We start from the raw sequence: 72,089 nt of genomic DNA, 5'->3' as shown, positions 1-72,089 counted from the left end.
AGTTTGTTTGAATATTATTGCTAGCCTCTTTGAAACACTGACATTGATATACTAGGTTTTCAAAGAATAGCCTATTTAAACACTCTAGCGCTTGCTTGAGAATAATCATTAGACTGAGTGTTGATTGCAGATGTAGAGCACCGAGTTTATAGTTTATACATTCTTGAGGTGCTTTGATTGATTGATTATATTGTGCGTATTGTGGTACATACCTGTTTAGTGTAAGAAACATTTTTCATGTACGTAACTTTATATTTGTTGTATTCCAGGCATGGGCTTGAAGAGGGAGACTAGCCCTATTGAATAGTCTCAAATTGGCTTAGATCTGGTTAGGAAAGTTAGGTGCACCATCTTGGTAAGATGTAGATTGAGATAAACCCCGTTAATTGACCTGATAGTAAAGGGTGCCGCTCCACCCTTTAAGTGAGCATTAGTGGAATCCTCAGGCTTGCAAGCTAGAGGCAGGGATGTAGGCACAGTTGACCAAACCCCGATAACATATCATGTGTGCACTGTTCATATTTCTGTAATTTATATTTCTGCACATGTATGTTATATTGTAAATACTACACATGATTTAATTTCCGCACGTTATATTTACCAGCGCATATTGGAACTGTATAGACAAACCTTAGGTTTGTCTAATATTGGTTGTTGGATTAGTTGAATCTATGAAGAAAGTTTAAAATTTCAATTCAAACCCCTCTTAGGAATACACCAAAGCTAACAGTTTTTTGAGGAGTATGTAACATAGTTTTCTTTTTAGGAGAAAAATAAGATTAGGGTAATTTGGGGCCATTAGTACTAGGAAATTCAAGTTGAATTTATTAAATTCATACATAAATATGGTAGTATCTTCACATTCTTTGAAGTATCATGTCGTTATCGCATGTGATATAATAAATAAGAAAAAAGTATTGAACATGCTCTATATTTGTTGTTAGGAAATGGTTCATTTTTTAATTTTACTTTCCTCCACCTCTCCCTCAAAGAATTTTGTAAGCATGTTGCCCTTTAGTCCATCATAGTTGTTCATATTTTTTTAGTTGAAGGTCTCTTCTTACTCTTCCATTGAAGGAATTTCTTCCTTCCTTTCTTTCAATTGTGGAAGTTTAGATCTCCTAGGAGTACCTCAAGATCTCTTCTTTTGTTTGGCTTCCTTCATACTTGTTTTTTTTTTTTGCTTTCATGAGTCTTCTTCTCTCTGACTCTTTGATTAGCTAACTTTATTGACTTTCAAGCGCAGAAACTGTCAAAGTAATATACAAGGATGAGCCTCAAGATCGAATTCATGGGAAAAATGGGAAATTTGCAAGCATTAACATTTCAATTATAACCCAAGAAATCAAATTATTATTTATGGTGACAGGAATTCCTAAAACAAATTATTAACTAATGGGTTGAAACAATAATTAGGAAAACAAAAGATAAAAGTAATGAGGTTCACGCACAAGTAGGATCTGGAGATGATGATGAATCTAAAGATCTAAAATTACTTATAACTAAACAATTCGAAGAAAATGTGTAGAAATTAAATTGCAATTGTAAACGAAAATTAATTAAACATTTGAGATGCAAGTTTCAGCCGTTTTCGATTTGGTAATGGATATTCCTCTAATTTCCTCTTCTCTCAATCATTTTCCCATTCCTGGAGATCATGACCGAATAATATAACATTTAAGCCCACAATTTTAATATAATCCAAATTACTTAACAGATTTTATAACAAATTCAAAAAAGACTAGTTCAAGCATCCGTTTTATCTTCACGTCTACAACTAATCAAAACCCAGAACAGAGAATTTGCAAGGAATTATTAAAATCTTGTTACTAGTTCAAGCATCAATTGTGTCTTCACGTCTATAACTAATCAAAATCCAGAACAGAGAATTTTAATATTTTCTAAATATAAAGTAAAATACAACCCATTAAGTTAAACATTAAAGTTCTAGGAAAAAGGAGGAAATCCAACCCAAAACGGTCCTCGATTTCTCATTGAATCTTAAGATAAAATTTAGCCAAACATGGTTGCAATATGAAATTTTCGAAACAAAATAAACTAAAAACAAATCATTGGAAACAATAAAAATAAAAGACAATAAAAATAAAAGAACAAAGATAAAGGAAGAGAGGGAGCGAGGAAGAAAGGAAGAGCGGTCCAGCTAGCCGAGAACCCTGTTGTGATTCACAGCTGTTGTCGTCCTTCCAATCTCTATGCACAGCCGCACACTACCTTGGCCGAATTCGTACTCCATTTTTGGGCCTTCCTTAATTTGTATTGCTGCCGCATGGCCCCCAAATTCTGCATGGTTGAATGGCCTATTTTTTGCATGCATGCATCTTTTGTACTACACGGCCCATTCCCCTACATTTTATTTTATTTTTATATCTTCTTTTTATTTTGTGCTGACCTAATTTAATTCTCTTTTATTCTCCCTTTTATTTCCAATTGTACTCTGCAATAATTAAACATAAATGCTCGTAAATTTAAGGGTAAAAGTGGAATAAAGATCCTAATGTTATAAATTAAACTCCATTTAAAATAATTTGCATAACTAAGCATTTAATCCAAATTGAAATAACTAAAAACACATTTAAATACTTAATTATGAAAATTTGATGCTTAATTACGCCCCCCAACTATAAAGTGTATGAATTTATACAAAGGGAAACATAAACTACAATTCAAGTATATTCAAAAATCACATCCCATGAAACAATCTTGTTGAGTTTAGGAACACCAGAAATAGATTAATTTGAATTTTAGTATTGTTGCAGCCAAAAATTGAACGACCTTCACGATCCCTGATCACGACCACCTGAAAAGAGATAAATAAGTAAGGCTTGGAGGACCCGGGGTGTACTTCGGGGGATCACTCCGATGCCTAAGTTAGGGATTGACTTGAGAGGTTTTTTATGCAACAGTTGGCGCCGTCTGTGGGAACTTCTTGAAAGGTTTTCTCTTTCAATCCTTGATCATGACTACATCAGATAATTGAAGGTCGATGCATTGGCTCAATTAAGATCTTCCGAAATACCACCGTCCGACACCTAGACGTACTCGATGCCGTCTGATCCATCGCCAATTGGGATCCTACCTAGTGCAAACTCTTCATTCACGGAATTGGATGGGACACTACCATCAAGAACCTCAACAATCTCTTCTCCACCTATGGTGACCTCGAAGAAGCCATCGCGATCCTTGGCAAGGTCACCGGGAAAAGTAAAGGGTACGGGTTTAATTCGTTCAAGCACATCAATGACGCTTTACTCGCATTGAAAAAGCCAAGTAATAAAATTGACGGACGAATAACCGGAACCCAGCTTGCTATATTGGGAAATTCCGGATCTAATACGAATCCGACTACAATTGATGTTTCTATGCACAAGATTTATGTAGCCAACGTGCCTATTCTCAAGGTATGATTTTTCTCCATCATATAATAATAATTTAAAAATAAAATGAAATAAATAGATGTCATAGTTTCAATGCTTGAAGATCTCTGCCTTAATGACTAATAATAATAGGATGTTCAAGATATTTAATTGATTGAACAGTGACCTATGCACTAAATGCATAGTGGGGTCATGACAGCTACACTGCCAGTCAAATAAACAAAGCCAAACTTTAAAATTCGAATGGGTTAGCCGAATGTACCATGGGGTGAGCAATAATGACTTTTGCACATTCATGTGCACTGAACAGTGCTCTAAACAGTGAATTTGAAATTACAATTGGAAATTTGAGTTGAAATTGCAATGCACACAGAAATTGCATAATTGTAGCAACTGCAATCGGCAAAACCCCAAATAGCAAAACTAAGCTTCGTAGTGACGTTCAATTAAGCACCTAGAGCCCAATCACCTGAATAATCCATACCATAATTAAAACAAACAGTAACAAAATCACCATCGTCAATGGTAGACATCTCGCAGATCTCATTCTAAACTCTACTTTACTGTTGCATAAAAAACCTTTCAAGCCAATCCCTGACTTAGGCATCGGAGCGATCCCCCGGAGTACACCCCGGGTCCTCCAAGCCTTACTTATTTATCTATTTTCAGGTGGTCGTGATCAGGGATCGTGAAGGTCGTTCAATTTTTGGCTGCAACAAGTATCAACTGAGCGATTTATACACCATTTAGTTAATCAACTAAGGTAATTGACTGTAACAAAGTTTGCATATATGGGAATAAGGCTAGAATTCCAAGATTTGCTACTAAGAGGCATTAACTATTTCAATTACAACAGCTAATCTAAGATAACCACATGGTCTTACTCTAATTCAAAACCAATGTAGTGGCGGCTTTCACGTTATTACACTTTAGAAGGCACCTACTTTTTGATTTAATAAGGACCCGAGTAATAGGTAGCCTTTTTTTTAGTACATAAGTATACAATGGTGACTTTTACGCAATTACATTTTGGAAGGCACTTACTTTCTTATTTCATAGGACCCCGGTAATGGGTAGCCTTTTCCAATACACAAATGTTTTCCATTTTTTCTTTTTTTTTTTTCTTTTTGCAATTGATCTCTAGCTTGTTTCTCATTTTAATTTGCTTTAGATTTCTTTCTAAGCCATTAGGATATGGTTCATTAGAGTCCCAAATAAACGAAGTGTAAATCAACAAATAATGACCCAAGGTAGTCTTTCTAAGTATTCTTACATGTATTGTGTGTGATTTAGCAAAACTTTTAACATCTTTTCCTTGGTTAAAACTAAGTGAAATGGATAAGTTTCCATATTGATCTAAACTCTGATTTGCACTATATTCTACATGTTCCATGACCTAAAAAAAAAAAAAAATTCTAGCATGTAAAATTCAATAATAAGGAATTTAGTATGCTTTGAGCACATTACCAGCACTTTCCAAAGTGGACCAACATATGTCTAAGGCATGTAAACAGAAACATAAATTCTCTTCCATCCCCCAACTAGATTGTAGCATTATCCTTAATGATTAAAAGAAAAATAGGAAAGCGATAATGAGAGAAGTAAAAGAGTACCTGGTTAGAAAAGTAAAGGATAAAAAATGAAACTAAAAGAATATGTACTTGCAAACAAACAAAAAATAAAACAAAACAATGCAAAAATGAAATAAAGGGAAAGTAAAACATCATGGCATGTCTGGAGGATTGAGATCAAGTGGTGGTTTCAAAACCAGAGATGGAGGAATTTCATTTCATGGTTGCCGATGCATGGATTGAAATGACAAGTCTTAAAATTTGAGTCGTCACCACATGTCTATTTTGTTACTTGCACCAGGATTCACTGCATTAACATTAGATAAGTCAATATTCTCCAAGGTTTTAGACAAAACATGCTCCAATTGACTTTCTTTCTCTAACAAGAAAGGATCTTTATCAAGTAGGGATTCCAAAAAGTTCATTTCTTGAAGTTCTTCTAAACCTTGGGGTTGCTTGCAAGTATTAAACTTATTTAGTTCCGATGCCATATTCCCAAAAGTCAATTTAAGGATACCACTTCGACAATTTATCAAAGCATTGGAGGTAGCAAAAAATGGCCTCCCTAAAATGGCAGGTGCCTAAAAAACAGAGTTAGGAGTTAATTAAACATCTAACACCACAAAATCAATAGGATAATAAAACTGGTCTACTTGCACCAACACATCTTCCACAAACTCCCTTAGGTTTTTTAATTGAACGATCAGCCAATTGTAAAATGATAGAATTTGATTTCAACTCCCCTAAACCCAATTGCTCATAAGTGGTACATGTAAGGAAGCAAGTTCACACTAGAACCTAGATCTAGTAATTTGTGTCCTATTTTTGAGCTTCCTATGACACAAGTTAGTGTCGAAGAAGCTATATCCTTGTACTTAGGAGGAGTATTAGACTGGATAATGGCGCTAACTTGTTATATGATAAATGCCTTCTTCTGTACATTAAGCTTCCTCTTGACCATGCACAAATCCTTCAAAATTTTTGCATATGCTGGGATTTTCTAAATGGCATCAAGAAGAGGAATGCTAATGTAACGACCTACTTAATTGACTGGGTATATTTTATTTTTTTTACACTAATATTCTACATGCTCTAATACCATGCTGGGGGTAAACCCAACCAAAACCTAAGCAGCAAGAAGCGGAAATCATGTAACATAACCATAAATCATTACATACAATACCAGAGTTCAAAAATGTTTTCCCAAAATATATACGTATATCACTGTTCCCAAAATAACCTCAACTGGTGAGGGCTATACAAAAATGCTCCCAAAAATGATACTCACTCTCTGACAGGGCACTAATGACGCCCCTCTACCTGTGAGCCTGATCTGCTCGCCTACCTGGATCACCTAAAAAATGTTTCAACATTGGGATGAGCCAACGCTCAGTAAGAAGAAATATGCTATTACTAGTGTGTGGCAAATGAGCTACTATATATCATGAAATTTGTTTTCATATAAACATGAATAACTAAATACAAAAGTACAGTACAAATAATAAAATACACCACCCCTTTCCATGTTGTTTAACATAGCAGCATAATAGGTTATAATTCAAAGTACTTCTAGTGTACATAAATATGGTCCCTGTTTCTGTAAATCCATACATATGTAATAGTAACAGAAACTGTTCCCTGTGACTATCTGTGTGTCATGACTTGCCCCCCTCATGACAGGGTTGTGCGGTTCGTAGGCTGGATTTACCCTGGCTGGCCAACCAGGAATAAATCACTGAACTCCGTCAGTCGACATGCCCACCTAAACCCATATCTAGATGGGGAGCCTAACCTCTTCAGGAGCCTAGGTGGTTGACCTTACCACCTATTATCTGAATAGGTGGTTGCACTAAATAAGTAACATAGTATCTGTAGCAACGGTACCATGCTCTGTAGCTGCAAGTCCAACAGGGTCTGATATCATATAATATATTTCTATACATATCTATTTGATTTATCATGATTCTGAAGTAATCATAATAACCATGATGCTGCATAAACTGTACTGTAAATCTGAGAACTGTATAATCATAATACTGTAACTGCATAATCATAATACTGATATTCGTATAATCATGGTACTGAGATCCGTATAATCATGTTACTAAAATCCATAAAATCATGGTACTAAAATTCGCGTAATCATAATACTGAAATTCGTAAAATCATGAAACTAAATTCGTAAAACATATCCCCATACCATATACATATTCACAAGCCACACCATACTAAATACATAATTTTCATAATTAAATAAATTGTATCATATTTTAAGAAATGCCTAACATAACATATTTCCCTTACCTGACTACTGGAAAGCCCCTAGGGAATACAATCCTAACACCCGCAGGGCCTCCTACAAAAACACCCTCAAACCAACATATGCCAGAACATAATATTAGTATTTTTCCGTCTATATCATTTCCTATAATTGCCAGAAAGCCAAAAATTAGCTAAAAGGCCTTACCCTGAATTTGGGATGAAATCCAACTCTGTTTTCCCGACGATCCGCTTCGGCAGATTCGCAGAGAACTCCGCCAGGAGTGTCGTGGTATCTTCGGATCATCGATCCGGCGACTAGTGGGGCCGGAATTGAAAAGAGAAGGGAGAGGGAGACATAGAGAGAGAGAGAGAGAGAGAGGAGAGAGAGAGCTCGGTGAAAAATGCTAAAAATCCCGGGTTTCCACTATTTATAGGGCCAGGTTCGTCGACGAGACACGTCACCTCGTCGACGAGCCCTTCATAAAATTCGTCGATGAGAACCTGTGTTCGTCGACAAAATTCAGAGCAGCCCAAACTGTCTCTCGGTATTTTCTCGTTGACGAAGCCCTGTGATTGTCGATGAAATTCTGAAGACCTTTGTCGACGAGACCCTACGTTCGTCGACGAAGCTGGGCAATTTCCTGAAATTATTTTTACTCTCCCAAATGCAATGTTGTCGACGAAGTCTATGGCCTCTTTCTGTTTCAGTTTCTATTTTCTCTCCCTCTTTGTTTAAATTCCATTATTTTCCGGGTTACTACACTAATGCGCACTTGTCTAAAAATTTCTAAGATCTGAGCAAGATGTTTATTTTTATGGAGTGGAACCAATCTTTGAGGAAAAGGTGTTAGAACAGTTATTATTAGCCTTAGTGGATACATAATGATATTTAATGTGTTTTTATTATATTAATCTATTTGTTGCTCCTAGTACATTTTGCAGATCATATTTAGTACATGTACGAGTAACAAATACATGGAGTACTAGATCAAAGGCAAAGATCGGACTAAGACGTTAAGTAGGAAAGATTAGATGGACACTCACCCGGAAAGGGCTCAAGAACATCCAAGGAAGCTTAATGTAGTATTATATATAATAAAAAGTGTTTGAGGTAGTATATTTTGTAACTCTTGCGATTTTGATTCATGCATAATTTTTGAGCAAGAGTTGAGAAAATGCACATGCATATTAGGACACAAAAGTATTAGGATTAAGTCACAAAGTCAAACATTTATAGTTTTCAAAGTTAAAATAAAAAGTTTGTCAAAAGAATCCTATACTCAAATATGTTTTTCATAAGGGACAAATTTTCAAACATCTTGGTTATATGAACATTTACATACTTTGTGACACCTCGTGCAAGAAAGACTTAAAAGGATTAGATGTTACTACCCATATCAACAAAGTGCACCTTTCTTTTCGGGAGCGTTCCCATAAGAATTCCACGGTTAAGCGTGCTTGACTTAGAGTAATCTTGGGATGGGTGACATTCTGAGAAGTTTTCTCAGGAAGTGTGTGAGTGAGGACAAAACACACTGAAAATGACACGTGTTGGTCTGTGGAGTCATTCATTAGTTCGATAAGGCCAGCCCCTTGTTGTCTGGTCCAGGTGGAGGAGGAGAGACGTAGTGCTCCCTGGCAGACCTAGGTTAGGGCATTACAAATAGTATTAGAGAAATTATCCAGTTGAAAATATGATGAGATTCACATCGCCTAGGTTTGGAAATGTTGGTTCGCAATGAGGACGTTGCATTCTATGAGTGGGGGAGAATGTGATACCTCGTGGAAGAAAAGTTTAAAATGATTAGATGTTACTGCCCATATCAACAAGGTGCATATTTCTTTTTGGGAGCCTTCCCATAAGAATTTCATGGTTAAACGTGCTTGACTTGAAGTAATCTTAGGATGGGTGACCTTTTGGGAAGTTTTTCTTGGGAAGTGTGTGAGTGAGGACAAAATACACTGAAAATGACACGTGTTGGTCTGTGGGGCCTGTCATTAGTCCGATAAGGCCTGCCCCCTATTGTCTGGTCCAGGTGGAGGAGGAGAAACGCAGTGCTCCCTAGTAGACCCAAGTTGGGGCGTTACATACTTAGTCTCAATGAGCTTTCAAATGCATTACATACTAGCTTATAAGATATCAAATGAGCTTTTAAATGTGTTTTCATAATCAAGATATCTTATATTCAAAGGGAAACTATTTTGGACAAGTATTAATCTTCATTAAACTTAGTATATTTAATAAACTTTTGTCCAAGAATGAGTTCTTTCATTAAAAGGCTTTTTGGCATGAAAAACATAACACTCGTCGACGAATAGGGTAGAATCAATGAGAATGTGCAGGACTCGTTGACGAATGGTATTGAGTCGTCAACGAATTTTTCCAATAGCCAAACGTGTTTTTCAGCTTAGGTGACTCATCGACGAAAGGGGGTAACTCGTCGATGACTGAAGGTCACTCATCAATGATTGGATGGCACTCGTCGATGATTCATATCAAGACCTTAACACCAAGGACTAGAGAATGGCTAATTTCTTTTGGGATTCTCTCCCAACAGTCATACAACGTTCAGCTCGTGATTTTGGCTATAAATACAAGTCCACGGACTTGTTTAGTATTGGTTTTGATCATTTTAGTGAAAAATATCTTTTGAATACCAACCCTAAGCACTTTGCATATAGTTTATCATCTTAAGTGCTTATTATTTCTTGCTCTCTAATCTTGTTTGAATCATTCCTTGAGAGAATAGTGTGAGGTTTGCTTGTTGCAAAAGGTTCTTTGTGAACCAAGTTGTAAGCTTCTTTGTGAACCGTTTGATGAAAGTTCTTTGTGAATCGATTTGCAAGGCTTCTTGGTGAACCTTGCAGCTCTTGGTGAGTGGTAGGGATTTGTTCCTAAGTGTAGGAATTTTTTTCCAAGTAAAGGCTTCTCCAATGGTGAAGAAGTTTATAGTGGATTGTGGAATCCTTGTGTTGGTCTCAAGGCATGGATGTAGATTTGGTGTCGAACAACGTTAAAATACCGGTGTTAAGCTTTCTTTTCCTTATTCTCTTTAATTTGTGTCTTGTGCATGATTTACATTTTATATATTGTGATATAATTTCTTGTATCTTGCCAAGAGTTTTATTTTATAAAGAAAGCCCAAAATACGTGAAAAAGTCTATTCATCCACCCTCTGGCTCTATATACTCCCGAACCGACAAGTGGTATCAAAGCATACCACCACTTTTAATTGACTTTGGTTCAAAAACATCAACATCAGAATTTTTACCTTGTTCTTTGGAAGTGGAATTCCCACCATTCTGTTCAGCTTCTTTATCTAGTGTACCAATCACCTGACCACAGCGGAGAGTTGCTACAGCATTGAAAGTCTTAACATTTGCTCCAGTAGAGGATGAAAGCTCCATGGTTGCAACCTGCATTTGAGGATTTGGTTGAGGTTGAGATGGGAATTTATCTTTCTCTAGTGCACTCATGGTTGTGTTCATCCTAGTCAAATTGTTCCTTATGTCATTGATGGCTTGAGAGATTTGGTTGTTGATGGTGAGTTGAATTTGCATGAATTGTTGGATAGTAGAGGTCATTTGTTGAAATGGGTCATCCATGGGTCTCCTAGGAGCTGGAGGTGGTGTATTTTATTGAGTGGAAACAAAATATTGAGGTGCATCGACTCTGGGATGTGTTGAATTCATGGGATGATCATTTCTCCAGCTAAAGTTAGGATGATTTCTCCAACCTGCATTATAAGTGTTAGAATATTGTTCAGAAAAAAAGTTTAGAAATCATATTAACCGGGTGAGAAGATTCAAGAAAAACTTCTTCAAAAGCTAGAATAGTAGGGCATTTGAATGTCACATGACTATCATCTTCACAAATAGTACACTTTTCTTGCTTTGAAATGCCTTAAACCTCATGTACTTTCTTTAACTCAATTGCCTCTAATTTCTTTGACAAATTTGGCATGCAAATCATCTTCCTTGTTCAAAGTATACTTTCCTTCCCCACTTATGGTCCTTAATGGTTCAGTTTGATTATAAGCACAAGAGGTGTCCCATGATTGAGCATTTTCAACCAAATAATCAAAATAGCCAAATGCTTCTTTAGGTTCTTTAATAAAAAATTCTTCATTACACATGATTTCGACAAATTGATGTATCTTAGGTGTCAAAGCTTCATAGAAAAAACTAATAATATGCTAATCCTTGTAACCATGGTGTGGGCAAGCATTTAAAAAATCTTTGAACCTTTCCCAAGATTGACAAAAAGTTTCATTTTCCTTTTGAGCAAAATTCATGATTTATCTTTTTAAAGCATTGGTTCGTTGCATTGGGAAAAACTTTTTCAAGAATTCAATTTGCATTTCTTGCCATGTGCCAAGGAACCTTGGTCTCAGTGCATTTAACAATCATGTTTTTGCTTTATCCTTAAAAGAAAAAGGAAACAATTTCAATCTAACCATATCCTTAGTGCAATTTTGATCTAAAAATATAGAACATACTTCCTCAAATTCCTTAAAATGCAAATAAGGACTTTCAGACTCCATCCCATGAAAATGTGGCAAACAACGATATCATGCCAAGTTTAAAATTGAAATTATGAGCATTCAAAGGTGTAATGATGCATGATGGAGTGGTGGTCCTAACAGGGTGCAAATATTCTCTAAGTGTTCTATTTGGATTATCCACTGCATGTTTACATTCCCAGCCATGATGCTACAAATTTCAGATGAATGTTCTGATGTTGAATCAAGTGATACTGATGCTAACTCAAATGATAAATTGCAACTATCAGAATCAGAATCCACAATGTATTGATTTCAAACTAAATGACCAAAACTATTCTGAAACCAAACAGACATAAACGGTAACGAAAATCATACGAGATGTAAAAAAAAAAATCAAAAACTAAAAACTAAAAAGAAAAGAAAAAGAATAACAGAAAGCAAAAGGGTTAGATGTCACCAAATCCGTGAAAAGGTTCACAGTATTAACACTCTGACTTCTTCATCAAACAAATAATGTCTCATAAAATGCCAATTGCACCTAGCAATGTTGCGAAAAGCTTGATCAGCTAATTTTATTGACTTTTAAGCACAGAAGTTGTCAAAGTAATATACAGAGGTGAGTCCCAGGATCGAATTTACGAGGACAATGGGAAATATGCAAGCATTAATGTTTCAATTATAACCCAAGAATTCAAATTATTATTTAACGTGACATGAATTCCTAAAATGAATAATTAACTAACGTGTTGAAACAATAATAAGGAAGACGAAAGATAAAAATAATGAGATTCACGCGCAAGTAGGATCTAGAAATGATGATGAATCTAAGAATCTAAAATTACCAATAACTAAACAATTCAAAAGGAATGCATAGAAATTAAATTGCAATTGTAAAAGACAATTAATTAAACACTTGAAATGCAAGTTTCACCCGTTTCCGATTTGGTAATAGATATTCATCTAATTTCCTCTTCTCTCAATCACTTTCCCATTCCTAGAGATCATAACCAGGTAATATAACATTCAAGGCTGCAATTTCAGTATAATCCAAATTACTCAACAGATTGTATAACAAATTCAAGCAATACTAGTTCAAGCATCAGTTGTGCCTTCACGTCTACAACTGATCAAAACGTACAACAGAGAATTTGCAGGGAATTATTAAAATCCTGTTACTAGGTCAAGCATCAATTGTGCCTTCATGTCTACAACTAATCAAAACTAAGAACAAAGAATTTTAATATTTTCTAAATATAAAGTAAAATACAACTCATTAAGTTAAACATTAATGAAACCTAAGGTGTAGTCCCAAGAGGGGGGGGGGGGTGTAATTGGGTTATTTAAAAATTATCCTTAGAATCTTTTTACAACTTCTAGACTTTTTACAATCCTTTAAAAATTTCTTTTGTTCTTATTGACTAGGCAATCCACACAAACTCTTACTTCCTCTATTCAATCCGTAAACACAACATACATAACCAATTGAAGCCAAACAAACACCATACAAGTAATTAGCTTTGCAATATTCAACAGCCCCGTATATGAATGTGCAAATCATGTAGTTGGCCTTTAAAGATTAAAATAACATTCAATATCTTTTTCAAAATTAGAATTTAAATAAACCTTCAACTAATAGGTTTTGGGTTGTTAACCAATCAACGTACTCCCTTACGGTTTTCGCAAACTATTGATTAACCAACGTACTCCCTTTCGGTTTCCGCAAGCCCAAGAACAAATTAGGCATAGATTTATTTAATTTCCAATGTCCGTTATTTTTAAAAGAAATTACAACATCCACACAGTTTATATCTTTGCTAAAATTTAAAAGAGAGTAAGGGAATGAGAATGACACTGCTGTTTTTAGGAGGTTCAACTTACCCCAGCCTACGTCCTCGCCTTAGGTCAACCACCTAAGGATTTCACTATACCTTGTTCCTTCTGAGTGGAACAAAAAAACTTACAATAATCACCCTCTTTTCAAGAAGAGAAACCTCTCCAAGCAACAACCTATGCTTGGTTCAACGATCCAACAAACCTTTGAACCGTCAAAGATCAAGTAGAAACAAATGGATATCTACGTACAAAAACACTATCAAACACAGAGCAATTTGTACAAGTTAAATTCCAAATCGTACTTCAAAACCAAAATTAAATAGAAAGTGTGAAGCTTAAGGTTTAGAAGTAAATAGAAAATGTGAAGCTTAAGGTTTAGAAGTCACTAATGGTTCTTAAAAGATTGTAGATGCAACTTAGAAGCAAACCCTTGTTTTTCAATCCAGCAATTTCGTAGAGTTTTCCCCCCAGCAAAAAGATGTGAGCAAGAAAAAAGCTTTAGGAGAGTTTTCACATAGAAATCGTGTATTGCTTGCTTGTATATTGCTTGTATGCTTGTATTTTTTTTTTATTGAACAAAAGAGGTATTTATAAACCTTTTTGAAGAAAAGTTTCCTCATTTAATACAGATCATTTAGGTAACTTTTCAAAAAATATTAATTCAGAGAATCAATTTTGAAAAATTTCTCGCAAGTTTGAAATTTGAAATTCCCCGCAGAGTCAGTCGACTGACCCACTCGACTGGGTCAATTTTTGCACTAGTCAGTCGGCTGGATAGGCGGCTGACACCATTCTGTCTCTCAAAAATTAATTCTGGTAAATTGTCAGTCGACTGATTGAACCACGTTCAAAATAGTCAGTTAGTTGGGCACTGTCAGTCGGCTGGGCGTTTTCAATTCATTTAAGTCAGTCGACTGAATAGTTAACTTTACTAAATTTTCCTATCAGTTAGTTGACTGAACCACGTTCAAAACTGGTCAGTCGGTTGGGTACTGTCAGTCGGCTGAGTATTTTTAGTTCAACGAGTCAGTCGGCTGGGCAAACCTCTTTTTCAAATATTTTCCATTTTTTGATTTCTTTAAAATCTATTTTACTTGAAAATTTTAATTGAAACTTTTCAAAAACATTTTCAAGAGTTTTTCAAGTGCTGGTCTCTAAGTCTTTGTATCTTAAGGAACTTTACATATCTAAATATAAATGATTTTGAAGTACTTACAAATATCCTTCTAAGCATGGTCTCCTTAAACACTAAGTCTTGCAGCCGCTTGAAGTTCACTTTTGATTTCAAGATCTGCTTGACTTTTAAGTTCTTTATTTGTCGTTCATTACTTTAATATATTGAGAGGCTTTCACTTGATTAACATTGATCTTCAACTTACTTTCATGATTAACCGTGAGTGTCCTTTTACTTAGACCTGAAATAAAACCACTCAACAACACATGTTAAAACATCCTTCATTTTGTTATCATCAAAACAAGATTGAAAAACTCAGTAAGGCCAACAATTAAAGTACCAAAAAAAAATGAGGAAATCCAACCCAAAACGGTCCTGGGTTCCTCCTTGAATCGTAAGATAAAATTTAGCTTAACATGGTTGTAATCCGAAATTTTAGGAACAAAATAAACCAAAAACAAATCATTGAAAGCAATAAAAATAAAAGACAATAAAAATAAAGGAACAAAGATAAAGGAACATAGGGAGCGAGGAAGAATATTATATAGAATATGCTTAGGTATCAGTATTGTATTTCAGGTATACCCCTAGTACCCTTGGGTCCAGGTTGATTATGATCTGACAGGGTTATTATATAGAATATTATTATGAAAATATATATATATATATATATATATATATATATATATATATGTGGTAAAATAAGCAGGTCGCTACAAACGGTATCATGCCAAGTTTAAAATTGAAATTATGAGTATTCAAAGGTATAATGATGCATGATGGAGTGGTGGTCCTAACAGGGTGCAAATATTCTCTAAGTGTTCTATTTGGATTACCCTCTGCATGCTTACATTCCCAGCCATGAAGCTACAAATTTCAGATGAATGTTCAGATGCTAAATCAAGTGATATCAATCCTAACTCAAATGATAAATTGCAACTATCAAAATCAGAATCCACAATGTATTGATTTCAAACTAAACGACCAGACATAAATGGTAACAAAAATCATACGAGATGGAAAAAAAATCAAAAACTAAAAACTAAAAAGAAAAGAAAAAGAACAACAGAATGCAAAAGGGTTAGATGTCACCAAATCTGTGAAGAGGTTCACAGTATTAACACTCTGACTTCTTCATCAAACAAATAATGGCTCATAAAATGCCAATTGTGCCTAGCAATGTTGCCAAAAACTTGATCAACTAATTTTATTGATTTCCAAACACAGAAGTTGTCAAAGTAATATACAAAGGTGAGTCCCAGGATTGAATTCATGAGGACAATGGGAAATATGCAAGCATTAATGTTTCAATTATAACCCAAGAATTCAAATTATTGCTTATGGTGACATGAATTCCTAAAATGAATAATTAACTAACATGTTGAAACAATAATCAGGAAAACGAAAGATAAAAATAATGAGGCTCACGCACAAGTAGGATCTAGAAATGATGATGAATCTAAGAATTTAAAATTACCAATAACTAAACAATTCAAAAGGATTGCATAGAAATCAAATTGCAATTGTAAAAGACAATTAATTAAACACTTGAGATGCAAGTTTCGCCCGTTTCCGATTTGGTAATGGATATTCATCTAATTTTCTCTTCTCTCAATCACTTTCCCATTCCTGGAGATCATGATCGGAAAATATAACTTTCAAGCCCGCAATTTCAGTATAATCCAAATTACTCAACAAATTGTATAACAAATTCAAGTAATACTAGTTCAAGCATCAGTTGTGCCTTCACGTCTACAACTGATCAAAACGTACAATAGAGAATTTGCAGGGAATTATTAAAATCTTGTTACTAGGTCAAGCATTAATTGTGCCTTCACGATTACAACTAATCAAAACTCAGAACAGAGAATTTTAATATTTTCTAATTATAAAGTAAAATACAACCCATTAAGTTAAACATTAAAGTTCCAGGGAAAATGAGGAAACCCAACCCAAAACGGTCATGGGTTCCTCCTTGAATCTTAAGATAAAATTTAGCTTAACATGGTTGTAATTTTAGGAACAAAATAAACCAAAAACAAATCGTTGAAAGCAATAAAAATAAAATACAATAAAAATAAAGGAACAAAGATTAAGGAACGGAGGGAGCGAGGAAGAAGGGAAGAGCGGTCCAGCTGGCCGAGAACCCTGTTGCTTCACGGCTATTGTCGTCCTTCCAATCTCTGTGCACAGTCGCACACTGCCTTGGCCAAATTCATACTCCATTTTTTGGCCTTCCTTACTCTGTATTGCTGCTACATGACCCTCAAATTATGCATGGCCAAATGGCCCATTTTTTGCATGCATTTTGTGCTCCACGACCCATTCCTCTGCAAGTATATTTTTTTTTATCTTCTTTTTATTTTGTGCTAACCTAATTTAATTCTCTTTTATTTTCCTTTTATTTCTAATAATACCCTGTAATAATTAAATTTAAGGGCTAAAGTGGAATAAAGATACTAATGTTATAAATTAAGCTCCATTTAAATCACTCCTTTGTATGGTTGAAGAGTCTTCTTCCACCACAACCCCCATTGCACGTGCATGCTTTGTGAGGACTTTCAGAGTGCCTCTTAATAAGAAAGCCAAGGGAAACAATCTTTTTGTCCAAGAAGTTTCTAAGAAATCCCTAAGGCCCAATATAGAAGCGTGCACAAGGGATCTCTTTACTAAGGAGCTAGAGGGCTCCACATGTGTAATGTCTTTACCTTACAAAAGATTTTTTAAGATGTTTCCTTTTATTTTATTTTTTTCTCAACCCCACTTGCCATAAAAAACCATTAATACTCAAAAGAACAAATAAAATATATAAAAGTTACCTTTACCTTTATAACATGTCAACGTCTACTAGCACAACATCTTGGCTAAACTCATAGATAACAAAAGGCATGTGACTTCTGTAAATGATGCAATAAATTTGTCGTATAATTCAAGGAATGTGAGCATTTCAAAGATTTATGTATCAACCAACTTTTCTTTTTTTAATAATACAACCTCATTTTTTTTTTTTATGGATGAATATAATAAAATGTTTTATTTCAAATTATTATCGAGAACAATGACATATTATCCCACTATTAATTTATCAATTGGTGATTTCGCCTATGAATAATTTTTTATTAAAATATACCAAAAATGTAAAATATATTAATAAATATTTATTAATATACGAAGTCACGGTCCTTACCCCACCTTCAATGGACAAGAGGTCCCTTTGGGCACCTATAAGCATTTGGTATGTTTAGAGAGTTAGTTCTCCTTGTTCGTGAGAGGACCATTGGATTTCCTCTTCTAGTCAAAAGGCCAAAGAAAAGAGCTCCTTTTTTTTTTTTTTTCCAAGGGTATATAATTTAGAAATATATTATTGATAAATTTTTTGCATTATAATGCTTGGTTTTATTCCTAAGAATGACGATAAAATAATTTTCTATTCTCAAAATTTACTTAAGTTGGACAAGTAATATTCACAAAAAAAATTCTTGCACATAATATTTTGACACAAAATTCAACGAATAAAATAAAATACTAAAAATATATTTTAAAAAATGGTGATTAAAAACAAATTCAATAGTAGGGATGTGCACAAAACTAGTCAAATTGACCCAACCACCCAAATGACAAACTCACAACTAGTTGGGTGGGTTGACAATGGAGTCATGGTTGGTTGCCGATCAAGCAATAGGAAAACTAACTGATTCTAGTAAGTTGAACCATGCGCTTAGAGGAGGGGCACCTACAACTTTTGAGTTTTTTTTAGGAAGGATGAAAAATGTGTGATTGAATGGGATTTCATTTGGCCAATAGCTAATTGCACATCATTTTATTCAACTTGAAACAATCCTTGGTTAATTACATACCACTCCTGGGACGTTAAATGTGTAGGGAATAAGAGTACCATACCATCAAGTAACCAACTCTTAAGGTTGACATTAGTATATATATATATAAGTACTTGAGTGATTTAATCATACTTAAGGATCATTTTGAATTACTTATAGAAAAATACTATAGGCACCCCATTTTGTCTGGTTATTGTATATTTCTAACGACCTGAAAATTCTGCTATATTTATTTTTTTATCAAATATTAAACTCTGTGTAACGCCCCGACCGGCCACGTGGGCTCAAAGTGTTAGAAAACATAAAATAAAACAAAATATTCCCTGATACCATTCACAAGAGGGTCCAACCTCGAAGAGTTCTAAGTCATTACTATTACATAAACAACATACAATAAAGCAGCGAAAAAATTTCAATCTCCAAAATATCATATCAGAGTTCTAAGTCATTACTATTACATAAATACTTCTAATGTTTCTATTACAACCCCAAAAGATAACCCGACTATAATATAGTACTTACACGAGTACTTACAAAAAAGACTCCCAAAAATACTATGCTCTAGAACCCCCTAGAACACTAGGTCCAGTTTCCTGCAGGACCTGAAATAAATTTGTATATTGGGGTGAGACACTTCTCAGTAAGGTGGATTATATTACATCAGTGTGTGACTACATGAGTTTATTCCAACAGAAAACAATAGTAGGTTTAACCGAAATGAATGACGCAGTTAAAACATTCTCAATCCTGTAGTATAGAAGATATATATATATATATATATATATATATATATATATATATAATTTCTACAAAAGATAGTGTAGCTCATTACAAGCGAGAGTTCCCGAGATTGGGGTTGGATATAGGCCCATACACTGTAAAATCCCTCGACTCGGTACTCAAAGCTGTAACTTCGCCCATTTTATTTTTAAATCATGTATATGCATATCGAACTCATCCCAGCCTAGGAACACCACATAAACACCATTTACCTCCCCTATGGTACAGGTTGTGTGGTCTGTAGAATCGATCTAGTTCTGGCGGCCCACCAGTCTAATCACTTCAATGTTACAAGCCCGCCTTGGTCATATCCCCCCCTGGATTAAACACCAGAGCCAATGACTAATCGACTCCCTTACCAATAAGGCGTAGTTGCACTGTATCACCCACTAGCAATGATATCGTGCTTCCATAGTAACCAGTTCCTTAGGTGGTTCATACATCATATATACAATTTATAATGAAAGCATAGTAACCTGTATCCATTCCAAAAATCATTTAATAAATTCCAATATTTTTCACAAACTCATTCATTCATCAGCATTAACAAGCATACACAACCCTCAGTCTTAAACCGGTATCTCGTTTTCCACAATTCCCTAAAAATAATTTGGAACTCCCGTTCCCATATTTCATACCAAATATTCCACAAGTTCAGTTCATTCACATTAACCATCTTATGTCACACTCATTTGATTGAATATGCTATAATATAATAAACGATTTGTAAAACTATGATTTACATAAAACAAGGTTTCAAGCATCTCTAACTTTTAATATAATAAGAATATATAAGTTTAAAGAAATATAGAGACCATACCCCAAAACCCTAATTTTCCACAACATCATAAAATACAGTTTAACCGGTTCAGATTTCAAAAATAACTGCTGTAAAACAAATCCCCTTACTTGGCTTACAAGAAAGCCCCATGAAAATCCCAAACTTCACGCCCTACAACGTTTGCAGTTCAAAATCCTGAAACCACAATTTCCCCAAATAAATCAACACAAACTCTAGATCAGGAACCATTAATCATTTCCTAAGCCTTCCTATAGTTCACAACAACCATAAAGCCTTAAAAACCTACTTACCCTGATTTTGGAGTAACGCCCAAAATGCTCAAATCAAAGATCAACTCCGCTAGACTTGCAGAGAATCTCCCCTATATCCTCGTAGTAACTTCCGTTTGTCAAATCCATCAACAAGCAATGCAAGAGAGAGAGAGAGAGAGAGAGAAATTATGTTTCTTAATGAAGAACAAAACAAAATATCCTATTTATAGATCCCTTGACTCGGTCAAATTCGTCAACGAATTGTGCCTTTGTCGACGAGCCTCACAAGGTCGTTCGTTGACGAAGGAAGGACCTCATCGACGAACCCTAAGCTTGATATTTTCCGAACGTTCTGGATCTCTTCGTTGACGAAACTATGAATTTCAGCGACGAACTTTAGATGGGCCTTCGTCAACGAGAACATGGAGTTCGTCAACGAAGCCTGCTGAAAGTCTCCTTTTTCCTTTCTTATTTAATTTCCTTATTTTCCTGGTTCAAACCTTTACAATCTCCCCTCCTTATAAAATTTCGTTCTTGAAATTTGCTAACTGCTTTCTATTACATCATCTAAACCATCCCTATATTGACTCTAGGAAGAGCCAACGACCACCCACATAGTAGTCCCGTCCCAAATTTATTACCCGCCCTCACTTATGGCAGAGGAATACTGTGGTTACATACACTATCTCGGGAGATTACCATATCCATACAAAACTCTCCCGAAGACTAAACGCTAGAACACTACACATATGAACTGACTCTTACTTCTCGCTCTACTCACCTGTTCAATTCTAAGCATCTTTGAATAACTGTGGGTACTTATGATGCATCTCTGACTCTAGTTCTCATGAAGCTTCCTACATTGCGTGATTATGCCACAATACCTTTACCAAAGGAATCCTCTTCATACGTAGCTTTTGCTCCCTACAATCTAGGATCTGTACTAGTGTCTCCTCATATGCTAACGTGTCCTTGAGCTCCAAAGACTCGTAACTGATCACATGCGAAGGATCCGTAACATACCTCCTAAGCATGGTTACATGGAACACGTCATAATCCTAGACAATGCGAGAGGTTACATGTACGCCACTGATCCGACTCTCTCAGGAATCTCAATGTGTCTGACGTACCTAAGGCCTAGCTTGCCCTTCTTACCAAACCTCATCACTCCCTTCCTCGGAGCAATCCTAAAAAACACGGCATCATCTATCTCGAACTCCAACTCCCGTCAGTGAGTATCCGCATAACTCTTCTGTCGACTCTGAATTATCTTTATTCTCTCCTTGATAACCTGAACCTTTTTAGTGGCCTACTGGACAAACTCCGGCCCTAAAATCTGCCGCTCACCGACCTTATCCCAATACAACGGAGGTCGGCATCTTCAACCATACAATGCTTCATACAGTGTTATCCTAATGCTATTTTGATAACTGTTGTTGTAGGCGAACTCAACTAATGACAAATATCTGATCCAACTGCCACCGAAATCCAGTACACATGCTCGTAATATATCCTTTAAGATCTGGATGGTCCTCTCTAACTGACCATCTGTCTGCAGGTGAAACGTTGTACTGAATGTGAGTTGAGATCCTAACAATTCTTGAAGACTCTTCTAGAATTAGGAAGTGAACTGTGGATCCCTATCTGAGAATAGACACTGGTACCCCATGCAATCTAACAATCTCCTAAACATAAAGCTCTGCCAACCTATCCATGGAATAACTGATTTTAACCGGGATGAAATGGGTTATCTTCGTCAGTTTGTCAACCACAACCCAAATCGCATTCTGCTTGTGAAGTGCTGATGGCAATCCCATGACAAAGTCCATGGAAATATGCTCTCATTTCCATTTAGGGATAAAAAGTGGTTGCAACGGTTCTGCTGGCCTCTGATGCTCGGCCTTCACCTGTTGGCATGTCAGGCACTACTCTACGAAATGGGTGATCTCTCTTTTCATATTAGACCACCAGAAAGATTCCTGAAGATCCCTGTACTTCTTCGTACTCCTTGGATGTACTGTGTAGAGCGAACGATGCGCCTCCTCTAGAATGACGCGCTTGATTTTGCATCATTCAGTACGCAGATCCTGGTGTGGAATCTCAACACCCCATCATCTGAGATGTTGAAATTCGGTTTCAACCCCTCTCGTACTCCCTCCATAACCTCTACCAGCTCTGCATCTTTCGTTTGAGCTGTTTTGATCCTTTCTTGAAAGGTTGGCTACACCACCAAGCTAGCAATGAAAGCCTGATGATTTCCTTCCACTAACTTTATGCTTAACCTTTTTAGGTCCATACCAATCTGATGCTGAACACTTATTGCCGAGATTGATGCATCCATTGACTTCCGACTCAGAGCATCAACTATCGCATTAGCTTTTCCTAGGTGGTAGCTAATGGTACAATCGTAGTCCTTTATCAACTCCAACCATCTCCTCTGCCTCATGTTTAGCTCCTTCTAGGTGAAAAAGTACTTAAGACTTTTATGACCGGTAAAAATATCGTACCTTTTCATCGTACAGGTAGTGCCTCCAGATCTTCAATGCATACACTATCGCCTCTAATTCCATATCGTGTGTCAGGTAGTTCTTCTTGTACTCCTTGAGTTGACGAGAAGTATAAGCAATTACCTTTCCCTGTTGTATTAGAACACACCCGAGCCCTTTCTTTAAGGCATCACTGTAAATAACAAATCTACCATCACCTAACGGAATGGTCAGAACTAGAGTAGTAACCAGCCGCTGCTTCAGTTCCTGAAAACTCTGCTCACACTCATCAATCCATTCAAACTTTACATTCTTCCTCATGAGTCGTGTTAATGGACCTGATAGTCTGGAGAACCCTGCTACGAACCGTTGGAAGTATCCTGCGAGACCCAAAAAACTCCTGACCTCCTAAACATTCTTCGGTCTCGTTCAATTCACTACCGCTTCTATTTTTCTCGGGTCCACTGATACCCCTTTCTTGGACACTACATGCCCCAGGAATGCCACTTGCTCTAACCAGAACTCACACTTCTTCAATTTCGCAAAAAGTTTCTTCTCCCTGAGTACCTGAAGTACCAACCTCAAATGAACTGCATGCTCCTTGGGAATCCTCGAATAAACCAGGATGTCATGAATAAAAATGACCACGAATTGATCCAGATACTCGTGGAATACCCTGATCATCAAGTCTATAAATGCTGTAGGAGCATTAATCAATTCGAACAACATAACTAGAAATTCATAGTAGCCATACCTAGTCCGGAATGTAGTCTTCATCACATCCTCCTATTTCACCTTCAGCTGATGATACCCAGATCGCAGATTGATTTTAGAGAAGACCTGTGTGCCCTGTAGCTGGTCAAACAGATCATCAATTCTGTGTAACGGGTATTTTTTCTTCACTGTCACCTTGTTTTTCTCTCTGTAGTCGATGCACATCCTCATCGACCCATCATTCTTCTTTACAAATAACACCGGTGCTCCCCAGGGTGAAACACTCTGTTGGATGTAACCCTTATGTAGTAACTCATGTAGCTGCTCCTTCAATTCCCTCAGTTCTGCTGGAGCCATACAATATGGAGCTTTCGAAATTGGTGTCGTGCCTGGAGTCAACTCTATAGCAAACTCCATCTCATGATCAGGAGGCAATCTCGGCAAGTCCTCTGGAAAAACATTTGAGAACTCCCTCACCACAGGGATATCCTCCAGTTTACGTTCCTCCCTTGGTGCCTCTTTTATGAATGCTAAATAACCCTGACATCCGTCTAGAAGTAATCTCTTCGTCTGCATGGCCAAAAGGATCCGTGGTGTAGAGCGCACACACGACCCAACAAATATAAAATTCGGCTCCCTAAAAGGTTGGAACACTACCTCCTTCCTATGGCAGTTGATACTCGCATAACTGGCCGCTAACCAATCCATACCCAGAATAAGATCAAAGCCATGCATATCAAATATAATCAAATTAGCAGGTATCATTCTCCCATGAATCTCTACTGGACAGTCTCGGATTACTTTGTTACACACTATCCCTGCCCCTGTCAATGTGACCACCTCTAACTCATCATCTAACGACTGTGGTTCTACCCCGCACAACTTAATGAATTCCCGAGAAATGAAAGAATGTGTTGCACCTGAATCAAATAATATAGTGGCACTATTTAACAAAATGGAAATAGTACCTGTCACCACATCACTAGTGTTCTCAACATCGCCACGAGTTAAAAAATATACCCTGGCCTGAGTCATACCCCTCTGGTAGTTTTCACATGGTGCCTGGTTACCACCTCAAAACTGCTACTGAGGAGGTGGAACATTCGAAGGTCCACGACACTTTCGCATCTTATGTCCGGGCTGACCACATTGATAGCAATCACCTAGTCCGATCCTGCATTCTCCCGAATGCCACTTGCCACACCTAGGGCAAACAGGGTGTGATGTGGTACCCTGAAGTGCCCTAGAACCCGTATCCTGATGATGACCTCTGCCATGCCTATACTTCCTCCAAGAACCCTGCCTTGCACCTGAATACGAACCGGAAGGTGCTTTCCTCTTCTTCAGAATCTGAACCTTTGTATCCTCCTACAGGCTCTCCTTTGCCACGGTGGCCTTATACATCAGTGTAGCAAAGTCCTGAATCTGCATTATCGTCGTCTGCTTCTGGATCTCCTTCTTCAGTCCTCTCTCAAACTTCCAAACTTTCCTTGCCTCATCTGGTACCATAAACGGAGCAAAGCGAGACAGCTCCATGAATCTGGTGGTGTATTACTGCACCGTCAACTGCCCCTGAGTCAAGACCATAAACTCCTCCATCTTCACATTCCTGATAGTGGCTGGAAAGTACCGCTCCAAGAACACATCTCTGAAATGGTCCCATGTCATTGCCACTGGCACTAATCTCTATGCCTCAAGCAGCTTCACCGATTCCCACCATCTCTCGGCTTCCCCAGTTAATGTGAACGTTGCATAAAGCACCTTCTGCTCATATGTGCAACATAAAACTGCCAAGATATTCTCGATCTCCCGAATCCAATTCTCTACTCAGATTGCGTCTGTACTCCCTGCAAAGGCAGGAGGCTTCAGTCGGGTAAACTGATCAATAGAACCTCCCAACTCGGTCGTGGGACGGTCCTGCCTCCTAATATTCCGCGTAACCTTTGCCATAAACAACTAGGCGAAGTCCCGGAACGCTACTATAAAGTCATTGCCACCCTTATGGGCAACTCCCTCACTGCTACTGCCTCTTGCGTTGGCAATATTATTCCTGAACTCCATCCTAGAGAGACAATTGAGAAAACTATTTAGAATCCTAGTACTTTACGTATCTGCTACAATTACAATACCATAAGACTAACTTCAATAACTTATTGTCCCTAATGACGACATACTCTGCTAGCTTAGTACTCTAATTCTAACTCATGTTCTGCCCCTCCACTTGGAAACAAAACCGTCAATGGATTGCCGTGATTTTCTTAACCCGTCGACCGATCCAGAAAAACACAAAAGTTCACCAATGGATTTCTATCTCTAGGCTTACGAAGCAAAACTCAACAATCCTATTCTACCCATTCCTATCTTGCTATACTTTGGTATGACCTCTAAATCTCGTCTAACCAAGTCTACAAGACCTAACAACCTGGTTAGTTCTGATACCAACTGTAACGTCCCCCTTCCGGGCATTGTCACTTTCTTTATGGGCCTTGTGCTCGTGGCAATAACGGGTACCTATCAGAGCACTCGATGAGAGTGGGGGACATTAGCTGCCCCAAACCAATAAGCCCTCGGGCGAAGATTCCTACTTCACCACAATCATTCATAAGCAAGAGTTCCCGAGGATCGGGAGACATTAGCTATCCCTTTGCTCCGATACCAACTGCAATGTCCCCCTTTCGGGTGTTATCACTTTCCTTATCGGCCTTGCACCCGCGGCAACAACGAGTACCTATCAGAACACTCACTGCAAGTGGGGGACATTAGCTACCCCAAACCAGCAAGCCCTTAGGCGGAGAGTCCTACTTCACCATAATCATTCATAAGCAAGAGTTCCCAGGGATTGGGAGACATTAGCTGCCCCTTTGCTCTGATACCAACTGTAACGCCCCGACCTGCCATGTGGGCACAAAGTGCTAGAAAAAATAAAATAAAACAAAATATTCCCTAATACCATTCATAAGAGGACCTGACCTCGAAGAGTCCACGGTTGCCCTATCCATAAACAACATATAATAAAGCAGCGAAAAAGTTTCAATCTCCAAAATATCATACCAGAGTTCTAAGTCATTACTATTACATAAATACTTCCAATGTATCTATTACAACCCCAAAAGATAACCCGACTATAATCCAGTACTTACATGAGTACTAACAAAAACGACTCCCAAAAACACTACGCTTTAGAACCCTCTAGAACGCTAGGTCTGGTTTCCTATAGGACCTAAAATAAGATTTGTATATTAGGGTGAGACACTTCTCAGTAAGGTGAATCATATTACACCAGTGTGTAACTACATGAGTTTATTCCAATAGAAAACAATAGTAGGTTTAACCGAAATGAATTACACAGTTAAAACATTCCCAATCATGTAATATAGAAGATATATATATATATATATATATATATATATATATAATTCCTACAAAAGATAGTGTAGCTCATTACAAGCAAGAGTTCCCAAGGTTGGGGTAGGATATAGGCCCATACACTGTAAAATCCCTCGACTCGGTACTCAAAACTGTAACTCTGCCCATTTTATTTTTAAATCATGTATATGCATATCGAACTCATCCCTGCCTAGGAACAGCACATAAACACCATTTATTTCTCCTATGGTACGGGTTGTGCGGTCCGTAGATCCGATCTAGCTCTGGCGGCCCACCAGTCTAATCACTTCAACGTTGCAAGTCCTCCTTGGTCATATCCCACCCTAGATCAAACACCAGAGCCAGTGATCAATCGAATTTTCAGATACCCACCCTTACCGATAAGGCGTGGTTGCACTGTATCACCCATTAGCAATGGTACCGTGCTTCCACAGTAACCAGTTCCTTAGGTGGTTTATACATCATATATACAATTTATAATGAAAGCACAGTAACTTGTTTCCATTCCATAAATCATTTAATAAATTCCAGTATTTTTCACAAACCCATTCATTCATCAGCATTAACAAGCATACACAACCCTTAGTCTTAAACTGATATCTCGTTTTCCACAATTCCCTAAAAATAATTTGGAACTCCCGTTTCCATATTTCATACCAAATATTCCACAAGCTCAATTCATTCACATTAACCATCTCATGTCACACTCATTTGATTAAATATGCTATAATATAATAAGCGATTTATAAAACTACGATCTACATAAAACAAGGTTTCAAGCATCTCTAACTTTTAATATAATAAGAATATGTAAGTTTAAAGAAGTATGGAGACCATACCTCAAAACCTGAATTTTCCCCGAAATCATAAAAGACAGTTTAACTGATTCAGATTTCAAAAATAACTGCTGTAAGACAAATCCCCTTATCTGGCTTACAAGAAAGCCCCCTGAAGATCCCAAAATCCAAGCCCTACGGCGTTTGCAGTTCAAAATCCTGAAACCACAATTTTCCTAAATAAATCAACACAAACTCTAGATCAGCAACCATTAATTATTTCCTATGTCTTCCTATCGTTCACAACAACCATAAAGCCTTAAAGACCCACTTACCCTGATTTTGGAGTAACGCCCAAAATGCTCAAATCAAAGATCTACTTTGCTAGACTTGTAGAGAGTCTCCCCTAGATCCTCGTAGTAACTTCTGTTTGTTGAATCCGTCAACAAGAGGCGATAAATCATAGAGAGAGAGAGAGAGAGTGGGTGTGGGTTAGAGAGAGAGAGAGAGAGAGAGAGAGAGAGAGAGAGAGAAATTATGTTTTTTAATGAATAAGAAAACAAAATATCCTATTTATAGATCCCTTGACCCAATCAAATTCTTCGATGAATGGCGCCTTCATCGACGAGCCACACAAGGTCGTTCGTCGATGAAGGAAGGACCTCATCGACGAACCCTAAGATTTTCTGGACGTTCTGGATCTCTTCATCGACAAAACTCTGAATTTTGGCGACGAACCTTAGATGGGCCTTCGTTGACGAGAACATGGAATTCGTCGACAAAGCCTGCTAAAAATCCCTTTTTCCCTTTCTTATTTAATTTCCTTATTTTCCTGGTTCAGGTCTCTACACTCTGATACCACAAAATGTCAACAAAGTCAACCCGGACCCAAAGTGGGGTATAGGGGATATACCTGTCCATAAGTACATACTATTTATGCAACGGGAAACATAATATAATACAGTACCAGAGTTCTACTATCTCCATAATTATACATGTACATTTCCAAAATCCATAAAACATCCTAGGGATTTCACAAAACATATTTCTCAACTCAAACACTTACCCTGAAACTAGGACGGTACCACAACCTCCTCTACCTCGAAGCTTGCTCCGCTCGTTTGTCTGGATTTCCTGAAATGTTTAAATTCTGGGGTGAGACACCTCTCAGTAACTGGGAATAGATTATTGACAATGTGTGGCAATATGAGTTTTAGTGTTCTAAATATGCAACCATAATTTACCTTTCCTTTCACTATGAAATCATGTAAAACTGTATACACGTATATTGGTAGGCTCGCCAAGGCTTGGGTCCTTAACTACCAAAAATAATATTTATAAACCTAACTATCCCAAGTTCAATAGAAAGTGAGTAAGTCGGGTATTGATCCACAGAGACTTGAAGCGCAGTAGTAAACGACTTACAAGTGAGTTTATTACAGCCTTGTTATGAAAAAGAAGTAAAAGGTGATGTTTTGCAATGGTGATGTTTCTAACTACTGGAAAATGATTAAATGAAAGCAAGTAAATCTACCCTACGGGAAAGCAAGTAAATTTAAGAGTTACCCTACTCCTACAAAGCAATACTATGGTCTGAATCAGACACTGGACGCCATGCCTCTATCTACGTTCATCCAAACTTCTATAGAAGTACTAACCCGAGTGGGCCACAGCAGGAGAGGGGCGATCAAGGGCACAGGGTAGCAAGGGTGCACCAACCATCCAGAGCACGGTCGGGAACTAGAGTATACCTTGTCTCAACGATGAACGAACACCTTCGCGGTTCCGTAGCCGATTATTTCCCTCTAACTAATACGTAGAAGTTCTTATCCTTATCTGCAATCCTTCATCAAACACACAACATGTAAATGGAAAGCACTAAACGAAAGCATGTAAATGAAAGTAAGAGTAAAAAGATCATCCCTTTATTATTCAAAACGTCTATCACTAACATCAAGAATTACAAACAGAGTTATCATGTAATACACACGGGTAGCACACGAATGCTGCTGGTTGTCACAGGCCGACGAGCACTTCATGCACACACTGAAACAAGAATTGAAAACTATGCTACTCCTAATCTATCTTACGTCTCAATGACATCTTAAGTCTGTCACTGACTTAAGAGAGGCCAAAGAGGAACCCAAAGCTCATGTTCGTAGCAAATATTTATAGGCTCTAGGGTTTACAAAGTTTATTTTGCAATTTAGGATGGTTTGCAGCAAATCTCGTGCAGAAGATCGTCGCTATCAACCAAGTTGCTTCTTCATCATTCTTGTGCGCGCCCTAGTCGAGACTCGCAAGAAGTCAGGGATTCGAATCTCCAATACCTTCAACTTCATCACACCTCAGGGTCTTGATGGTCAAGTTGATGGTCTAGACTTGCAGTATCTCATTCTTCGGGAAATCTTAGTATCTTGACATAGTCGCCCCTGAAGGTCTCCTGGTCGAGCACTTTGTCGAGACTCTCGGTACTTTTGAATTTCAGTTCTGTCTCAGCATTTCAACATAGTCGCCCCAGTGAGTCACTTGGTCAAGTACTTGGTCGAACCTTACAGCATTTTGATCTCAGTCTGAACCTTGGAGTTTGCAGTGGAAGACCAAGTCGCCCCTGTGATTTGCTGGTCACACCACATGGTCGAGCATTATCTTCTTGTCCATTTAGGCTTTGAAGCTTCTGAAGCTTGGCTAACCACCTGAATTTGAGCTTTAAGTCCTCCAAATTCTCTTTTGCTTCTTGTAATGCTTAACTCCATGGTTTTGTCGTGTTTTTCCTAAAAAGACAAACAAACTTTGCATAACTCTGAACAATGATAACTCTGGGTAAATATATAATAAAATAAGGATAAGCATAAGTAAATGAGGGTCTGAAATCATATATTTTAGGGACTCATAACAACCCCCAACTTACACTTTGTTAGTCCTCGAGCAAAGCAAAATCTAGAAAACTACTCAATCCTACCTATATCCTCTTTTGCGGGAAACACGATTGCATTTACCATATACAACAAGACTTTAAACCCTTAGGTCGATCCTAGTGGATGAGTTATAGTCTCATGAGGGTTTCCAAAGCGATACCCACAAACGCAAGTGTAGTGAATAAAAAGTGGAAACACATGTAACATAATCATACCATTTAATATACAGAAATATAACCTTATTACATACAAATGACTCCATACATGACTCCATTATACACACACTCCGCAGCATTTCAATCATGTAAAACTCGACACAAAACAACCATTTCAAGATACTACTCACAGATAATTAACCCATGATTATAATTCAAAGTTAATATTAGCATGCAAATCCAAGTATGAATAGGCCACCTTACAGGGCATGTGTATAGTATATGATTTGTCTCACTCAGAATGCTTGAAGGCACCTACAGAACGGTAATCTTGACTCAGCCTCACTGGTTTATTCCCACAAAATTAACTCAAGAGAATGGGTTCACTCTCATATGTGAGGAAGAGTGTCATGATCAAACGTCCCACATATTTGAAGAACTGACGCTAGAAGTGTGGAGTGACTAATCTTATAAGAAAGGAATCCAGCCTTTGTTGAGGTGTCAAGTCCTTCATCCTAGCATCTTCTCACTTACTCGCCACATTTAATTAAGACCACCCTAAAGGAACTTATTCCCAGACTTGCGTGAATTCAACAGATGCATTGGTCAGAAGATTCTTTATACATGCAGACTTGTAATGTGTGTTGTCAGCTGGATCTTTTCATATTTTCTAAGAGTAGGTGTATATTTTTGTTGTTTTTCTTTTTCTCTGTTCAGGCTTCTTTTTCTCTTGAATGGTCAGCTAAAATAATCATCACGTTCTTATACTATCTTCATGTTTTCCAATGGGAGTGTAGCTTAGAATGAGTCCATGGAAAAAGTCAGTCTCTAGGGTTGGCTTAACCTTTCTGTCTTAAGTAAGTTACAAGACCTAGATTTATATCTCCACACTTGATGTCACCTCTAGGATGGAAAATACAAGAACAAAGACTAGTTGGAAAAGGAAATCCAGTAAAAGGAGGATAGTTGAGTTTTGTAAACTCAGAGTTTGATGTCAAAAGCTCGAGAAATGAACGAATGACTTAAATACCTTACAAGGTGTCATAGTCGCCATGGTTGTTCTCCCAGTATTCTCAAAGAACCCTAATTGTTACAAATCATGTGTGAGTGTGTTCTTAGCCCCATGAGATACCATGTAAATACAAGTGTTTACATTGCAATATGAACCCAAACAAACCACTTGGTTAATTACCTAGAGTAATGTCAAGTTGTCGGCCATGTTATGCAAGTTTTAAACTACTGATTTACTACATTGTTGGTGAGCATAGTGAAATCATATAATTAGAAATTTTATGCATGTAACTTTAGATTATATGGGTGTATGTATAAGGTATAAAATATGTTAGCATAGTTCCCTGGAATTTGTTTGTAGAAATTTTTTATTATTATGATGAATTGTGTCATTTGTGTGCATGAAATAATGCCATGCAGTGTACTACCCCCTACCCCCAACTTAGAACTTTAGTGTCCTCACTGAAGTGTTGAAGGAGAATAGGATCCAGGCAAGGGATAAGATAGTGCATGGTGCCAAGAAGAGCAAAAAGTGCCCTACAAAATATAATACCCAAAATAATCATGCAGGCAAGAAGATACTGTAGCACAAAAGACATTTGCATTCCAAAATCACCATGTACAATTCAATGAAGAGGTACAAAAGATTAGACAAATGCACTGTTAGTACGACTCCGAAAAAAGCATGGTGTGGGCAAAAACAAAAATCGGTTGTGATAGGGGAGGATCATTCTTCTCCAGATGTCGAATCTGAATTTGAAATGAGGAATGGATTGTTAGCAGAACAGTCAAGGTTAGTATGGTTGGCTATAGCTCGAACCACCTTTCTGAGTGCCTTACTAGGGCATCCCAAATCACGGGGCCCAGAGTGGTGGGTGGTACATAAGCCGACATGGGCGGGACTATGTTAGGTACTCATGGAGTCCGCCCTGAATGCGCTGTTCGTATGGTAGAGGAGGAGATTTGCTTATGCAGCTTGGTTTGGCGAGCCCGAGACGGAGTATTGGAGGGCTAGTTGTACTCTGCCTTGATCTTGGTACCCGAGCGTAGCTCCATTGATATTGGGTGTGTGGCTCGAGAAAGGGCCGAGATGAGGAGGAAGGAAGGGCTAAGTCGTGAAGCAGTGATGCGAGCTAAAGGTGCTCACCGGAGTTTGACTTAATGGTTGAATAAGTTGTAGGGAAGCGGAGGTGGGGGTTGGACATGGGTGACTAGGGTTCTGCGGTGAGTGACAAGGATCGACTTGGAGGGAACAATGGTGGGAGTTGAAACGTTAGGAATTGTTGGCTTTATGGGAAGTCAGCAGTCAACCTTGTTACGAGGAATCATAGTAGTGGGCCCCAGCTCGATAGTGCTTGGCGTGCCAGCCCATCGGCACCCCTGCTTAGAATTGGTGCAGCCCCTCATGTCCACCCGACGCTTTGTGCGGGGCTCTACGCTGCCGTTTAAAGGAAAAAGTTGCGCCCCTTCTACCACCAATTGGTTTTAGAAGAATCGGTAGCGCTTGATCCTAACAAGTGGTATCAAAGCGAGGTCACGGGTTCGAGCGCTCCCAGGGTAGCTGATGGGGGGGTGATTGTTGGCTTTATGGGAAGTCAGCAGTCAACCCTGTTGCGAGGAATCGTAGTAGTGGGCCCCAGCTCGATAGTGCTTGGCGTGCCAGCCCGTCGGCACCCCTGCTTAGAATTGGTGCAGCCCCTTATGTCCACCCGACGCTTTGTGCGAGGCTCTACGCTGCCGTTTAAAGGAAAAAGTTGCGTCCCTTCTACCACCAATTGGTTTTAGAAGAATCGGTAGCGCTTGATCCTAATAGGAATGAAACTGGATTTTAAATGAAGTTGACTTGGTCGACTAGGGCACACCAGTGCGTAGTGCTGGTCGCCGCCATCGTCGAGCCTCGCGATATTTGAAGTCCTGGCAGAGTGCAAAGAATGGACCTGGTCGTCCGTACTTATGATGGTTGCTCTCCACTTATCCTAAATCCTACTTTAAAGGCACTAAACCCTACTTAATCTACTCTAAACATTCCACGGACTAAAGAAAAGATGAAAAACTATCGAGTTGCCTCCTAGAAGCGCTAAGTTTACCGTATTCAGCTTAGACACTTTGAAGCTCATTTTGAACTCATCCTAGTTCCCAGCTAACATTGGTTTCTCTCGTCTCTTCCTCATACCTGAGATTGTATACCCCCAACTTAGTTTCAAATTTTGGGTCCCAATCATGTTTTAGCATAGATTGCTCAAAAGGATCCTCAAATTCAGCATGGGTAGGGCTATCAAGCTATAGTGTAATTTCCTTAGGGTGTTTCCATAGCATTAAAGGAGTTGCTTTCCTAATAATTTTGTCAATTATGTCTTCATCCATAGCTTCGACGGTGTTCATAGGATGTTGGGAAGCATTAAATATGTTTATCTTGCATTGCTTATGGCCCCATGAAATGTCCATAATCCCTATCCTACATTAAATGCAGGCATTAGCCATGACTAAGAATGGTCGTCCCAAAAGGACAAGGATCGGGTTGGTGGAGGTCTCCTTATCTAAAATGATAAATTCAACAGGGGTAATGGAAATCTCCCACCTTGACTAACACATCTTCTACCACACCCCGGGGTTGCTTAAGAGATCGATAAGCAAGGCATATGGAAATCGAGGTGAGTTGCAACACTCCTGGGTTGAGTTTCTGATAGGCCGAGTATGAAAGAATGTTCGCACTTGCTCCTAAATCTAGAAGGGCCCCATCGATGGTGAAATTACCAATTACACACAAGATAGTAGGTGAGCCTGGATCTTTTAGTTTAGGAACAAGGTGGTTTAGTATTATAAAACTCATATGCTCGGTCTGCTTAACCAAACCATCCATGTGCACCCTTGATTCTGTCTTTTACGTTGACAAATCCCTTTGGAACTTTATGAACACAGGTGATTGTTTCATGTCATCAAGGAGAGACTTATCCATTCGTACTTGTTTAAACATGTCCCAGATGGACTCGGTGGAAGCCGCTTTCCTAAATATAGAGGGTGTGAGTGAGGTTGCTGGATGTGACACTGAGTAGCTATGGAAAGTCCTATGGGGGCAAAGTGAGTTGTGGTTCTTCTAGTGGTGGGCATGAGACTCAATGGTCTGTGTACTCGACTAAAGGTAGTTTTTCATCTTGGGTCTCCCCCATGCTCAGTTGCTCCTCGCCTTGTTTGGCTATTAGCATGTTATTTTGAGATGTGGTTACCACCTAGGCCAGCTCAGAGAATGATGAGGGTCCAGCATCCGGTTCACATTCTACCCCACACTGCCCTTTCGAATTTACTATGGGCTGACTTGGTAAATTACCCTCATCCCTCCGACCTAAAGCAGCGGCTAGCTGTCCCATGGCGGTTTCTAGCTTAGCAATAGATTGGGAATGGGAGTGAAGGAGTTGTCGGTCCACTTGATGGTCAGCTTCAATTCTCTTATTAAGGGTTGTCAACACCGTCTCTTGGAATGAATCATATTTAGATTGAGGCGGAAGCGGAGGCGGATGCTGAATGGTTAAAGGTTTAGGGGCTGAGTCCGGATGGTTTTGGAAATTTTGATATGGGCGTGGAGGCATAGCATTAGGGTTTTGTTGAGGTCTTTGGCTTTGAAAACTCGGAACTTGCGACCTCCAGGAGAGGTTAGGATGGTGTTTCCACCTGGAATTGTAGGTATTCGAATAAGGATCGTTAGACGGTTTATCATACCAATTGTGAGTGGCCTTTACTTCCTCCTGCACAAGCTCAGGCTAGGAATGCACGTAAGGGAAATTGTAACATGTATGGGAAGGGTCAGAGCAGATTGCACAAACCTCTGCACAGGTTGTTGTCTGCAGTCTTAAGGACATGAATTGATCAAACTTTTTATATATGACATGCAAGGTCGGGGCTAGGTCTTGGCAAGTGGCCAACTCAAAAAGTCCTTTTGGTTTGGAATTTGATGGATTGGGGAGTCTACGAGTGGCAATCATGTGCTGCGGAGAATTTTATGCCAGATTTTCAAAGAGAATCCAAGCCTCATTCTCAGGTTTAGTGAGGAAAGTACTTCCACACGACACATCAACCATAGACCTATATCTCTCAGTCAACTCTTTGTAGAAAGTTTGGACTAATTGCCACTTGGGAACCTGGCGATGTGGGCATTTATAGAGCAGGTCCCTAAAACGCTCCCAAGTCTCGAAAAAGAGTTCCCCATCTATTTGTGAGAAACTTGTAATGGCTCTCCAAAGCTAATTAGTGTTGACTTTTTGAATCCTATCTTTTTTTTTATAATGACAAATACAAGGTATTTAATGTTTGTCAAGTTTGTGTGCATGATCATATTGGTGAAATCATATGGCGGAATATATTGACTTAAAGAAAAAGAAGACCCAAAGTGTTTAATTTCTTTGTATTTTTAATTCGGGTATGTAATATTATTTAAATTCCAATGGTCTGTAATAATTGATGCATATCATGCATATAGGAACCTGTAAGCTCAAGACTGTTGAATGACCTTAGGGATCACCCTTTGGTCACCGAATTTTTGGGTCTAGGTAAAAAGACCTTGGAAAGACCCTAGGACCTTGCATAGACACTTAGAATAAGTCCTCATTATCATCTATGCAATCAAGGGTACAAATTTAATTTAGGTCCTAAAATGACAAAGGATTCGGGTGACCAAACCTTGGCGTTGAAAACGCCTCGGTCGACCGAACTGTTGGAAAGTCAAAATATTGACTTGACTTCAGGCAATCGAATTAAAAAGAACGTAACATTCTCGGTCGACCAAATATATTATTCTAACCTTTCCAACAACTCAGGCGCCCAAACTCCACGGTCATTTTGACCTCGGGCAACCGAACATGCCAGTTCGGCAGACTGAACTTAAGTCTGGGCAACCGAATCTCGGACATTTTGAAAATCACCTAGTTTAACCACCCGAACCATTTTTCAGGCTCCCGAAATTTAAAAATTACTTTTCTTCACATGTCTGTTTGGGCGACCGAGCCTATGGCTCAGTCGACCGAAACTCTCGGGTTGGCCAATTTTTACTGCGGATAATTAGGGGTAAATCAAGGTTATTTTTCTTAAACATGATTAAAATAATTTTAATAATTACCCTTGTGTCCCAACGGTAATATTTTTGAGTGTGCCTATATATGTTCATTTGCACAAATTAAGCTACGATTAGGGATTTTGATTAGCAAAATTTCCTCTAAATTTTTTGGAGTTATTTCTTCACATTCAAACTCTAATACTCATCCTTTGCTCATCCTTTTGAAAAATATTTGAGTGAGATTATACTAAGATTACCAACACTCCCTTCTATAGCTTGTACTCTCATTGGCTTGATTGATTGTTGATTTTGTTGAGAGTTAGGCCAAAAGGTTTTCCCCAAGATTTAATCTATAAATTCAGTTTTGGGGAAACCTTCTTTAGCTTGTGAGTTTTTGCATTTTGATTGCAAGACTCTTAAACTTGTCTTGTGTTGTGAAGTAAATATCTTTTGACAAGCTTGGTTTACAAAATATCTCTTGTGCTTAATATTCTTGAAAATCATTTTTGAGATATTTGATCATACTATTGGAAATCTTTGAAATCCTACTTGTGATTGAAATATATTTAAATACACTCTTGCACTTGATTTATTATTGACATTACCTAGAGTGCCATTACACATTGTTTGCACTGAGCTTATAGTTCCTATCTGTTTAAAGTGCGTTGATTATTACATGTGCGTATCGATACATAATATGTTTGTAATACAAGCAATTTGAATTGTACACGAACTTGAATTTCATTGTTGTATTCCAGGCGTGGCCTGAGGGGGTTTGATCTAGCCCGTAAGGATCGTTAGGTCCTTCTCTGCCCTACAAGGAGAGTGTGTAAAGGTTGAGGTTAGCCCTGTGCTAATTTGACCGGATTGTAAACAGTGTCGCTCCACACGCTAAGTGAGCATTAGTAGAATCCTCGGGCTTGCGAGCTGAGGAGGGAATGTAGGCAGTATTGGCCGAACCCTCATAACATATCGTGCGTGTACTTTATATTTCCGCAATTTAGTTTCTGCACTTTCATTTTTAGCACATGTATGTTGTATGCCTGATTCATTATATATTATACATGTGTTGATTGGGTTTACGTTTATATAGATAGACCCTAAGTTGTGTATTACTACTGCTGATTTGGATAAACGTATGAACAATGTTTTTTAATACCCAATTCACACCCTCCCCCTTTTGGGAACACACCAATTCCAAAAATTGGTATCAGAGCCTCATGGCATTGACTTAAACGTTTTTGCTAAAGATCGAGATGGCTCTCGTTGGTGTATCCCCATTCGGTGTGGGATGATCCCTTTCAGATCCTCCACGATTTTATGGTGTAGATTTTATGGCTTAGAAATTTAGAATAAGCATTTTTATAAAATCTAGGAATTGGAAGGTCTGGCAGGTGATTGATAAAGGAACTTGTATGCAAACGAATGAAAATGACACTATTTTAGTGCACGCAAATTGCCATGGAGATTCTATATTGCGCTTTAGATTCTAACATTTTAATTAAGATTATGGCATATACAAGTGTAAAGGAAATCTGGGATGAACTAGAAAGGAAATATGGAGAATCCTGGGAGAATGAGATCACCACTCAGGAAGTGATAAATGATTTCCTGATAAATGATAGGACATTTGCATTAATAGACAGAGAGGTATATGATCCTATCTCAGTCTTTATAGATGATTCTGTTGCTGAATTCTGTGACATATCATATGCTGAATTATGTATTGAATATAATGACAATTCTGTTGATAACGCATGCGATGATTCATATGAAAAAATGTTGTGATATAACTTATGATAAATCATCTGTTGGTTTTGATGATATGCATGCAATGATTCATGTCATATTGATTATAAGATTCTTATGATGAATCATGTATTGAATTTGCTGTTGAAAGCATGCCTTCAAACAAAGAACTAGAATGTACTTTATCTAAAATGCATAAGCTTCTAGTTCAAATGTCTAAACAGAAAACAATTTTGAAGAATGAAAATAAGAAAGTGGCAAATCAGTTGAAAGAATTGAAAGAATATTATGCCACCCTTGAAAAGAAAAAGATTAAGAATATATTGAAAATTATCTGCTTGGAAAAATTAATGGATGATTATTCTAGCATAACTCCCAAAGCTAAGAATGAAAGGAATAATCATGGTAAACCCTTAGGAGTTAAAAGAAGTGAATGTTTCAAAAAGGGTTTATCTTACAAAACTTATTGTCATGCCTCATTGAGCAAAAACAGAATAAATAAGCACAATTTTTTATATATATTCAATACTTGCTTATTTTGCAAAACTATGTGGCACGTATGATTTAATTGTTTACTCAGAAGTGCCAGAAGCTTAGAAAATGAAATGAAATGGATAATCAGCAAAGCAAACCCCGTAGGACCTAAGGAAAAAATGGATCTAAATTAATATTGCATAATTATTTAATTCTTTCTTAGTTCCTAGGTTTAAGGGTAATGATGACTATAGGCTTGGGAAGTGGTTGGTGCTTAAAATGAAAATTCTTAATAGATGTATTCACTATACACTATATTGAATACTAAGAACCCTAGATAATTAAGCCAATATGAAAAGTCAAGTAAAATATCCAATCTAATCACTTAATGAAGAAATATCATGATGATTGGACAAAATATGAAAACATTGGCTGTAGCATATTTGAATGAAAATCCACTTCAAAATGGACAAAGCACTCTTTAGTATTAATTCCAAATGCTTAACTCATGCTAACATGAAAATTACAAGTTTAAGTATAATTTTGTCCATTGCACAGAATTGAGCTTTAGGGAATCCATCCTATTATATTTCATTCATCCCTAAACTCATTTTCAAACATAAAAGCCTAGATTAACACTCAGTCACCACTCTAAGCTTAAGCACTAATGATCAAAAATTCATATTCTATTATGTGTTTATCACAAGACATCCTTTCTCAACCTAATCAGAGGCAACCACTAAGGGATTCTGGTTTCACAGATTAATCAAAATTTCCCTTTATGCTTAAAATGTAAAATCCTCTATTTTGGTTCACCATCCCATCCATAAGACTCTTTACCAAACCATGATCACATCAGGTAAAGATTCATCCTTTTCTTGGTTTGTATCCTTGTTCCAAATTGTGATTATATTTAAAGTATACTTCCAATCACTGAAGAGCTATGTTAAAAAATTCATATTCTCCTTGTCGCCCTTTGTCAAAATGGTTTGGACATATGCACTATCATAAAACTATTTTAATACTGTCCACATATGCTTGCTTCTTAATACTCTTTTGAACTTAATGATAATTTAATTGTTAAGAGTATTCATTTAAATTATCTTCACAAGCTCTCAAACTTTAAGATCAAATCTTTTAGAGCTTCAAATGATGTTGATTGGCTAAAGTGGTTACACTAGGTTTCAAATCTAGATGATGGAATGAAAATTCAAAGAGACCTATGCACATGCAATTAAAGTCAAAGTCATCCAACCTTATGCCTCTCACACATATTGAAAATCATAAGAAAAAAATACAAAAATAGGCTTAGAACACTCAAAGAAATATTCATTGTGACTTTTTGGTCCGATAAGCCTAAAGCATTCATCACCAAGACTAAATCATTGAAAATCTTAAAACACTTGGCTAAAAGTTTGAGAATTCAAAAAGGCATAAAACGAATGAGTACATAATTGAGGGGAAGCATACATCCTTCATATCTATATATGTTAAAATGCTCTAAAATCCTTATCTCCTTGATACCTATATGCCTATATGTGTATAGCATTGCAGCACTATCCATGATTCAATAAAATTTATATCTTTGATGGATAGTTTATATCTTTTCTTAGCATAAACTACTATTGAGCTATCTTAAATATCTTGAGTTGATTATACTACCCGATTGCATGCTTTGTCTAGAATGCCTCCTGCATGGCGGATGCAATGGATGAGAATTGCATGTTGGTAGTTGATTTTAGGTTGTTGCATGTTTTATATGAATATTTTGTTGAAAACAACCATTTATCAGGTACAAATTTTATGGGAAAATATCCAATTTACAAACGGCATGCTATCAAAATTTGGAAAGGAATTTTTCCAAAGTAAAACCTTGTCCAAAGATGATTATAATAAAATGAAAGTTAAAATATTTTTAAGAGGATGATTGAAAATCAATTGAATAATTAAATTTTATCCTAGCATAATCATCGGACATTTAGAGGAGCTCAGCTCCATCCTTATAGAAAAGGCTCAAAGAACTCATATGCATCAATTCGCTTCTTGAATATTGAGGCTCTTCTGATATCCTTGAACATTATAACCTGCACTTGAACTTCTATGATTTGATATGGAATGTTCTTGGGTCATGAACTACATAGCATGCCTTAATATATATTATCTGATGCATCTATGGTCTATAGGAACAACTATACTGATAAGGATAAATGTAGTTGATTAATAATTAGTATGGTTGGTTTAAAAGTTTCAAAATGATGGTTTATACTACTAGGCATAATAAAATAATTCTCTATTTAGTATAAGCAGTTTATTGCATCCAAACTAAAATTCAAATTGATAGGGGAGCATCTAAAATTAAAAGTCCTATCATATTATGCTCACAAACTTTTTAACTTAGATCTGTTATTGAATCAAGTGTGGCATGCGCTTGAATGAAATGTTTTATTGAAAATCATAATCTGAAACATGTTTATTTGTCACAATCATTTGTTTTGTCATATGATCTTGCATGTGATTGTTAAATTTTTAGGATCATTATGGTTGTGGTTTTTTGGTTATATTTTAGTATGTGCTTAATTAACAAACCAGAAAATTTGTACTTACTTGCTTTAAATTAAAATCTTTTGGTTCAACAAGCACACCCCCAGTACCTTTTTGCAAACATCAAAGGGAGATATATAGTTATATATATATATATATATATATATATATTTATTTATTTACATGTACTTTTGGTAAGAAATTCTTTCAAATCAAAAACTCTTTTATCTCTTACCTTATTATTATTGTATACTATATGATTTTAAATTGTATAACTGGTTCGGTAACTTCACATAAAAATGCATATGAACTAGTTAGATTGTGTTTGTACTCAAACCAACTATTTGCTACCATATGTCATGTGCTTTAAACTCGTATCTTTCACGGGTCTTATGATATGTTTCAATTGCAATGATTTATGCATATTTATGGTCTAATTCTGTTTTCATGTCATTTAAATCTTTAAATGACCAGTTATATTATTTGTGTGCTTAATTACCATATTTTTCAAAAATAATTATATTTATTTTTTTATACCCTTTTTTTTCTGATGCCAAAGGGGGAGAAATACACTTACAAACATTGGTATGCATATATTCTTAGGGAGAGCTTTATTTGGCTTGACCCATTTTTGCATTTGTATATGTCATCATCAAAAAAGGAGAGATTGTTGACTTTTTGAGTCCTATCTCGTTTTTTATAATGACAAATACAAGGTATTTAATGTTTGCCAAATTTGTGTGCAGGATCATATTGGTGAAATCATATGGCGGCACATATTGACTTGAAGAAAAAGAAGACCCAAAGTGTTTAATTTCTTTGTATTTTTAATTTAGGTCTGTAATATTATTTAAATTCCAATGGTCTGTAATAATTGACGCATATCATGCATGTAGGAACCTATAAGCTCAAAACCATTGAATGACCTTAGGGATCACCCTTTGGTTTACCGACACCGTATTTTTGGGTCTAGGTAAAAAGACCTTAGAAAGACCCTAGGACCTTGCACAGACACTTAGAATAAGTCCTCACTATCATCTTATGCAATCAAAGGTACAAATTTAACTTAGGTCCTAAAATGATAAAGGATTCGGGCGACCGAACCTTGGCGTTGAAAATGCCTCGGTCGACCGAACCATTGGAAAGTCAAAATATTGACTTGACTTCGAGCAATTGAACTAAAAAGAACGTAACTTTCTCTATCGACCGAATATATTATTCTAACTTTTCCAACAACTCAGGCGCTCAAACTCCACGGTCATTTTTACCTTGGACGACCGAACATGCAAGTTCGGCAGACTGAACTTAAGTCCGAGCGACCAAATCTCGGACATTTTGAAAATTGCCTAGTTCATCCACCCGAACCAACTGTAAACAAAGTCAACTCAGACCCAAAGTGGGGTACCAGGGATATACTTATTCATAAATTTCTATCGACTGTGCAACAAAAAACATGATATACCTTAACCTTATACACAATACCAAAGTCCTACTAACTTCATAATTATACATATAAATCCCCAAAAATCCATAAAAATATTTTAGGGACTCACACAAAATCCCACTTCCGACTCAAACAATTACCCTGCAGCTAAGGCAATACTAAAACCTCCTCTATCTCGAAGCTCGCTCCACCTGTCTGTCAAGGTTTCCTGAAATGTTTGAATTCTAGGGTGAGACATCTCTCAGTAAATGGGATAGATTAGCATCAGTGTGTGGCACATGAGTTCTATTGTGTTATAAACATATATTGTACATAATTAACTGTAACACAATTTACTATAACTAATAAGTCAAGAAAAAATCTGTTATGTATAAGTCTGAAGAAATTGTATTTCAACATAAACATACTGTGTCATAATAAATTTGTGTATGCATATAAATCGTCTGCTATATTTGTATAATACTGAAATTCTCCCTTGGATGGATAGTTAGCTGATATCATGTATTACCTCCACCCCACATGATTGGGTTGTGCAGCCTGTAGGCGGGACCTACCAATGGTTGGCCTACCATGCTAAACCAAAACTGACTTGTACATAAGTACGATTGGCCTGCCCAGCCTGGTCCGGACTGCCAGGGGGCACACTACTATACTAGGCTCCATCGACTATCCAATCACTGACACTCTATCTAAGATGTGTTATGGCACTAATCTGAACTGATAGTTACGCTATCGTGCTCTGAAACTAAACTAAGTCATCCGGATTCTGCTATCATACAGTACATTTCATAAATAACCGTAATATAACTGTTTCATGATTATGTGTAAAATCTATCATAATAATGTTTCTGAATAAACTATTATAAATATATCTAATCACAACATCTGGGCCGGCTGAATTATCATAGCATCCAGGCCAATTGAATTATCACGGTATCTAGGTCGGCTGAATTATCACAACATCTGGGTCGGCTAAATTATCACAATATACTGAAAATATCAAAAGTTCTATGTTGTTTATAGATTTTCTAAAAATTCGTTATAAAAACATGCTTGTTGTGTGTAACCATAAAATAATCTGACATGCTAATATCTGCAATAAAGTATTTATACTCATGCCCTACAAGTGAGTGCTATTTTATAATATGCTGACTGTCTGGGAAGATTATATTTTTCTAAAAAATAACAATAAATCTATTTCCAAGGTTTTCTCCGTTCAAACATCAGATTTCCAAAAACTTACATTAATTCATATATACAATATCTGAATCAAATACTATATTTTAAACGGTAATTTTTTTGAAAATACCTGACATAATCTATCCCCTTACCTATTTCCTATAACTACGCATGTAGGGAATCCAATATTATGCCTACGGTGCCCATACAAAGTCTATATCCATAAACCCTAATTCAACTTAACCCAAGAATAACAGTCAATCAAAATTCCTAGGCCCACATATTACCAATAACTAGCTAAACTTTTAAAAATAACCTCCTTACCCTGGTTTTGGAGTGATGCCTCAAATGCTTAATTTTAAAAAATTACTCCGACTAAACTGCAGAGAATCGTCATCGGGATCCCGAAATCACGTTTATCAGCTGATTCGGGCTAAAATCAGACGAGAAATCGAGGAGAGGAAGGAGAGTCGCAGCCCTAAAAGAGAGAAAGAGGAAGATTAAATTTCCTTTAAGAAAAATGAACTGCGGGACTTTACATATAAGCTACTGCTAGAAAAAACCGCCAACAGTTTTCTTGAAACCGTCAATGGTCTAGCTTTTAACCAAACATTTTCACCATTTTACCCTTAACCGTGCCGCAGTAATTACAAAATCATCAATAGTTTTCTTCTCCCCCACCAAACTATGAACGGTTTGGTCTACACCAAACCAAATTCCTTCTTTTCCTTTGTTTTTCTTATTATTCCTATTTTCCGAGTCGCTACATAGACGGTGCTTTTTTTTAGGATATCATAAAGGCGTAAAAGTTGTGGGATCCAATGACAAACAAGGTGATGATTAGTAGAGACATGATTTTCGATGAGAAAGCCATGTTCCGTCGTACTCAAAAAGAAGAAGAGAAATAGGTACCGAAAAATCGCAACAGCAACAAGTATGTGATTCATGTGGAATTGCAAACTCATGGCAGAATTGCAGGAAGTTCTGGCTTGAGAGACCAGGCGGCGGTGCAGGTGGAGTTAGAAACTCAGGGTGGAGACGATGATGTTAAGAACGTAGGGAGTTCTAGCTCAGATGACTAGTAGCCACGTCTTAGTATAGCTGTAGACAGACCCAAACGCATCATCAGGCCACCTCCCAAGTACGGATTTAACGATCTGGTGTCTTATGCGCTTATCACTAGTAGCAAGGATCCTACTACCTTTCAAGAGGCAGTGTACGGCAAGGAGAAGGGTAGTTGGATAAGCGCTATGGTGAAGGAGATGGAATCATTGCATAAGAACCATACGTGTGACTTGGTGGAGCTTCTAGTTGGGAAGTGGGCGATTGGATGCAAGTGGGTATACAGGAAGAAAGAAGCAGTTTTAGAAAGGGAAAGAGAGAAGTATAAGGCTCGCTTGGTAGAAAAGGGATACTCACATAGGAATGGAGTTGATTATGATGAAATCTTCTCCTTTGTGGCGCAACACGATATGCATCTGGAGCAGATGGACAAAAAGACGGTGTTCCTCCATGCTGACTTGGAAGAGCTGATTTACATGACACAACCAAAAGGGTTTTGTCAACCTGGGTAGGAGCACTTAATTTGTAAACTAAAGAAGTCACTTTATAAGTTGAAGCAGTCTCCAAGGCAGTGGTACAAAAGGCTTGACGCCTATATGATCTGTATTAGCTACAGAAAGTATGAGTAAGATTGCTACGTTATGTGAGAAGTTTGAAGGACAATTCTCTCATATTTCTATTGCTTTATGGTGACGACGTGCTGATTGTTGCAAAAGACATAACTGATGTAAATAAGTTGAAGACTCTGTTTGAAAAAGAGCATGACATGAAATACTTGGGTGAAGCCAAGAGGATTCTTGGCATAGAGATTCATAGGGATAGAGCTGCAGGGAGACTATGGTTGTCTCAGGGCGACTATGTGGAGAAGGTATTGGAGGGGTTTATGATGGCTAATTCTAAACTGGTGAGCACACTGTTGGCAAGTAATTTAAGGTTGTCTACCACCTAGTGCCCTAAGATGAAGGATGAGATTCTTGACATGTCAAAAGTCTCCTAGTATAGTGGGGTGTCTGATGTATGTCATAATGTGTACAAGGCCGGACCTAAAACATGCTATTAGCGTGGTGAGCAAATTATTTTTGAATTCGGGTTGACAACATTGAGATGCAGTCAAGTGAATTCTCAAGTACTTGAGGGGTACAACCGGATACTGCATAATGTTGAGTAGACAATAGAGTGATCCATCAGTGGTAGGGTATATGGATACTGACTACGTAATAGACTTAGATGACAGGAGGTCTACCACAGGGTACGTATTCACCCTCATTAGAGGACCTATTTGTTGGAAGTCTATGGTGCAGTCACTCATTGCTTTATCTACTACTGAGTCAAAGTACATGGCAGTGGTTAAGGTTGCCAAGGAAGCGTTGTGGCTTACAGGATTGGCCAGGTAACTGGGTGTCCAGCAAGGTGGAGTTCGGTTGTAGTGTGATAATCAGAGTGTCATTTACTTGGTGAAAATCAGGTGCATCATGCAAGGAAAAAGCACATTGATGTGTGGTTTCACAAGATCATGGAACTGATTGCTTCAGGTGAACTTCTACTTGGGAATGTTCACATGTTTGAAAATGCAACTGATATGCTAGCGAAGCCGATCAGAACGAACAAGTTCAAGCATTGCTTGGACTTGATCAATGTCTCCAGGTGCTAGACGGGAGATGGTCCCAATCTACTGTCCCAGGTGGAGCAACGGTTATGCTTTTTTTTTTTTTCTCCTAGGTGGTGAATATTCGCCAAGGTAAAGATTGTTGGAAATATGGCTCATATTTAAGTGGAAGGCATACACCGAGGAAAGCATCATGAAGTGAAGAACAAGGAATCTAGTTGACGTAACTGTTGACGGTTTCCCCATAACCATCGAAGGTTTCAATTCAGTATACAGGATTCAGCTCTCGACATAAAATCATCAATAGTTTGGCTGAAACCGTCGACGGTTTCGTTCGGCGCAAGTCATGGATTTTTAATTGGGAGATCAGTAGATTTAGGGGATTGGAGGATTTTCCTCTGGGGATTGCTACAGGGATGATTTAGATAGGTTCTAAGGTTTGTGTACGCTTAGGTTTCATATTTAATCAATATTTATAACCATACATGTAAACTTGACATTATGATAGTGAAAAAATTCAGTTGCTACTCCCGTGGACGGGCACATTGTCGAACCATGTAAATCTTGTGTCTTTGATTATTGCTTTCATTGATTCTCTTTGAAAGTGATTGCTTGTTCCGTATTGTTCATCATTGAGTGCTTGAATTGCTTGTTCCATGATTGTTTCAAGTTTGTGTGAGGTTTCCACTACGCACTCGCATCAACAAAAGTCATGTTGCAGCGTACTTAGGAAGAAGAGAAATAAGTGCTAGAAAATTGCAAAAGCAATGAGCATATGGTGCAAGTGGAGCTAGAGACTCATGGTATAGATGACCATGTTCAAAATGTAGGGAGTTCTAACTCAAGAGATCAGCAACGTAACAATATAGCTATAGACAGGCCCAGATGCACTATTAGGCCACTCACCCGATATGGTTTTGATGATTTTGTTTCTTATACACTCATTACTAGTAGTGGGAATCCTATGTTGGTGGAGCTTCTAGATGGGAAGAGAGCGATAGGATGTAAATGGGTGTACAAGAAGAAAGAAGCAATATCAGAAAAAGAAAGAGAAAAATTCAAGGCTTGTTTAGTAGCAAAGGGTTACTCATTAAGGAAAGGGGTTGACTATGATGAGATCTTCTCCCCTGAGGTCAGACACACTTCTATCAGGGCAGTGTTGGGTTTGGTAGCACCATTTTGATATGCATTTGGAGCAAATGGATATAAAGATAGCTTTCCTCCATGGTGATTTGGAGGAGCTGATTTATATGATACAACCAGAAGGGTTCAGTCAGTCTGGACAGGAACAATTGGTTTGTGAATTGAAGAAATCACTTTATGAGCTGAGGCAGTATCCACGGCAGTGGTACAAGTGATTTAACTCCTACATGATCTAGATTGGTTACTGGAGATGTGAATATGATTGATGTGTTTGTGTGAAGAGCTTTGATGATGATTCATTTATTTTTATTTTGCTATATGTGGATGATATGTTGATTTCTGCGGAGAGTATGAGCGGGGTTAACAAGTTGGAAACCTTGTTGAGCAAAGAATTTGACATGAAGGATTTAGGTACAGCCAAGAAGATTCTTGGGATGTAGATTCGCAAGAACAGAGCTTCTAGGAGATTATGGTTATCTCAGCATAGCTATGTTGAGAGGGTGTTGGAGAGGTTCAACATGGATAATGCAAAACTAGTGAGTACACCTTTGGCAAATCATTTTAGATTTTCTACCGCTTAGTGCTCAAAGACAAATGATGAAGTTCAAGACATGTCAAAAGTTCCATATGCTAGTGCAGTGGGGCGCTTGATATATGCTATGATTTGTACAAGACCAGATCTAGCACAAGTTATCAGTGTGGTGAGCAAGTTTCTATCAAATCCGAGACAACAACATTGGGATGCATTCAAGTGGATTTTCATATACTTGAGGGGTACTACAGACTATGACATCATATTTGACAAACAGCAGGGTGATCCTTCAGTTGTGGTATATGTGGATGCAAACTATGCAAGGGACTTGGATGACACGAGGTCTACCACAAGGTATGTATTCACTCTTATGGGGGGCTATTTGTTGGAGGTCCATGGTTCAGTCTCTAGTTGAACTATAAACTACAGAGTCAGAGTATATGGCAGTGGCTAAGGCTGCCAAGGAAGTTTTATGGCTTATAGGGTTGGTCAAGGAGTTGGGTATTTAGTAAGGTGGAGTTCAGCTACATTATAATAGTCAAAGTGTCATTTATTTGGCAAAGAACCAAGTGTATCATGTGAGGACCAAACACATAGATGTGAGGTTTCACAGGATCAGGGAATTGGTTTCATTTAGTGAAGAATTGCTTGATAAAGTTCACACTTATGAGAATGCAACAGACATGTTGACAAATTCTATTACCACAGACAAGTTCAAGCACTGCTTGGACTTGATTAACATCTTTAGATGTTATCCCAACCTATTGTCCCAGGTGGAGCTCCAAGTTATGTTTTATTATTCTCCTATGGGGTGAATATTCGCCAAGGTGGAGATTTTTGTAGTATATGGCTCATGTCGAGTGGAACATATGTATAGAGAAATCAGGTTGAAGAAACCAATGAAGTTGGTCTGAAGAAAAATTGTTAACGATTTGCATAGGTACGTCGACGGTTACATCGACGATTTAATCCAGAAGCCAATTAGAAGAAAATCGTCAATAGTTTGACATGAGTACATCAACGGTTTCTTCTAGTGAAGGAAAATCGTCAACGATTTGATGAAACCGTTGACGGTTTTGTTCGGGATCAGTTCTGAATTTTAAATTGGGATGATTAATAGGTTGGGGATGCGGGGGAAAATCCTCCGCAGAATGATATAGGGGTATTTGAGGAATTCTCCAATACCTATATACGTCTAGGGTTAGTATAAATACATATGATGTAACCTTATTTTTTATGATAGTGAATTTCAGCCGCCGCTTACTCCCGTGGACATAGACATTCTGTCAAATCACGTTAAATTCTTGTGTTGTTTATTGTTTTCATTATCTATGTGTGTTTCCGTATTATTCATCGTAATTGTTACAACATTCTGCACGTTCATCATCACAACACACCTCCTACACACCCGTTCTATGAATGGTACCTAATTAATTATGAATTATCCCTAAATTAAATCAAATAGTCTTTAATTAACTTCTTAAATAATAAATAAATAATTAAAATTTTATATATATATATATATATATATATATATATATATATAATAAAGTACGATTTAGGATTGTTTAATAAGACCTCCAAAAGAGAGGATCCTATTAGATAAACTCCCCCTCCCTTCGAAACTAATATAGGTGAGGTTTGAAATACCTTTTACCCTTTATTTAATCATTGGGACGCACACAAAAAAAGAATATATATATATATATATATATATATATATATATATAATAATGGAATAAAATCAACAAATTTGAGCAAAAAGTGCCTTTAAAATATTCCCAAAATTTTCCAAAATTTTTTTAGAATTTTCTTAAAAATTTTCTAATATATTTCTTAAATTTTCTAAAATTTGTAAATACTTTTCCTCATTTTTTTTCTATTTTTTTTATTTGAGTCAAAATAACTCACATAATTTTTATTTATTTTTCTAATTTTTAAAATATTTTTTTCTGATTTTTTTTAACTATTTTTCCAATTTTATAAAATTAAAAAAATCAATTAAAAATCAAATTTGAAATTAAATAAACGAATCAATGGTTTGGGAAAAGTCAGACCGTTTGAACTTATCTGAACTAGGTCTAACCCAATTGAGATGAGTAGGTCACATGTTAGCGAGACAGGGCGACACGTGATACTATTTTATTTTATTTTACTGTAACAAGGTTATGTCATCATGATGTCACCTGACATGTAGTAAGACGCAACTTGCCCTAGGATTTTGACACAAGTCACTGACGTGGCAGCGATCTAACCGTCTAAAGAAAACACACTTTAGACGGCCAAGATTGCGTCACGCCGCCCTCTGAATATAGGTGAAATTATGCTTTAATGCAAGCATAAATTGATCAATTTAATTTAATTTTGATTGAACAAAGTTAGTGCTAATTGATCAAAATAGAATTGATTCCCCAAGACTATAAATATTTGGCTTTTGAGGGTGAGAGGGATAGACACTGAGATTGGAATATAGAAGCCAAGATCGAGACATAGAGAAAATCAGAAAGAAATTGCTTAATTACTTATTGAGAGAGAAATGTTGAGAAGTTGAGTGGCTGAGATTGAAGAAATTAAAGAGGATTAAGGACTGAAAAGCTTGAATTACAATGCAAGCTTGGAACTAAAGGGCTTGGGCAAATGAGGAAGCAGCACTTTGAAATAAGAGGTTGGTTTCTTAAAATTTTGTGTTATTCAATTCAATTTCAAGCATGTTTAAAAGTTAAATTTGAGCATAAATTCGAAAAAAAAATTTAACAAAAATCAGTTTTTAAACCAAATCAATCTCGAAAAATACTGCAGAATATTTCAAACAAAATTTGAGTATTTGACCCGAATTTCGAATACCCAATTATTCGGGATCCAACCCAAAAACTCGAGTCAACTTGACCCGGGTCCAAGTCAACTTATCCAAGTATTTATACCCGGATACCCCTTATCCGACCCAAAAGACTAGGGTCAAATACGATCCAATTGGGCTCAACCCAAATTGATCAATCCCCTTCCATTAACCCATATTAGGCCCAATTGGGTCTAAGACAATTCAACCCAATCCAAACTCAATCATAGCCATAGCTCAAATCCAAACTAACCTAATCCAAGCCCATTAATCTCAAATCAAGCCCAATCAATCTTAACCTAAGCCGAATCTAACACGAATTCCAACCTGACCTAGGCTAATCCCAAGTCAACCGATCAACCCTATTTGGCTCCTAGGAAAATGTAAGAAAATAACCAAAAAATTTACAATAAAAAGAAAAAATAATGAGAATACTTATTTCTCTAAGTTTATTAAAAATTCTCTGCTCCTGTTTTTGAATTAAGACCTGCAAAGAAAAATCAGAGAAAAGAGTTCGAAAGAGAAAAAAAAAAAGCAGAGGGAGAGAGTGAAAGAGAAAGAGAACAAGGAAGAGAAAATGGAGGGAAAATAGAGAGAAAGAAAGAATTGGAGAGCAGAGAAAGAAAGAAAGAGAGTAAAAAGAGAAGTTTGTGAGAGAAAATGAATGAAAGAAAAAGATATGAGAGAGCGAGAGAGAGAGAGAGAGAACGAAATAGAGAGAGATTTGTGAGAGAAAATAAAGAGAGAATGAAAGCAAAAGCACTTGAATATTCAGTATAAGTCTATCCTCTGACGTTCTCAAGGCTTTGGAGGTCATATATAGAAAACTAGTCGTTTTTTACCCCTTAGAACCTTTTGGTTTGTCAAACCAGTCAATTGCTTATAGGGTTTGGTCGACCACAAACTATCCATTAAATACAAGAAAAAGACCATTACAAGTACGAGTTGTCAGATCGATCGACTGCCTCTAGCCTCCACTTGGTTCAATTGATCGCCTCCCAAGTCTAGTTAATGTGAGGAATGGTGTATTCGCAAGAGGGGGAATGTGAATTAGAAATTTAAAACTTCCAAAGTTAATATATCTATATTTTAAGATCCACAGTCAGTATAACGCAACCTAGGGTCTTTCTAAGAAATTACCAATTCCACAGATAATGAAATATGTGAATATTTAAATTATACACAACAATTAAAATATAGACATGCAAGTGCGGTAAAGTAAAGAGTATAGGGAAGAGAATAACACATTATTTTATTAAGGTTCAGCCAAACCAACCTACGTCCTCACCTCAAGCTAACCAGCAAGAGGATTCCACTATTTACTCACTTAACTGGGCGGAGCGACGCTGTTTACACTCTTCTTACAGGGCGGAGACGTCCCAACTCAAATTAAGGGGTTGAGCCACAACCAATTCTCCTTACAAGGCAGAGACACCTCAACTCAATTACTAGGCTAACCCGAACTGTGCACACCTTACGAGACGGTGCAAATTCCAGCTTTCCTAACCAAGCCTAAGCCAATCCAGGACTCTTAACAGAGCGAGTCTCCCTTTTCAGGCCACGCCTGGAATTACAAAGATAATAAAATTTTTCATACAAATGAAGTGCTTCTCAAAAAGCAAGGTTGTACAAATTGAAGCTCTAAATGCACTCTAGTATGATATGAAATCAAGTTCAGTAGCGTATGGGTATTTTCTCAAATGTAATATTTGAATAATATATATATGATAAGGACTCAATGATTTAACCCTAATAAAACTTCTCTCCCAAAAATATTTTTCAAAGAATAATAAGAGAACCTAGGGTTTTGCCTTCAAGAAATTTTTGTCCAAATATATGTTTATGATCTTTGATGAAAAATGAGTAGGCAATAAATGTTTCCAAGATCTTGAACCCTTAAAAAATTTTCCCAACAATAATAAAATAAAATAGTTCAAGGGAAGCAACGGTTTGTACTCAAAATAATTTTTGTAATGAAAAATATGTGAGCCTTTGAAATCTTGCAATATATGTGCAAAGATTCCCAAGCAAGAATATGTTTTCTCCAAAAATATTTATCAAGGAAATACGTGGAGAAACACAAACTTTACTCTCTAAATATGATTTTCAAAAATGATGGACTATGTAACGCCCCAACCTGGGTTTGTCTGGGAGCACTGTGTCTCTCCTCCTCCACCTGGACCAGACAATAGGGGGCGGGCCTTATCGGATTAATGACTGGCCCCACAGACCAACACGTGTCTTTTTCAATATGTTTTGTTCTCACTCACACACTTCATGTGAAAAACTTTCAGAAGATCACTCATCCCAAGATTACTCCAAGCCAAACACGCTTAACCGTGGAGTTCTTATGGGAAGTGAAAACTCAAGTGTAGTTCCAAGAGGGGGGTGAATTGGGTTTTAAAATTTCTTTTAACTTCTTTTTCTTTTTAATGAAGTCTTAACCTTTTATTGATTTGTTCAAAACACAACAAAAGCTTAAGTCTTTTATTCAATCCACAATCACGATACAAATAAACATTCAATCAACCACTCAAACCAATTTATCACAAAGTAAGTAATCAATCAATTAACTACACAATGTTAAATCAAGATGTTTAGTTTGTTTGCAACCCTGTAGTGAATGAAATTTTGAGTCAAGTCCTATATTTGTGAAATTTGTTTTTTAATTTGATATTCAAAAAATCATCCACACTCTTCCCAAAATTCAAAATTCAAATAAACTCTTAGTTAATTTATCTTTGGGTGTTAACCAATCAACATACTCCCTTTGAGGTTTCCGCAAAGTATTGATCAACTAACATACTCCCTTTCAGTTTCTACAATCCCAAATCAAAATTAAATTTTAAGTTTACTTAATTTCCAAATTTACGTAATATATATGATTAAGAAATTAAATCATCCACACAGTTTATATGTGCTGAAAATAAAGGATGGGAAAGAGAGAGTGAGATCACAGTTTTTACGAGGTTCAGCTTATCCCCTGCCTACGTCCTCACCTTTGGCAAACCACCAAAGGATTCACTAAATCAGTTCCTTTGTCGAGCGAACAACACCATTACACACTCTTTCAATAGGCTAGAGCCCGCCTGTCCAAGTTGTCGCGACGTCCCGGGAGCGCGTGTGTGCCGGGGTGGTGAAATAAAAATCATTTTTAATTTTCAAGGAAAAATAGGGAATGTCAGAATCGCCACTAACCTTTTAGTGTGGTAAGAACACATGATTACTACCCCGTTAGGGGTAGAATGGGTCTACGTTACCAGAGTTAGGCTCGGGAGTTCGGTTACGCGAGGGGAAGGTACAAACACCCCCTACGCGCCCGTTCTTACGAACGGTACCTAATTAATTTGAAATTATCCCTAAGTTAATCTAATAAGTCTTTAAACTACTCCTTTTTATGAATTTATAAATACACATGAAAAATAAATAAATAAATAAATATAGTATATACATATATATTCCCTCAGAGCTTAAGGTATGTGATGCCCGGAGGCTCATACCCCCGCAATAAAATCATAGGGATAAAATCATAAAATTAAGAAAATAAATAATAATAAAAAAATATTAAATTAATACAAACATATAATAGTAAAAATAACACAATATATGATATAAACAATAATAATAATCACGATAAAAATAATGATAAATATTAATACTCTAATAAGTAATGCTAAAATACTATATATATATATATATATATATATATATATATATATATATATATATATATACTGAAAAACACTATAGTAAGTAATGAAATGTTAATATATTAAATTTACGTAATACTAAACATTTAAAAAATGAATAATAATACTAGATATATTAATATACTAAAAATAGTTGATACTACATATGTTAAGATACTAAGTTTATTGATATATTAAAGATAGTTAATGTTAAATATATTCAAACACTAGAAATAGGTAGCATTAGATATATTAATATACTAAGAATAATTAATACTCAATATATTAAGATACTAAATATATTAATATACTAAAAATAGTTAATACTAAATATAGTAAGATTCTAATAATGATTAATACTAAACATATTAATATACTAAAAATAGTTAATACTAAAAATACGAAGATACTAATAATTAATACTAACTATATTAATATACTAAAAAAAATAATTGATGCTAAACATGTGATTAAAATACTAATTTACTAAATATATGATATCCATTAAACCCTAAATCACTAAATATGTAATAAAAAAATACAAAAATGCTAAATATGTAATATTTACCAATATGCTAATATGTGATATACATATAACTAAAATTATTAATTTACGTATAATATCAATAAAACACCAAGCTTAAGATCCTAATTTACTAAATATGTAATATTACCTTACCACTAAATATGTAAAAACCCTACCTTGATAATACATCATTTAATATTTACGATAGATACAACAAAAATTTAAAATTGATTATTAAATAATAAGTTTTAACCATAACAATTTTACAATAATAACAATCACCATTAAATAACATGTGCATTCATCATACAAGCATGAATATCAATTAAACAAACATTAGAAATCTTACAACAATAAAAGTTTAAACTTAACAAGAAAATTTTACAATAACAATTATAACCATTTAATAACAAATACTTAGAAATATAAGTATGAATATTCATTATTAAGCATGGATGTTAAATAAATATGACAATAATAAAAATCACTCATTTAATATACACACATATATAATTTAGATACAAATATTAATTAAATGCTACAACAAACAAAGTATTAATATATACACATCAATAGCATAGATATGAATATTACAACAAATAATATATTAACCTACATATATACATAGCCTATATACAAATGTTAACTAAATATTACAACAAATAGTATATTAATATGCATATATACATAGCACTTATATTAATTAAATATTACAAAAAATATCATATTAATATACACCCACTAAATACCATAACAAATATTATATTAGTATACTCACATGCATATAAAAGAAGAACAGAAAAAAGAAAACAAAATTTAAAAACTTAAACTTTAAGAATTAAAATAATACTAACACACACACACACACACACACACACACACACACACATATATATATATATATATATATATATTATATAGATATATATGTATATATATATATATATTGTATGTGTGTTAGTGTGTGTGTGCGAATGAGTGTGTGTGTGTTATGCAGAGAGGCTTACAGTTGTGGGTGATGCCGGAGGTCGCCGGAGTGACTGGCCGTGGCAGCTGCTGTTGTGGAAGAGGGAAGCTGCTGCAGAGGCCCTCTGGGATGCTGCTAATCTGGTGTGGCTCGGGTCCTGCTGCTGTGCAGTGGAGAATTGCAGCAGGTTGGCTCACGGTGGTGTTCTGGTGCTCGGGTGATGGAGACAGCACAGTTCAAGGTCGTGCTGGTGTGGTGTTGCAGCGGCGACGGCGAGTGGGGAACTGCAGAGGGTCTCCCGATGGTAACAGGCACGGTGCAGTGAGCGTGAGCAGCAGCGGCGGTACGAGTGGTCTGAGATTACAGCGGCAGAGAGTGGCTGGTGGCTGCCGGAGTTGATGGCTGGTGCTCGGGTGAGGGGCTGAGGGATCAACTGAAGGAGAGGGCTGAGAGACAGGGAAGGAGAAGGAGGTTGTCTGGGAAGGCTGGGCTGCCCCTCAGCAGCTGTGCGCAGGGGGTCGGGGAGAAAGATGAGAGCTTTTTTTCGTTTGGATTTTTTTTTTTTTTTTTTTTGCCTCCTCCTCCGGCTTGGCTGTGCGCCCCCCCTTCGTTCTTGCGTCTTTGCTAGCCTTTTATAGGCTTTAATCCACCCCAAACCCTAATAATAATAATAATAATAATAATAATAATAATAGTAATAGTAAATATCATGATATTAAAATGGTAATAAAATAATAATAATGAAATTTAAAAATAACAAAGATAATAATAATAAAAATGATAATAATAATACTAATATAATAATAATAACAATAGCAAGATAATAAAGTGATAATAATAATATTTAAAAATAATAATAACAATAATAATAAAAATAATAATAATAGCAAAACAATAATAATAATAATAATAATAATAATAATAATAATAATAATAATAATAATGCTACTAATAATAATAATAATAGTAAAAATAATAATGATAGTAAATTAATAATAATATTTAAAAATAATAATTTTATTAATAATAATAGTAATAATAGTAAAAATAATAATAACAAAGTGATAGTAATAATAATAATAATAATAATGCTACTAATAATAATAATAATAGTAAAAATAAAAATGATAATAAAGTAATAATAATATTTAAAAATAATAATTTTATTAATAATAATAGTAATAATAGTAAAAATAATAATAACAAAGTAGTAATAATAATAATAATTATAATAATAATAATAGTAATCAATAAAATAAAGATAATAAAAATACTAATAATAATAATACTAATAATAACAGTAATAAAAATAATAATAATAATGGCAAAATAATAATAATAATAATAATAATAATAATAATAATAATAATATTGGGCCTGGGTAAAAATGGGGTGTCTACAGCTGCCCCTTTTTGTAGGCTTCATCGCTTCAAAGTAAAAGTAGGAACTCTCCTACGTTATTTGTAGCAACAAGCCTGCAAAGATAAAAGACGCTGATTTTGGACCGCGCCCAATGTAACAAAAGAGGCCAAAATGATTTGTGAAAACCGATTTGCATGTATGCTTGAGAGCACATGAGAATGACTTGCGTCGAGTGTAGGAACCCGAGCTATAGTTCATAGAAAGTGACTGGCACCGGGTGTAGGAACCCGAGCTATAGTTCATGGAGGGTGACTCACACTAGGTGTAAGAACCCGTGCTATAGTTTATGGAAAGCGACTTGCACTAGGTGTAGGAACCCCTGCTATAGTTCACGGAGGGTGACTTGCACCTGGTGTAGGAACCCGAGCTATAGTGCACGAAGGGTGACTCGCACTGGGTGTAGGAACCCGTGCTATAGTTCACGGAGGTTGACTCGCATCGGGTGTAGGAACCCGTGCTATAGTTTATGGAAAGCGACTTGCACTGGGTGTAGGAACCCCTGCTATAATTCACGGAGGGTGACTTGCACCGGGTGTAGGAACCCGAGTTATAGTGCATGGAGGGTGACTCGCACTGGGTGTAGGAACTCGTGCTATAGTTCACGGAGGGTGACTCACACCGGGTGTAGGAACCCGTGCTATAGTTCATGGAAAGCGACTTGCACTGGGTGTAGGAACCCCTGCTATAGTTCACGGAGGGTGACTTGCACCGGGTGTATAAACCCGAGCTATAGTGCACGGAGGGTGACTCACACTAGGTGTAGGAACCCGTGCTATAGTTCACGGAGGGTGACTCGCACCGGGTGTAGGAACCCGTGCTATAGTTCACGGAGGGTGACTCGCACCGGGTGTAGGAATCCGAGCTATATTTCAAGGAGGGTGACTCACATTGGGTGTAAGAACCCGAGCTATAGTTCACGGAGGGTGACTTGCACCGGGTGTAGGAACCCGTGCTATAGTATGAGGATGATGTGCATCGGGTGTAGGAACCCGAGCGCAGAAATATGAAGATGATGTGCATCAAGTGTAGGATCTCAAGGGCTGCCTAGATGTAGGATTCTGAGATTTTGATGGTTGTAGGATTCTGAGAGTTTGTTGATTGTTTGAGTGTAGGATCTCGAGGACTTCTCAGGTATAGGATTCCGAGAGTATAATGATTGCTCAAGTGTAGGATCTCGAGGCCTTCTTAGATGTAGGATTCTAAGAGTCTGTTGGTTGCTCGAGTGTAGGATCTCGAGGACTTCTCAGATGTAGGATTCTGAGATTTTTCTGATTGCTCGAGTGTAGGATCTCGAGGACTTCTCAGATGTAGGATTCTGAGAGTTTGTTGATTGCTCGAGTGTAAGATCTCGAGGACTTCTCAGATGTAGGATTCTGAGAGTTTTCTGATTACTAAAGTGTAGGATCTCGAGGACTTCTCAGATGTAGGATTCTGAGAGTTTGCTGATTGCTCGAGTGTAGGATCTCGAAGACTTCTCAGATGTAGGATTCTGAGAGTTTGCCAATTGCTCGAGTGTAGGATCTCAAGGACTTCTCAGATGTAGGATTCTGAGAGTCTGATGAATATTCGATGGGAATTTTTGACCGATGGTTAATGATGACTCGGGTGTAGAATCCCAGTTCGTAAGATGAATTTTCGAATTGATGATGAATACTTGGGTATAGGATACCGAGAGTCAGATGAATTGTCAATTTGATGATGAATGCTTGGGTATAGAATCCCGAGAGCAAAACGAAGTTTCGAATTGATGATGAATGCTTAGGTATAGGATACCGAAAGCTAGATGAAATTTTGAATTGATGATGAATGCTCAGGTATAGGATACCAAGAGCCAGATGAAATTTTGAATTGATGATGAATGCTCGGGTATAGGATCCCAAGAGCCAGATGAATTTTTGAATTGATGATCAATGCTCGGGTATAGGATCCCAAGAGTCATGCGACCTAATTTGGTCCTGAAGGCAGATGCCCCAGCTTCAAAATGAATGCTAAAATTTGGACTAGGGTCGATTGCCCTAGTTTGAAAGCAAAAGACTTGAATGAGACCTGGGCCAGTTGCCCCAGTCTCAGGGTAGATGGATCGATTGGTATCTGGGCCAGTTGCCCCAACCCCTTTTTCTTCTTCTTCCTTTTTTTTTTTTTTTTTTTTAGATGAAACATGGATTGCTTAGACAAGGATGACAAGACAGGTGTGAATGAATGATGCTATGTGGGGATGCATGCATGCAAGGTGTTTGATATGACACCAGAACATGGAGATATGCAGGCATGTTGCATGATATAATATGTATGCTCTTTTCTGTGTAATGCATGAAATGCATGATGATGCATGAGCTTTCTTTTTCTAATGTGCCTATAATCAACCGATCAATCTCTAATCTTGACTATGTTGCCTCTGACCTGGTTCCTTCGAAACTTGCCCCAACTGAATGGATTCATAACTGATCTTGGCCCAATTTTCTTAATGGAGGTGATCAACTTGGCTTAAATGAAACTCCATCACAGAATCTACTCAGTTGAATGGATTTATAACTGCTCTTGGCCCTGTTTTCCTATTCATCCAATCTGATAAGAGGTGCTTGAATAAGTCCCACTGAAACTCAAATCGAAACTTGCCCCAAATGAGTTTATTTGCCACTGATCTTGGCCTGATTGTTAGATTCTTCTTGAATAAGCAGATCTCTAAAGCCTGACATGACATTTGCCGCAGTTAAATTGACTGATTCTATGTGCATCGTATTTCCTCAACGGGGACCTCCTCTATAAAAAGCACACTAGTGGTTCCGAAACTCTTTGACTATCCATCCCCCCCTTTTTTTTTCTTTTTTCTTTTTTCTTTTTTTTTTCAAACTTGGAAAAATAAGAAGGGTTGTTTTTTTTTGGGAAATGAGGAATGATTATGCAATTGTGACATCAACTTGTGAAACCAAAAGGTCACCCACCCAAAAATAGATGTTTTACCATGTTCCAATGCTATTACAAGAAAAATTCATACCAGTATTCAAAAGTCATATGATATTGATGTTAATTTACCAAACTGAATGGCTGATCTTTTCTTCGACTGTCCCAGCTTTATCGATGGCCACCCCTCTTCTTTTGTTTCATTCTGCTGTGAAACCATTAGAAATTTCTCATATTTAAATGTTGCCTTTAGTTAGTCAAGTTCAACCCATGTTTTGATCTCAAGATGGTCTTTAAGACTCGGAACGAAACGTATGCTGAGTAATACAGGTTTTTAGAATAAAAGGGAAACTAAGGCTCAAAAATCCTATCCCATAATGATGTTTTATGCCCCCAGTTTGAATTGAGGCACTTGCAAGATATTGACTGAACTTGTCATTTGGACAAGTTGCCTACGTACCCTTTCAAGATCACATCATTTCATAGTTCAAACTCGTCATTGAGTATGACAAATCATTAGAGACAACAATGTATACCAATCTGGTCAGGACTTCATTTGGACCGTAATGTAGGCCGGGGGTTTATAGGTTAAAGAAGAAAAAGGTTAAATGAGGCTCAAAATTGTCAATTTTATCAAGGGTAATTTGGTCAAAGATCACATATGTAATATGTCCCTTATTTCTTTCTTTCTTTTTCTTTTTCTTTTTTTTTCTTTCTCTTTCCTGCATATTCTTCTTTTACTACACTTTTGCTCCTCCTTTTATGAAGGACTTTCTTAGCATTTTATTTGGACATCCTTTGGGACTGATTTCTTTTAAACTGCCCCAGTGTGAGTTGTGATCCTTTGACGAGTTAAATCAATAAATGAATTTTTTAGGCTCAAAAGGGCTTCCAAGAGATTTCTTCTTTGAATTTCTTTTGGGTAGTAGAAAAATGGTCTGTCATCATTTCAATAACCCATTGTTGTCTCATATGACTTGTCAAACGCTAGGAGACCCAACAGGTTAACTTTTTGGTGAACTGGCTTTTAAGAAAAGATTAGTTTAACATTCAGGCTCAACTTGGTTAACAATTGGTAAATCAATATTTGGTTCTTTTTAGGGATAACTGGTCGGCCAAAGATGGCCATCTATCATTTGATCAAAACATGAATAGTGAATTGACTTGAAATTCTTGGCATAGCACATATATTTTACTGAATTCCTTCGAGATTCTTTATTTCTTCACAACATCTGACTTCATAGGGTGAGAAAAATTGTTTCATCTTCTTCTGATTCCACCTCCTGTGTTTGGTTTTTAAAATTAACATCACTTTCTGGCTTATGAATATTGGTATTATCATTTTCCTTATCTTTACACGAAACATCAGCAAATAAATTTTTGGTCAACTGAACTCATGACACAAGTGATATGAGAAAATGCATAATTCAATTTATTGATGAAAGGGAAATTGTCCGAGACAATAGTATCAATAGACTTCTAGAAGAAAATGGAATTAAAATGACATCATTACATTAAATAAACTAGATAATCAAAAACTTGGCCCTTGTATACTTTTGCTCCTGCGATCAAAGAGTAAATCTATCCATTCAGGCTTCTTACGAGAATTCCAGGATCCATAACTGACATATTCTTTTGCCTGACCTCGGCTCCCAAATCTTCTTACAACATATTAACCATTTCTTTCCTCATGATGGAGTAAAGGATCACTCTGGATCCCTGGCTGTTTATCCTCGAAGGCTATCCATCCAACATCTCTCAATGATTGCACTTTATACTTAAAGGTCCAACATTTTTCAATCGAATGGCCTATTGTCCCAGTGTGATATTCACATCGAGCATTTGAGTTGTACCACCTTGGGTAAGGGGGTTGTATCAACATTCCTGGTGTAGGCGCAACTAAATGCCTTTCGACCAACTGTGGGAATAACTCTACATAGGTCATCGGGATAGGCTGAATTTCCTTTCTTTTCTTTTCCTTTGGAGGCATCCCTGGTATTTGTAAGTTACTTTGCTCCAAAGTTCGTGAAGGACTGAAGGAATCCATGTGTTGTCCTACACCCCTAGGTACTATGTTACTTGCCCACCTTTCTTTCTTTTTTTCAACCCCTTTCAAAGAACTTTGTCTTGGCCTTGTATATTGCACTCCTTTTATTTTGAACGCTTCCTTAACCTGCTTTTTGGTGATCCTCAAGCAAGCCAAATTCTGAGAAATGCCTCTGATTTGGTTGTCAACACATTGATCTTTGACAAAGTCATCACATGAACAAATTGTTTTTCCTTTTTCCACCCGAGGATAACTCTGTGTTGTCATTTCTTCTTGATCATGAGAGTACCTACTTGCCTTCTTCTCCACATTTCGTAAAGTCTGCTTGTCTGAAGCTATATCATTGTTGTACTGAGCGATAAAGGCGCGAGTTAAATCCTCCCATGTGCGGATCTTTACTCGGTTATACCATCTTAGGGCTTCCCCAGTCAAGCTATCTTGGAAATACTGGATAAGCATATCATCATCACCACAATGCGCAACCATCTTCTGTAAGTACATCCCCAAGTGAGCTAGTGGACATTCGAACCCACTAAACATCGTAAAATTTGGGACTTTGAGCTTTTGGGGTAAGATCAAATTCGGCATCAGACAAGAATTGAAAGCATCCGACGAACCAGACATGTTTGCTTTTTGCATAGCTTGTAGCTGTTCTTCCCAGACTTCATTCTTATGATTCATTTCTTGACGAGGTATCTGCTCTTTGCCCCTTTCTTCAACTATTCTCTCTTCTTGAATATCAGGATAGATAAAGGGCGAAACTTGGACATCGCTCACCGGTTGGGGTCTCGAGTCCTGAGTTGTTAGGATAAATGTGTGTAGGCTTAAACCTAAACCAGACAACGACTCCATCAATCGTGGTTTGAATGAAGGCTTGTTTTCAACTGCCTGCTTTGGATGTTGTGTAGTTTTGCTCCACAAGGGGGCTACCTTCTCCATCTGATCCTTAATCTTTTGCACATCTTAATGGACATCTTCATGATTCGGTGCGGGAGAGCTTATCTGACCTTCTAGATCCTTCCACATGAGTCTAACCCTTTTCCAGGAACTTAAAAAGGATGTATAGGGACCGTTCTGTTTCATCTGCTTTTGAAATACTAGATCTTGATTTCACCACCTTGGTACACTAGTTTTACAGAAAAATGGGGATATGATTACTGACTCATTAGAGATGACTATGCATGCATGGTTAGGAAATTAAACATGGAATGATTATATTATGCAATGGGTGTTTATGCATGGGTGTACCTAGTGCACAAATACATACCAATAAGGACATTAACATGTATACAACCTATCGTGCATGGCTATGCATGAAATGAAGTGCATGAACGTAATGTAACCTAAATAACTACTTTGCCAGAATTCTGAAAACGTCCCGCTAATGAAAGATTTCAAGATTAAGATGACCATTGAGCCACAATTTCAATTCAATTCTTCCCTTAACCATTCATTTCCTTGTTGATGGTCCATGTATCTTAGATTCTATAAAGGGTCAGATTATGATTTGAGGTTGGGGTTGACCCAGGGTAGTCAACCCGTTGGATTTTTTCAATGTGGACTTGTGAACTTTGATATGCACTTAGACATTGAGTATTTTAAAATATGGGCTTCAAGCTTTTAATGATGGGATCAGGCCCGAGTTTTAAAAGGACTTGGGCTTGGATTTGCTTAGAAAAATGTTGGCCCATATTTTTAGACAATAGGGCTGAAGCCCACTTTTGAAATCTGGGTTTTACCTTTTTTGAAAATTAGACTTAAGCTGAATCTTTGCTTAGGAAGAGGTCGGGCCTATGCTTGTTATTTCTTAAAAAAATTGGGCCCGAGTTATTTGAAAAGGGTTGGGCCGACCCATATTTTAAAACACTTGGCCCAAGTGCTTTATTTTTTAAAAGGATGGACCATCGTCTCATTATTGGACTTTTTCAGAATACTGGCAAAGTAGAATGCATGTCTAAATTGATGTCAAATGCATGATATAATACAAAGTATCTCACAACATATATACAACACACTATACATGGAGAAGGATGTGGCTCCTATCCCAACCTAGGGTAGGTATGTATATATAGGGTTCTTCGTGACTCTATCCTAGTTAGGGAAGACTATAGACAAGTATGTGTGAGTAGGCTATAATCCCTATTGATAAAAAGGTTCTCAATCTAATCTCCATCCTCACCCAAAAGGGGTTTGGACAAAGTTTAAATTGAGCGGAGTGGTTCGCGGGTCCCCACAAGCCCTTCCACGTGGGGACAAACGGTATTACGCTCCTTTCTAATCTTAGCAGGTAGAGCCCGGGTATAGAGCGTGAGAGTGTGTGAATTTAAATTTAACCTAATCCCGCTATCCCCACATTTATTCACATGCTATTAAAAAATAAGATATCTACAATTAACATATTTATTCAAGAGATAAGGAAACACAATATATGCAATTAATATGTTTATTCAAAAAATTTAGAAACAAAATATTTTATAATTAATATGCTTACTTAAAAAAAATATGGAAACAAAATATTTACGATTAGTATACAAAATATCCATAATTAATATGCTTATTCAAAATATCTATAATTAATATGATTATTCAGAATATTTGGAAACAAAATATCTACAATTAATATTCACAAAAAAAAAATTAGGAAACAAAATATTTTTAATTAATTACGGTTGTTTGTAAATTATGGAAGTAAAATATTTACAATTAATCAAGGTTATTTACGAATTACAATATTCACAAAATAAGGAGTAATTAAAAGATTTATTAAATTTGAACTTGGGATAATTTCTAATTAATTAATGGCTCGACTCTCTAATATCCCCAGCGAAGTCGCCAAGTTGTCGCGACGTCCCGGGAGCGCGTGTGCCCCGGGGTGGTGAAATAAAAATCATTTTTAATTTTCAAGGAAAAATAGGGAATGTCAGAATCGCCACTAACCTTTTAGTGTGGTAAGAACACATGATTACTACCCCGTTAAGGGTAGAATGGGTCTACGTTACCAGAGTTAGGCTCGGGAGTTCGGTTACGCGAGGGGAAGGTACAAACACCCCCTACGCGCCCGTTCTTACGAACGGTACCTAATTAATTTGAAATTATCCCTAAGTTAATCTAATAAATCTTTAAACTACTCCTTTTTATGAATTTATAAATACACATGAAAAATAAATAAATAAATAAATAAATATAGTATATACATATATATTCCCTCAGAGCTTAAGGTACGTGATGCCCGAAAGCTCATAACCCCGCAATAAAATCATAGGGATAAAATCATAAAATTAAGAAAATAAATAATAAAAATAAAAAATATTAAATTAATACAAACATATAATAGTAAAAATAACAGAATATATGATATAAACAATAATAATAATCACGATAAAAATAATGATAAATATTAATACTCTAATAAGTAATGCTAAAATACTAAAAAAAAAAATATTAATAATAGAATACATGACTCTATATATATACTGAAAAACACTATAGTAAGTAATGAAATGTTAATATACTAAATTTACGTAATACTAAACATTTAAAAAATGAATAATAATACTAGATATATTAATATACTAAAAATAGTTGATACTACGTATATTAAGATACTAAGTTTATTGATATATTAAAGATAGTTAATGTTAAATATATTCAGACACTAGAAATAGGTAGTATTAGATATATTAATATACTAAGAATAATTAATACTCAATATATTAAGATACTAAATATATTAATATACTAAAAATAGTTAATACTAAATATAGTAAGATTCTAATAATGATTAATACTTAACATATTAATATACTAAAAATAGTTAATACTAAAAATACGAAGATACTAATAATTAATACTAACTATATTAATATACTAAAAAAAATTATTGATGCTAAACATGTGATTAAAATACTAATTTACTAAATATATGATATCCATTAAACCCTAAATCACTAAATATGTAATAAAAAAAATACAAAAATGCTAAATATGTAATATTTACCAATATGCTAATATGTGATATACATATAACTAAAATTATTAATTTACGTATAATATCAATAAAACAACAAGCTTAAGATCCTAATTTACTAAATATGTAATATTAATTTACCACTAAATATGTAAAAACCCTACCTTGATAATACATCATTTAATATTTACGATAGATACAACAAAAATTTAAAATTGATTATTAAATAATAAGTTTTAACCATAACAATTTTACAATAATAACAATCACCATTAAATAACATGTGCATTCAGCATACAAGCATGAATATCAATTAAACAAACATTAGAAATCTTACAACAATAAAAGTTTAAAATTAACAACAAAATTTTACAATAACAATTATAACCATTTAATAACAAATACTTAGAAATATAAGCATGAATATTCATTATTAAGCATGGATGTTAAATAAATATGACAATAATAAAAATCACTCATTTAATATACACACATATATAATCTAGATACAAATATTAATTAAATGCTACAACAAACAAAGTATTAATATATACACATCAATAGCATAGATATGAATATTACAACAAATAATATATTAACCTACATATATACATAGCCTATATACAAATGTTAACTAAATATTACAACAAATAGTATATTAATATGCATATATACATAGCACTTATATTAATTAAATATTACAAAAAATATCATATTAATATACACCCACTAAATACCATAACAAATATTATATTAGTATACTCACATGCAAATAAAAGAAGAACAGAAAAAAGAAAACAAAATTTAAAAACTTAAACTTTAAGAATTAAAATAATACTAACACACACACACACACACACACACACACACACACACATATATATATATATATATATATATTATATAGATATATATGTATATATATATATATATATATATATTGTATGTGTGTCAGTGTGTGTGTGCGAATGAGTGTGTGTGTGTTATGCAGAGAGGCTTACAGTTGTGGGTGATGCCGGAGGTCGCCGGAGTGACTGGCCGTGGCAGCTGCTGTTGTGGAAGAGGGAAGCTGCTACAGAGGCCCTCTGGGATGCTGCTAATCTGGTGTGGCTCGGGTCCTGCTGCTGTGCAGTGGAGAATTGCAGCAGGTTGGCTCACGGTGGTGTTCTGGTGCTCGGGTGATGGAGACAGCACAGTTCAAGGTCGTGCTGGTGTGGTGTTGCAGCGGCGACGGCGAGTGGGGAACTGCAGAGGGTCTCCCGATGGTAACAGGCACGGTGCAGTGAGCGTGAGCAGCAGCGGCGGTACGAGTGGTCTGAGATTACAGCGGCAGAGAGTGGCTGGTGGCTGCCGGAGTTGATGGCTGGTGCTCGGGTGAGGGGCTGAGGGATCAACTGAAGGAGAGGGCTGAGAGACAGGGAAGGAGAAGGAGGTTGTCTGGGAAGGCTGGGCTGCCCCTCAGCAGCTGTGCGCAGGGGGTCGGGGAGAAAGATGAGAGCTTTTTTTCGTTTGGAATTTTTTTTTTTTTTTTTTTTGCCTCCTCCTCCGGCTTGGCTGTGCGCCCCCCCTTCGTTCTTGCGTCTTTGCTAGCCTTTTATAGGCTTTAATCCACCCCAAACCCTAATAATAATAATAATAATAATAATAATAATAATAATAATAATAATAATAATAATAAATATCATGATATTAAAATGGTAATAAAATAATAATAATAAAAATGATAATAATAATAATAGTAATATAATAATAATAACAATAGCAAGATAATAAAGTGATAATAATAATATTTAAAAATAATAATAACAATAATAATAAAAATAATAATAATAGCAAAACAATAATAATAATAATAATAATAATAAAGTAAGAATAATATTTAAAAAATAATAATTTTATTAATAATAATTTTATTAATAATAATAATAATAATAATGCTATTAATAATAATAATAATAATAAAATAATAATGATAATAAAGTAATAATAATATTTAAAAATAATAATTTAATTAATAATAATAGTAAAAATAATAATAATAATAATAATAATAATAATAATAATAGTAATCAATAAAATAAAGATAATAAAAATACTAATAATAATAATAATACTAATAATAACAGTAATAAAAATAATAATAATGGCAAAATAATAATAATAATAATAATAATAATATTGGGCCTGGGTAAAAATGGGGTGTCTACACAAGTGATATTCCCTCACTTGGTCACTCCTTCAATTAGGCTAGAGTCCGCCTCTCTAAGCGATCCCCCACGCTTAGCCAATGATCCAAACACCTTGGAATCGTTAAAATTACTGCAAAAATACAAAATGATAGCTGCGTACAAGAACACTCTCTCAAAGAGCAGATTAGTACAAATTCAAAACTATATACTTCAAAGCAATTCAAATATGAAACTTAGATTAAAGCTCAAAAAGTGTATCACCGAATAGTTCTTTCAATAGATGAAAATTTTCAGAATTGTAGCACAAGATTGGTGATTTAGAATCAGCCAAACCTTAGTAAATTTCGTGCACAAGATGAGAGTGAAAAAGCCTTTGAGTGTTGAGCGCAATTGAAAGAGTATAAATGCTGAATTTGATTCTTGGTAATTGAATTAATTGATATTGGGTGTATTTATAGAATTAGAAAAGTATCTAACTTGCTCCCTAAGTTTACTTGGAGGAGGATCCAAGTTTTGAATAGGTTTGAGCCCCAAGTAATTGACTTTTCAAAAATATGTCTGTTATAAATTTTAAATTCTACTGCGTGGCTGTAGCTTGAGGGGTTCTCGTCAGTCGCTTGTCAATGAATTACATAGATAAAATACACAGGTAGTAGAGTGGCAGTCGCTTGTCACCTTGAGGTCAGGCGCCTATCACTGAATAACTCAGTTTTAAAAAAGAGGCAGAAGGGTGACAGTAGCTTGGTGAAACATTGTTAGGCTTCTCATTTTGCACCGTCAGACACCTGTCGAGACCTAGACAGTAGCCTAACGACCTTCTGTTTGTATATTTTAAAAACCTATAAAGCGGCAGCCTACTATCTATGTTTAGTCAAGCTTCTATCAAGTAAAAAAACTGATTTTTAAAATATTTTTGTATTATCTCTCTTTGCTTCTTAATTCTTGGAATATCAATTTGTTCTCTTTGAAAACTATGTTCCAAGTTTTAAAATTAAGGTCTCTAAGTCTCTTTTTCCTAATGAGCTCCAAAATGATTTCATACTCGAAATATAGTTGAAGTACTTACAAAGTGTGTCCTATTAGACTCTCTTCATTTCCTGAACTCTCTTTGTTGCTAAGCTTCAATGATCCTTTGAGCTTTCATTCTTGAAGCTTTTGTCTTTAATATCAATGTTTTCATGATCTTCAAGCTTTATCTTTGAATTCATACTTTAAGTAATCCATGTGCTAAGTTTCATTTGATTTTCTTTCTTTGAAATACAAGCTTTGTGGGCACTTGAGTTGATATGAGCTTTCAATGTTCTTGTGATCTTTAAGTCTTTCCATGTTGGTCTCTTGAGCTTTCAGAATTGATTACTTGTCCTCATAAAGTATGTTTTTGTTTCAATATCTGAAATATCACAACTTTGAAGAACATTAAATAACCTTACTTTGTTATCATCAAAATCAAGAGTCATAAGCCTTGTTTAGACCAACAGGAAGGCTCCCAAAAAGAAAGGTACACCTTTTTGATATGGGTAGTAACATCTAATCCTTTTAAGTCTTTCTTCCACAGGGTATCACATTCTCCCCCACTTATAGAACGCAACGTCCTCATTGCGAACCCACATTTCCAAACCTAGGCGATGTAAATCTCATCACACCTCCAACTGGGTAATTGCTCTGATACCATTTTGTAACATCCCAACCTGGGTCTACTTTGGAACACTGTGTTTCTCCTCCTCCACCAGGACCAGACAACAAGGGGCGGGCCTTATTGGACTAATGACTGGCCCCACAGATCAACATGTGTCTTTTTTAGTGTGTTTTGTCCTTACTCACACACTTCCCGAGAAAACTTTCTAGAAGGTCACTCATCCCAAGATTACTCCAAGTTAAGCACGCTTAACCTTGGAGTTCTTAAGGGAAGACTCCCAAAAAGAAAGATGCACCTTCTTGATATGAGTAATAATATCTAATCCTTTTAAACTTTTCTTCCACGGGATATCACAGACTAAATGAGAGTAAGTACTTTAAAAACAATGAATAAATGCCCAAATAAATATTTCTTTCAATCAATCATCAAATGCAATCAATATGCAAATGAAAGAAGTGAAAGAAAATAAAAGCTCTTTTAGAAATGATTTTTCAAATGAATGGGAGTAAGAGAGTATGATAGTTTGCTTGAATATGTAAAAATATGAATAATGAAGCACAAATATTATTAAAGAATTTGCAAGCTAATCTTTAATTAAAAAAAAGTTATACGGGGGTATTTATAGAGTTCTTGAAAAATATGACCGTTAGGGACACGCTTGGTATTTTTTAAATTATTTAATTAAAAATTAAACACGTTTAGCGCTAGAAAAATTGGACAACCCGAGAGGGTCGGTCGACTGACAACTTCATCGGTTGGCTGACCACAGCTAAAATTCAAACTTCTTTAGGGGCTCGGTCGACTGAGGAAGAGGCCAATCGGCTGACCCTAGCGATTCCTCATTCCTTCGTAGGTTCGGTCGGCTGTCCTTAAAGGCCGGTCAGCTGAGTGAACAGTGTCATTCGACTGGAGCTATTTTGTTCTAAAAGTGTCAGTCGGCTGAAGAATGCAGAAAGGCCAAATTCTAAGGTCGGTTGACTGTGGAAACTTAATTCAAAAAATGGTCGGTCGTCTGAGTCTTATCAAACTTTGACTTCTGGCCTAAGGCATGGTCGGTCGACTGAGGATTATATAACATGAACTAGTCGGTCGACCGAGCTCAATGAATACCTTAGTTTTGCCCTGATTTTGACCCTAAAACTATTCCAAGACCTTTGTATGATTTTGGCTTTTATGAAAAGGATTTTTGATAAAAGGTTAAGTCCCCCTAAGGTCTGTCTATGGTCATTTGAGCTTAGTATTCATATTATGCAAGACATGCAATTATTATAGACCA

At 36.4% G+C, this 72,089-nt stretch overlaps 2 non-coding genes across 2 annotated transcripts; both read left to right on the top strand.

The window, feature by feature from the left end:
- The first annotated feature begins 11,434 nt into the window (after nt 1-11,434).
- Nucleotides 11,435-11,542, top strand: LOC131163153 (small nucleolar RNA R71). Its single transcript, XR_009138932.1, has one exon. It is a non-coding gene; the product is annotated as a small nucleolar RNA R71 (small nucleolar RNA).
- Nucleotides 11,543-35,990: 24,448 nt separating this feature from the next.
- On the top strand, nt 35,991-36,096 carry LOC131163284 (small nucleolar RNA R71). The gene has a single exon (XR_009139054.1). It is a non-coding gene; the product is annotated as a small nucleolar RNA R71 (small nucleolar RNA).
- The last annotated feature ends 35,993 nt before the right edge of the window (nt 36,097-72,089 follow it).

The sequence above is a fragment of the Malania oleifera genome, chromosome 8, assembly GCF_029873635.1.
Source record: "Malania oleifera isolate guangnan ecotype guangnan chromosome 8, ASM2987363v1, whole genome shotgun sequence".
Classification (NCBI taxonomy): Eukaryota; Viridiplantae; Streptophyta; class Magnoliopsida; order Santalales; family Ximeniaceae; genus Malania; species Malania oleifera.
The sequence above is the reverse complement of the archived record's forward strand: the minus strand, read 5'-3'. Positions and strand labels throughout refer to the sequence as shown.